General features: G+C 35.1%; 4 protein-coding genes across 4 annotated transcripts; 1 reads left to right on the top strand and 3 right to left on the bottom strand.

Moving 5' to 3' along the window:
• Window positions 1-24,709: 24,709 nt before the first annotated feature.
• Window positions 24,710-25,273, bottom strand: LOC141691402 (uncharacterized). Its single transcript, XM_074496143.1, has one exon. It carries the CDS (start codon window positions 25,271-25,273, stop codon window positions 24,710-24,712), a length of 564 nt encoding a protein of 187 aa, XP_074352244.1.
• Window positions 25,274-43,411: 18,138 nt separating this feature from the next.
• Window positions 43,412-45,288, bottom strand: LOC141689170 (psoralen synthase-like). Its single transcript, XM_074493360.1, has 2 exons — window positions 44,327-45,288; window positions 43,412-44,183 (listed from the first exon to the last, which is right to left on the bottom strand). Exons 1-2 carry the CDS (start codon window positions 45,230-45,232, stop codon window positions 43,569-43,571), a joined length of 1,521 nt encoding a protein of 506 aa, XP_074349461.1. The 5' UTR covers window positions 45,233-45,288; the 3' UTR covers window positions 43,412-43,568.
• Window positions 45,289-46,542: 1,254 nt separating this feature from the next.
• LOC141689202 (psoralen synthase-like) lies at window positions 46,543-48,607 on the bottom strand. Its single transcript, XM_074493410.1, has 2 exons — window positions 47,610-48,607; window positions 46,543-47,256 (listed from the first exon to the last, which is right to left on the bottom strand). Exons 1-2 carry the CDS (start codon window positions 48,498-48,500, stop codon window positions 46,648-46,650), a joined length of 1,500 nt encoding a protein of 499 aa, XP_074349511.1. The 5' UTR covers window positions 48,501-48,607; the 3' UTR covers window positions 46,543-46,647.
• An 8,594-nt stretch (window positions 48,608-57,201) lies between these two features.
• On the top strand, window positions 57,202-58,397 carry LOC141691401 (protein FAR1-RELATED SEQUENCE 5-like). Its single transcript, XM_074496142.1, has 2 exons — window positions 57,202-57,476; window positions 57,617-58,397. Exons 1-2 carry the CDS (start codon window positions 57,202-57,204, stop codon window positions 58,395-58,397), a joined length of 1,056 nt encoding a protein of 351 aa, XP_074352243.1.
• Window positions 58,398-72,089: the final 13,692 nt, after the last annotated feature.

Below are 72,089 nucleotides of genomic sequence, written 5' to 3'. Positions count from 1 at the left end.
GATTTTCAGTATACGAGAAGGAGTTGTTGGCATTAGTAATGACAGTGTGTAAATGGAGACATTATTTGATGGGTAACCATTTTATTATTTGAGTTGATCACCAATCTCTGAAATATTTATTAGAACAACCATTGCATACTTCATTGCAGTATAAATGGTTGTCAAAATTATTGGGATTGGATTATGAAATTCAATATAAGAAAGGTATTGAGAATGTAGCAGCTGATTCCTTGTATGGAAGATTGGAAAATGAAGCAACATAGAGTCATCAGTTGGCCACTATTTCTGCAATACAACTTAAATGGGTTCAACATGACTTACAGAGTTATGAAGAAGATGAGTATTGTAAAGATATAATGAGACAACTAGTATTGGATGCTGACAATTCGAGTGATAGTGAGTTTACCTTGGTACAAGGAATTTTGAAAAAAGGGAGTAAAGTTTACGTGGGAAAAGCTGGAACTAACAGGAAATAAATTATTACAGCTTTGCATTCTTCTGCTTTAGGGGGACATTCAGGTCAAACTGCTTGTATCCAGAGAATGAAGTTGTTATTTTTTATTGGTCGGGCATGAAAGAGGATGTGATAGAGATGATAAGGAACTGTGAAGTTTGTCATAAAAACAAGAGTGAATATGTAGCTTATCCAGGGTTATTACAAGCTTTACCTATCCCGGGCCAATTCTGGAAGCATATTTGTTGTGCATATGTTGTGTACTTAATGATTTCATAAATAAAACATCTAAGTAGATTTTACTTAGTGAAATAATGTAGCACTCGACGGATAAGAGTTATAGTCCCGACGGATAACTCATTATAGTCTCGACGGATGTTAACTTATTATCCATCGAGTGAGTAGCTTATGTAATAATAAGTCTGTAGCACAGTTCTGTATACATCTCTGTATAGATTCTGTAGTAGCCTATAAGTCATGTTGACTTTAACTAAATATGCAGAATATGTTGATTAATTGCATATAAATGATGTCTTGTAATTCTGCATAAGTGAAATGAAGTCAAGTGCCAAAATAGCTACAGACGGATGATTAACAAAGCCATCGACGGAAGATTAAATGACTATCAACGGATATTTAAAATAGCAGTCGACGGATGATCAATGAAGCCATCAACGGATGTTCTGAAAGTCGACGGATGATCATATATCCAACGGATATTCATAAAGTCCAACAGATGATCATATAAAGAATTCAAACAACAGTTGAACAGTGAATACTGAGCACAGCCGTCGAGATGTATACAAATCTACCGTGGAAGCCCATTAACTGGGTAATAGAGGATGAAAAGTAGCAAAGCTTAAGACTGATAGTTTTTATGTTTATTTAGTCTTTTTGACTTTGTAATCTTGGTAATATATAAACCAAGAATGTAGCAAATAAAAGAGAATAACTGAGATACAAAAAAAAAGAGAAATCTTTGTAAGCAAAATCCTTAGCATTTCCCTATATTCTCAGTAGTTCGATTTGTAAGCAGCTGTGAGCATTCTTGCACACAGAGTCCTCTCGATATATAATATATATCTCTGGTGGAATTGTTTAAATCCACCAGAAAGTTTTTAAAGACTCTTGTTTTTAATTACTTATGTTTTGATTCAATTAAGTTTCTATTCCGCATTGTGCTAATCAAAACACTTATATCTATATTCGAGTTGAACATTTTTATTTCGAGAAAAAGGTTCAAGAATTCCATTCAACCCCCCTTCTGTAATTCTTGCTATATTGTTAAGGGACTAACAATTGGTATCAGAGCAAGCTCTTAATCTACAAAGAGTTTAAAGATCAAAACAATTCAGCAAGATGAACAAGAAAGACGTTGGAGTCAAGATTCCTTTTCTAGATAAAGATAATTACCATCATTGGAAGGTAAAGATGCATCTTCATATGCTTTCTCAAGATGAGGCCTATATGGACTGCATAGAAAGAGGTCCTCATGTTCCAATGAGAGCTGCAACAGGAAAACGAGCCATCAGTTCCCAAGCCACGGCACGAATGGTCTGATCCTGACATTGAACAAGTCAGGAAGGATAAAAAGGCCATGAACATTCTGTTCAATGGAGTTGATGCAGACATGTTTGATAACATTATTAACTGCAAAACTGCCAAGGAAGTCTGGGATACTATACAGATAATCTGTGATGGCACCGAGCAAGTTAGAGAAAATAAAATGCAGCTCTTGATTCAGCAATATGAGCATTTTCACAATGAGGAAAGTGAGTCACTCACTGACATTTTTAGTAGATTCCAAAAACTACTTAATGCTCTTAAGTTGCATGGAAGAGTCTATCAGACTAAAGACTCTAATCTGAAATTCCTTAGATCTCTTCCAAAGGAATGAAAACCAATGACAGTCTCATTAAGAAACTCACAAGATTATAAAGAGTTTACTTTGGAGAGATTGTATGGCATCCTGAAGACCGATGAGCTTGAGATAGAGCAGGATGAAAGGATGGAGAGAGGAAAGAATAAAGGAGGATCCATTGCACTAGTTGCTGATTTGGAAAAGGAGAAGGAAGTGAAGATGGAAGCTGTTGAGTCAACTTCTAAGGGCTGTGAAAGCAAGGGCAAGGGGATTGCAGTAGAAAGTAAAGATTCATTGAGTCAAGATGACATGGAGGACATTGATGAGCACCTAACATGTCTTTTCAGGAGATTTGCCAAGCTCAAGTTTAAAAAGAACTTTGGAGCAGCCAAGCCAAATAGAAACATGATGGATAAGTCAAAATTCAAATGTTTCAAATGTGGCTTGGCAGGGCATTTTGCAAATGAGTGTAGAAAGTCAGATTCCAGTAAGAAAAGGTTTGAGTCTGTGGATTATAAGCAAAAATACTTTGATCTACTCAAACAAAAGGAAAGGGCTTTTATTACACAAGAGAATGAATGGGCAGCAGATGGTTTGGATGAAGATGAAGATATCAGCTATGTCAATCTAGCCCTAATGGCCAAGTCTGATGAAACAGAGACAAGTTCCTCAAGCAATCATGTAATTACTACAAACCTTGCACATTTATCTAAAGCTGAGTGTAATGATGCCATAAATGACATGTCTACAGAATTATATCATTTGCGTGTTACACTTAAGTCTCTTACTAAAGAAAATGCTAAAATCAAAGAAAACAACTTGTTTTTAAGTGAGAGGAATAATGTGCTTGAGTCTTAGTTTGTTGATTTTGAGAAACTAAGGATTGAGTGTAAGATTGCCAAGGAGGAATTAACTGAGTCCTTGAAAAAGGAAGAGATTTTAAAGAAGCAGCTTGAGCATGAACAAGAGGTGATTAAAGCATGGGAAACATCCAGGGATGTCCATGCTCAAATCACCAAAGTTCAAGGAATTGAGTCTTTTTGTGATGAAGCCTGGAAAAAGAATAAAGAGAAACTAAAACCTAATTTGGTAGATGGTTTGCTGACAGATGTAGACTCGACAGACGATGAGGACTATCCGTCGGATAACAAAAAGTGTTATCTGTCGAAAGATGAAAATCCTCATCCGTCGGCTGTGAGCAAGCCCATTAGCAAAGCCAAACTAATCAAGCTAAAAGAGAAGTATGGGTCTGTTTCCAAGAACTTTGTTTCAGGAGAGTCAAGCCAAGTTAAGAAAGGAAAAAGGGGTAATGTTGGTCACATGACTGTCAAACAGCTAAGTGACAGACTTGAGAAAATTGAGATAAAAACAGAGACTAAAAGGAAAAACAACAGGAATGGTAAAGTAGGGATTAACGAACACAATAACTACACACCTGATAAATATGCTCCTAGAAAAATCTGTGTCAAGTGTGGTAGTGTAAATCATTTGTCTGTTAGTTGCAAATCTGCCATACCTACTCCCATGTCTGTTCAGTCTCAATTTCCTAACATGAATGCAATGCCTCCCATGCCTGTTAATGCTATGCCTACACAGAACATGAATGCCCAGTTTGCTAATATGCCATTTGCACCTAATCCATATTATGCTGCATACAGTATGCCTCAAATGCCATTTAACATGCCTTACTGGAATAACATATTTACACCAAGCATGCCATTTCTTGTTAGCCATAATATGCATAATAATTATGTTGAATTAAATGGTTTCAAAGGCCCAACCCAAATGACTAAGGAAGAATCTGAAATTCCTAAGTCAAATGAGTTAAGACCTAAGAAACAAAAGAAGAAAGCTAACAAGGCAGGACCCAAGGAAACTTGGGTACCAAAATCAACTTGATTTAATTTTGATGTGTGCAGGGAAACAAAAGGAATCTTTGGTACTTGAACAGTGGTTGTTCAAGACACATGACTGGTGATTCTACCCTGCTCACAGAGTTTAAGGAGAGAGATGACCCAAGTATTACTTTTGGAGATGACAGCAAGGGTTATTCTGTGGGATATGGCTTGATTTCAAAAGATAATGTCATCATTGAGGAGGTTGCCTTAGTGGATGGTCTCAAACACAATCTGTTGAGTATCAGCCAGCTTTGTGACAAAGGCAATTCAGTATCCTTCAACAAAGAAGCCTGTGTTGTGACTAATAATCAAAGCGACAAAGTGGTTCTCACTGGTGTGAGAAGAGGAAATGTGTACCTAGCTGATTTCAACTCAACTAAAGCAGAATTTGTAACTTGTCTTCTCAATAAAGCAAGTCAGGATGAAAGTTGGCTATGGCACAAGAAGCTATCTCATTTAAACTTCAAGACAATGAATGAGCTGGTAAAGAAAGAATTGGTAAGAGGTATTCCTCTAGTAAAGTTTTCAAAGGATGGACTGTGTGATTCCTGCCAAAAAGGGAAGCAGATCAAAGCATCATTCAAGAAGAAACTTGATTCAGCAATTGAAGAGCCTTTACAACTGCTTCACATGGATTTATTTGGACCAGTCAATGTATTGTCCATCTCTAGGAAAAGATTTTGCCTAGTAATTGTAGATGATTTCTCAAAGTTCTCCTGGACATATTTTCTAAAGTCTAAAGATGATGCTAGTGAAATCATCATCAATCATATAAGGCAAGTCAACAATCATCCTGATTTCAAAGTTAGAAGAATCAGGAGTGACAATGGAACTGAGTTTAAGAATTCTGTCATGAGAGCATTTTGTGAAGAAAATGGGATACTGCATGAGTTTTCAGCAACAAGGACTCCACAACAGAATGGAGTAGTGGAAAGGAAGAACAGATCACTTATTAAAGCTGCAAGGACAATGCTTGAAGAATCTAAACTACCAACATATTTTTGGGCTGAAGCTGTAAATACTGCATGCTACACTCAGAATATTTCTCTGATTAATCAAGCAAGATGCATGACTCCCTATCAATTGTTCAAGAACAAGAAGCCAACTCTAAACTTTCTTCATGTCTTTGGCTGCAAATGTTATATCTTGAGAAATCAAACTGATCAAAATGGGAAGTTTGATGCTAAAGCAGATGAAGGAATTTTTGTTGGATATGCTGTTGGTAAAGCATATAGAGTCTACAATTTAAGAACCAACATTGTTGTGGAATCTATACATGTTGTGTTTGATGATAAAAAGATTGAAGGATTGGAAGATGGAGATTACCATGAGAGCCTCAAATTCGATAATGTTGAGATGGTTAGTGATGACAGTGATGATGAGAGTGATCAAGAAACAGTGTCTAAGGATAATGCAGACAAATCTACTACCAATGAAGCACAAAACTCAACATCCGTCGAGTTGCATAATACTTCATCCGTCGGAAGATAATCTGTGTTATCCGTCGGAAGACAACCTGCCTCATCCGTCGGTACTCAAAATTCACCATCCGTCGGGTTATCAAAAGGAGCAGGAGGTCAAGACAGATCACCTACAGAAAATTCTCCTTTCTCAAATCAAAGATCCACAAACTCAGGGGGAGTTTCTAGCAATCAAAACTCAATCACACATCAAGACAATCATGAGGTCTCTTCATCTAGAGCTAATCTACCTCAACAAAGCAAATGGACAAAAGATCACCCCTTTGAGCTTATCATTGGTGATGTTTCTTCTAGAGTTCAAACAAGAAGAGCAACTTAGGAAGAATATCTATACAACAGCTTTCTATCAAAGGAATAACCAAAGAAGGTAGAAGAAGCTTTGTTGGATCCTGATTGGATCTTAGCTATGCAGGAGGAGCTAAACCAATTTGAAAGGAATAAAGTATGGAAGCTGGTACCCAAGCCTAAAGGAAAGAATCCAATAGACACCAAGTGGGTATTCAGAAACAAGATGGATGAAAATGGCATAGTAATCAGGAATAAAGCTAGATTGGTGGCTAAGGGTTATTGTCAGCAAGAAGGAATAGATTTTGATGAAACTTTTGCTCCTGTTGCAAGACTTAAAGCCATCAGAATCTTCTTAGCCTATGCAGCCCATGCCAATTTCAAGGTCTATCAAATGGATGCCAAAAGTGCCTTTCTAAATGGAGATTTGGAGGAAGAAGTGTATGTTAGTCAACCTCCTGGTTTTGAAGATCCAAATTTTCCAGAATATGTCTATTATTTACTGAAAGCACTTTATGGACTGAAGCAAGCACCTAGAGCCCGATATGACACTTTATCAAAGTTTCTTTTGGAAAATCATTTCACAAGAGGTACTGTAGATAAAACTTTATTTTTCATAAATGTTAATGGCTCTAGTATACTTGTTCAAATTTATGTAGATGATATTATTTTTGGCTCTACAGATGAGAAACTTTGTAAAAAGTTTGCCAAATTGATGCAAAGTAAGTATGAAATGAGTATGATGGGAGAACTAACTTACTTTCTTGGTTTGCAAGTTAAGCAAGTTAGTGATGGAATATTCATTAGTCAAACTAAATATATTTTTGATCTTCTAAAGAAGTATGATCTAATGGATTGCACATCTGCAAAAACTCCCATGGCCACTGCAACTAAGCTTGAACTAAACACTACTGAAAAGTCTGTGGATATTTCAAGTTATAGAGGCATGGTTGGCTCACTTCTGTACTTAATAGCTAGTAGGCCAGATATAATGTTTGCTACATGTTTATGTGCTAGATTTCAGGCTGATCCTAGAGAATCTCACTTGATAGCTATTAAAAGAATTTTCAGATATCTCAAGGGAACACCAAAACCTGGCATTTGGTACCCTAGAGATTCTGGATTTGATCTAACTGGCTATTCAAATGCAGATTATGCAGGTTGTAGAATTGATAGAAAGAGCACAACAGGAACCTGTCAATTTCTAGGAAACAAGCTTGTGTCCTGGTTCAGTAAAAAGCAAAATTTAGTTTCTACTTCTACAGCTGAAGCTGAATATATTGTTGTTGGCAGTTGCTGTGCACATATTTTATGGATGAAAAATCAATTGCTGGACTATGGTTTGTAAGTTGAAAGGATTCCTATCTTCTGTGATAACACAAGTGCAATTGCCATCACTGAAAATCCAGTGCAACATTTAAGGACAAAGCACATAGACATCAAGTACCATTTCATAAGGGAACATGTAATGAATGGTACTGTGGAGTTACATTTTGTTCCAAGTGAGAAGCAACTTACAGATATCTTTACCAAGCCACTGGATGAATCTACCTTTTCAAGGTTGGTAAGTGAGTTAGGTATGCTTAATTACTCTTAAATTTATCTGAGTTATTTTGCAAGTTGTAATGTAGCCAGAAATTTAGTTGATTTTTAAGTCTTGGATGAAATTTTGGCTAAGTCAAAATTTCTGGAATACTTTATGTCTCGACGGATATCAGTTTATCCTCATCCGTCGAATTGTCTAAATCTCAGCCGTTAATTCCCTAAACATTATCCGTCGAGTATACTTACAGTTTGTAAGCATTACACGACAGATAATGGGTGGAATTTTTACAGTTTACTTTTAAACGGCTATTTTAGGCAATTTCTATTGGTTAATTTACTTTTCTTTATTATTTTTGTCAGTTATTTTTGAGATAGTATAAAAGCTTATTTCATTCCAATTGTTTTCTTTTATCATCCTCAAATTCAACTGCTTTTATTTCATTCTCTCTCAAGTAAATATTCTCTTTCTCTTCAAGCTTTCATTCTTTAATAATGGCACATGTAGTAAAGATTATGTCTCAAACTGGGTTCATTTATGAGAATAACAATTTCACTGCTTTGGTCAATAAGGGTATTCAGCAATCAGAGGACTATCACAAGATGATGGACTTTGTGAAGAATTGCAAGCTAAATTACGCCATGCTGGAATCACCCACAATCTTCTGTGAAGTTGTTGAAGAGATGTGGACCACTACTATCTACAACTCTGCTGACAAGACCATCACTCTAACCATCAAAGGTAATGAGTTCTGTATCAATAGTGATGTGATAAAAGCATGTTTCAAAATTCCTGATAATAATGTGACTTCACCACACAATGACACTGATATTATCAATATGCTTAATTCCATGCATTATGCACTTCCTACTACTAAACTGAGTGATATTAGGAGATTGGGTCTTAGGAAGGAGTGGAGTTTCTTGTGTGATGTGGTTACTAAAGTTTTCTCTGGAAAAGTCAGTAATTTTGATTCCGTGAATATTTCCATGCTTAACATGCTATACATGCTAGTTACAAATAAATTTTATAATTTCAGTGACCTTGTCTTGATTGAGTTAGGTTTTAAACTAGGCGAGTTAGCTAAAAGAGGAAAGAATGTGTATTATGCTAAATTTTTCATGTTATTGGCTAACCATCTATGTCAAGAGATTGTACTTGAGAACCCAAACAATAAACTGGCTTGTTGGGTTCAAGAGAGAAGACTCATTGCAGATTTGAACAGAGCCAACCATCACAGGGATGTGCCAATGTTCTATTTTCCTGTAATGCAGGCACCTCAGGTAAGTGAGGTAAGTTCATCCATCCCTACAACTATTCCAACCTCCACTATTTCTTTGATTTCAGGAGTAGCTATGACAACTGTGCCAATGACCAAACAGTTGCCTACCAAAGCCTCCAAACCCTCTACAATTTCCAAATATAAATAAAAAAAACCCCCTTTGGTATCTCTCAAAAGATACCAGTTGTAAAATCCACAAAAGCAAAAGAGGGAGTGTAAAGGAGGGAAAGTCAGGTGAGGGAAGGGGTGCACATCAAAGAAACCCCAAGAATAAGGATGGAGAGTTGAGTGAATCCCAGTCTAGCCACACTGCAGTTTCCCAACAAACTACAGTGCTTAAAAAGGATAAAAGCTCACTTCTAGCTACATCCTCCCAAAAGGATGCAGTTATTGAACAAAGCTCTCAGCCAAGAGCACAGGCCAAAAGGGTTAGGGACACAAGCTCACCCCAAACTTACACAAGAAAGAAGAAATCTAAGACCTTTGGGGATGCACAGGGCACACACACAGTGCAAACTGGTGCTAAAGACACAGTCCCTGCACTCTCTCAAATTCAGTTTGATGTGGCTCCAATAAATGTGGAGTCACATCTAAAATCTCTAATAATAGAAGTATCTGAAACACCATACTCACCAACAAACTCTCTGGAAGTGGATATGATAAACACTTCAATTCCTGATTCCCCATCTTTAACTCTGTTGGGGAAGCCAAAATCTAGTGCAAGTGAGCATCATCTTTTAGATGATTTGTTGGCTCACTTGCCAATTCTTTCAGATTCTATTGTGACATCTGTGCCCCAAATATCATCAATCAACACAGAGTCAACAATAGTTTCTCTTCCCACCTCATTCATTTCTACTCTCTCGATGGATATTGCTCATCCATCGAGTAGTGATTATATCCCGACGGATAAGCCTAACAGCAGTTATCCGTCGGATAGCATTACCACTCACTCGACAAATATCACTTATCCGTCGAGTATCTCTGCACAACTTCAAACTTTAATTATTTCAAGTGCAGAAGATTTAGTGGTTGTACAGTCACTCTTAGGACTGAGAGAGGAGAGTGTATTGAGTGAGAGGCTGGGTTGCTCCCAGGCAAAAGGAGAGGAAATGAGTGAAAGTCAACAATCCATTTATTCAGGATTGGCAAAAGTGAGTGAGAGGAGTCCCACCTTAGTAGGTGAAGGTGAGGGTGTGAGGGTGGGGAGCCAGGGTGAGACCCTGATGCAACAAAAGAGAGATTTTGAGAGAAAAGCAGGTACAGAAGTAATAAGGGTGGATACAGCCATTACTCATGAGTCAATGATTGTGGATGATGCTGAAAAGGAAAGACAATTTCAGCAATATTACAAGGCTGTAATTGATAACATTTCCTTGGATGCTGACACTTTTACTCATCCTGTGTCAGCCTATCAATTGTTGGATGCTCAGGGCAATGAGGAGGCAGAAAAGACATTAAATTTGGTGCATACTTCATAATCTTTGAAAAGGGATAAAGCTGCTGTCAATTTAATGCCTCCTACAGCTGATGAGCCATCTGAAGAATTTGGAGTAAATTCTAATGATGATGACTCTATTTCTTTGGATGGAAGCATAAACTTAGGGGAGATGAAGGCCCAAGTTCTGTTCCAAATTACCTGAATGGGCATGGACAAAGGAATCTACACCAGGACAATTTGGTGTATCTTTGGTTAAACAGGTCATGGATATTCAAAAGGCCCTTCAGGAAACTTCAGATGCTGGTACCAAGGCTATTCTTCAAGCTCACCTAGACTCTCTACATCTCATGAAGATCCAGCAATTAAGACAAAATCTGAGTGTGGATGAACTCAAAAAGGATATAGCTGACTTGAAGACCTACAATTCTGAGAAGCTGGATTCAGTCATGCCATATGGTACCATGCATGATCTATTACTAAGATTGAGGAGAGAATCAGATTCTGAAAAGAAGCTGGCCAAGCTGGAAGATAGAGTTCAAGTTATTGAGAATTCAGTGGCTACCCTTCTTCAAAATTAACAGACTCAGACAAATCTTCTCATGCAACTGGCTAAAGCACAAGGTCTAACCCCTCAACTTGATGATAACAAAAAGGGGGAGAGAGAACCAAGTGAGGGGGAGAAACTTCAAGTTCAAATCAGCAAAGTAATTGTACCTTCAATTACTGCCTCTAAGCCACCAGTTGCAGATGGTATAGATCTAATTAAAGCAGCAGCAGCAAATTTGAAAGTTGCTGAGAAAGGAAAATTGAGTTTGATTAACTGGGATAAGATTGATGAGGAGATACAGAAAAAGTTTGAACTTGTCAAGGAGCCAGTTAAGTCAGCCATCCATCACTCTCAACTCAATCAAATCAGTGTGAATGAGATGAGTATGAATTATTTGGAAAGAGGACAATCTTCCTGCATCAAGTCTACAAAGGCATAAATAAGTCTTAAACCAAGGGCAAACTATCCAAAATCATCTTTGAAAAACCCCTTGGACATTGTGTATGAGACACCCAAGCCTGATGAGAAGAAGCTTCTGTCAAGATCAATTGTCTTCTATAAAGATCCAGCTGATTCAGCTTCAAAAAGGAGAATTGCTAAGATATTCAGAAATGGAAAGGAAATTTGTGTGGTAGCTGGACATCCACAATTTGCTCAAGTAAAGAGAGAAGAAAAAGCCAGATTAAATCAGGAAAAGAAGCAAGCTGCTCTAGATGCAAAGAAGACTAAACAAAAGAAAGAGCAGATTGCTATCTTGGCCAAGCTACAGGCTGTGAATTCATCTCAACAAATTCCCTCTCAACCATCTGAAGCTGCTGAATCAAAGAAGAAAATTGAAGAACAGAAGAAATCTCCAAGAAACAAAGAATTGGCTAGAAGAACAAAAAGGAAACTGGATATTGTTGACAAAGGATTGGAAGATCAATTTCCTAAGGTACCCACACCAGCTACAACTCAAGCATCAAAGCCCTCTGTGGTATTTGAAGATATAAGGGTGGTGGATCCCAACAGGAATATTCATGGTGAACCTATTGTGCCCAAGGATGAGCCAATAGAGTGGGATACGATACCAATTCCTGACTTCAGTTTACCAATCCTTAGCAAGCCAAAAAGGAAAAAGTCAAGGGCAGTCAAGAAAGTGAAGCTATCACCCCTCAAATCCAAATTAGTAGTTAAAGTTCAACCCAAAGTCAACAGGGGAGACTACTTGTACTTGTGTGACATCAAGGAATTTTCTGATCTAAACCTCTATCTGGATGAACTAGATGAAGTGAGGGGAATTGATGCATATAGAAACCTACCTGAAAGGTTAGTGTTCAAGTACAAAGGAGGAAAGGAGATTGTGTGGCCACTTCACAGGATTCTTCAAGAAAGCCAAGCTGTACTGATTAAAACTGATTAAAGTTTATTCATCCTTCAAGAAGAACTTTGGGTTCAGTGTAACTGCAAGAAGACTAGTATTGAAGAAGATTGAAGAACTAAGGAGTATTAGAGCTAAAGATGCACTCCCAAAGACTCTAATCATTCCATACACAGGGAGAAGAGTGCATTTAAGGCCCTACTGGCTGATGGAGTTTACATATGACAAAGGTGTGAGAAGATTCTTCAAGTTAGAAGACCAATTGAGTATCTCTAGCAATGAGACTCTCTTGGAAATGCAAGAAAAGCTATATCTCTCAGTATCTGATGAACTGGAATTCCACAGGCAGCTCCAAAATCAGATTGATGAAAACAACAGAAAGCTTGGAAGAAGATCCAGACCTTCAAGAAACTAGAAAAATCTGCTCAGGATAGAGGAGCATCTTAAAATGACTGTGAGCCAAACTTTGTACATTTTGATTAATTGAAGCACTTTCAGTATTATCTGCTTATCTTTAAAGCTGTATGTTTAGGATGTTTTATTATCATCAAGTATCTCTTAATTTATGGCTACAATTCCAGTAGACATAAATTGGGAGAGATTGTTGTGCATATGTTGTGTACTTAATGATTTCATAAACAAAACATCTAAGTAGATTTTACTTAGTGAAATAATGTAGCACTCGACGGATAAGAGTTATAGTCCCGACGGATGTTAACTTATTATCCATCGAGTGAGTAGCTTATGTAATAATAAGTCTGTAGCACAGTTCTGTATACATCTTTGTATAGATTTTGTAGTAGCCTATAAGTCATGTTGACTTTAACTAGATATGCAGAATAAGTTGATTAATTGTATATAAATGATGTCTTATAATTCTGCATAAGTGAAATGAAGTCAAGTGGCAAAATAGCTACCGACGGATGATTAACAAAGCCATCGACGGATGATTAAATGACTATCAACGGATGTTTAAAATAACAGTCGACGGATGATCAATGAAGCCATCAACGGATGTTCTGAAAGTCGATGGATGATCATATATCCAACGGATATTCATAAAGTCCAACAGATGATCATATAAAGAATTCAAGCAGCAGTTGAACAGTGAATACTGAGCACAACCGTCGAGATGTATACAAATCTACTGTGGAAGCCCATTAACTGGTAATAGAGGATGAAAAGTAGCAAAGTTTAAGACTAATAGTTTTTATGTTTATTTAGTCTTTTTGACTTTGTAATCTTGGTAATATATAAACCAAGAATGTAGCAAATAAAAGAGAATAACTGAGATACAAAAAAAAAGAGAAATCTTTGTAAGCAAAATCCTTAGCATTTCCCTGTATTCTCAGTAGTTCGATTTGTAAGCAGCTGTGAGCATTCTTGCACACAGAGTCCTCTCGATATATAATATATATCTCTGGTGGAATTGTTTAAATCCACCATAAAGTTTTTAAAGACTCTTGTTTTTATTTACTTATGTTTTGATTCAATTAAGTTTCTATTCCGCATTGTGCTAATCAAAACACTTATATCTATATTCGAGTTGAACATTTTTATTTCGAGAAAAAGGTTCAAGAATTCCATTCAACCCCCCTCCGGTAATTCTTGCTATATTGTTAAGGGACTAACAATATTTCGATGAATTTTATTGAGCAATTGCCTATTTCTGATGACATAAACACAGTATTGGTAGTAATAGATAGATTGTCAAAATATGGTCAGTTTCTACCCTTAAGTCATCCTTATACAAATGAAAAGGTAGTAGATATATTTCTACACGGAATCTTTAAATTACATGGATTACCTGATACTATAGTTTGTGACAGATAAAAAGTCTTTACCAATGTGTTTTGGCAGAGTTTGTTTGAGAAATTGGGAGTCCAGTTGATGTTTAGTTCGACACATCATCCACAAACGGATGGTCAAATTGAATGATTAAATCAGTGTATGGAAGCTTATCTGAGGTGCTTTTCAGGAGACATACCGACTAGCTGGAGAAAGTGGTTAGGAATGGCTGAACTCTTGTACAATACTTCATTTCAGACCAGTGTTGGAATTACGCCTTATGAGGATTTGTATGGCGTCAAACTAGTATCACTGAGTTTAGGAAATCTGCAGCACATGATTATTCCAACAACACATGATTTGTTACAACATAGAGGGCAAGTTTTATCGGGTTTGAAGGAAAATTTAATCAAGGCTCAGCATCATATGAAATAATTTTCTGTCAATAAGAAAACTGAGAGGATATTGAGTGTTGGTGATTGGGTGTATCTTAAATTGCAACCATACAGACAACAGACTATTGCAGTAAGAACTTCTTTAAAATTATCTATAAAATATTTTGGCCCTTTTTAGATGTTGGATAAGGTTGGTGAGGTTGCTTATAAGCTCAAATTACCTCCTTCTTCGAAAGTACACCCCGTGTTTCATGTTTCTTTGCTCAAGAAACATATAGCTACAGAAACTGATGAGAAAGAAATAATGAATCTGATGTCAGCAATCAGATTACTGAGAAAGAGACTCTTGCTACAAAAACATATGAGAAGTTGGTTTCTGCACATCATCAATCTCCTTCTAAAAACAACAGTGCCATACAATTAGATAAAGGGCTGTCTATGTTAGATCAGTCTGTGGCTGAATGCTCTCCAGCTAAACATAAAGAACTGAAGGTACATAAAGAGCTGTCTGTTAGATAAGTATCTCTGCGTTATCGTGCTTGGTCAAAACACGAGTCTGCATACAACCATCCTTCCTTAACCAGCGCAGCAGCGAAGCAAAGCTCTGTATTTTGAGTCTTTCTTTATTTTGGTTATATTGGAACTTTGTATTTGTTGAATTTGAACTTTGGTTATTAGATATGTATTTAAGTTTTTAAGTTTGCAAGGAGATTTGGATTATTATATTTGGAAAATTAAAGTGTCACCTATATATATCTTTTTGTTGGTAAAAATGGGAAAAAGTGTTACAATCAATATAAGAATGTTAAAAAAGAAATGTTATAATAAGATATAAAGATGTTACCAAAAAACCAAAAATGTTTTATCATAAAATGTTATAATAGCAAATTTGATGTTAAAAAAGAGTTTATTGTAACACATTTTTCGGTATTACTAGATCTTTAAGGGTGCTGTAATAAAACTATTGTTACACTTGTATGGTGTTACTATAGATGCTGAAAGTGTAACCATAGGTGGTCTGTTGTAACACATTTACTGGTGTTACCAAAGTTTAAAAAAATATTACCTTATACCCCTATTATAGCAGGGGCAAATCCAACACCCATAAATTTTTAAAAAGTGTAACCATAGCCCAATTTTTTGCTTTAGATAACAATTTTTGGTCATTTTAACACTTTTTTTGGTATTGCTAGAGGTCAGATATGGTGTAGTGTAGGCAACACACTATTGATAACTCCTGGTGACGGGGTTGCTCCTTCGATACCGTGCCTGGATCCTTAGCTGTTGTGGAGGTGTAGATGTCATGGGGCTCCTATAAAACAACACCAGAAGGGGGGTTTGGGTCCCGCGGCGCCTCCGGTATGAGAGTAAGAACTCGCTTTTGGGGAAGATGAAGATAGAAAGGAATGCAAGGTGGTTGTGTGTGTATACGAGTGTGAGAGAGTGACTAACCCCAAAACTTTACCTTCTTGGGCTATTTTTTTATCGTATGTAACCCGCAGCCGCTACCCTTTGGGTGCGCACTGGGTAAACCCTACGGGTTCATGCAATAGCCTGCAAACCACGTAAACCAAGGTAAATCTCATTTAAGCGACAGGCTCTGACTCATGAGGCATAATCATAAATTCTCCTCCCGTGGGATTCGAACCTGTGACCAAGAGGATAGTTATCCCCTCTTTAGCCAACCGAGCGAACCCTTACAGGCCCTTCTTGGGCTATTTATAGCCCAAATATAGGGTTTTGGGGTTGGTGCCTTTGAATCGTAGTCGTTCGTTCTAGGAGAAAAGGACTCCTGGATGGGGTAGATGCTTTACTCGTGTCAGGATGGGAGTGGTTGAGGAATGTTCTAAGGATCTCCTGGCACGTGCCTTGACCGTGCTCATGATTGATGAATGACAACTGTCCCTATCATGTGATTGGGAATGTGCCTCACGTGCTGAGACTTCCCAAGGTCAGGCTTGCGAGACTAGACTAGTCTGGACTAGTAGTGCGTGGGACTGGAGGGAGTTAGGAGTCCGGACTTGGTCGCTCTAGGAGCTACATATACTATCATGTGCCCCTACTCCCTTATGCAGATTTTTTGGATGGGGGAGTAAGGTTGATATTGTTCGTAAGCATTTGAGCGCTGCTTGCCCTCAATCCGGATTGTGTTGAGTTCAGCCAATCAGGACTAAGGTTTGAAATTTTTTGAAGAATTTGGACTTTGCTTGCCCCGCCAGTCTGGATTGTGTTGAGTTTAGCCAATCGGGACTAAGGTTTGATGTTTTTGAAGAATTTGGACTTTGCTTGCCCCCAGTCCGGATTATGTTGAGTTCGGCCAATCGGGACTAAGGTTTGATATCTTTGAAGAATTTGCGCTTTGCTTGTCCCCCAGTCCGGATTATGTTGAGTTTAACCAATCAAGACTAAGGTTTGATGTCTTTGAAAGTCCAGATTGTGTTGAGTTCATCCAATCAGGACTAAGGTTTGATGTCTTTGAAGAATTTGAGCTTTGCTTACCCCCCAGTTTGGATTGTGCATGTTCATCCAATCAGGACTAAGGTTTGATGTCTTTGAAGAATTTAAGCTTTGCTGACCCCCCAGTCTGGATTGTGTTTAGTTCATCCAATCAGGACTAATGTTTGATGTCTTTGAAGAATTTGAGATTTGCTTGCCCCCCAGTCCGGATTGTGTTGAGTTCAGCCAATCATGACTACGGTTTGATGTGTTCGAAGAAGTTAAGCTTTGTTTGCGCCCCAGTCCGGATTTTGTTTAGTTCAGCCAATCAGGATTAAGGTTTGATGTCTTTGAAGAATTTGAGCTTTACTTGCCCCCAGTCCATATTGTGTTTAGTTCAACCAATCAGGACTAAGGTTTGATGTCTTTGAAGAATTTGAGCTTTGCTTACTACTAGTATGTATTGTGTTGAGTTCAGCCAATCAGTACTAAGGTTTGATGTGTTTGAAGAATTTGAGCTTTGTTTGCCCCCAGTCCAGATTGTGTTGAGTTCAGCCAATCAGGACTAAGGTTTGATGTCTTTGAAAGTACGTATTATGTTGAGTTCAGCCAATCAGGACTAAGGTTTGATGTCTTTGAAGAAATTGAGCTTTGCTTGCCCCCCAGTCCGGATTGTGTTGAGTTCAGCCAATCAGGACTAAGGTTTGACGTGTTTGAAGAATTTGAGCTTTTTTTGCCCCCAGTCCGGATTGTGTTGAGTTCATCCAATCAGGACTAAGGTTTGATGTCTTTGAAAGTCCGGATTGTGTTGAGTTCAGACAATCAGGACTAAGGTTTGATGTCTTTGAAGAATTTGAGCTTTGCTTGCCCCCAGTCCAGATTGTGTTTAGTTCAACCAATCAGGACTAAGGTTTGATGTATTTGAAGAATTTGGGCTTTGCTTGCCCCTAGTCCGGATTGTGTTGAGTGAGGGGGTCCGGTGTGGAAGATGAAACAATTTTGATTTTCCCTCCAATGATTTGAATTATTACAGTTTTCTTTTTTCAAAAGACGTGCCGTAATAATTAGTTTCATTAATTACTGTTCATATATTTATTGCTTTGTATATATGTAACTTACGGATGAACGACCCAGATTAAGCCATGTGGCGTGGACCTTTAGGATTCACCTCGCTTATAAAAAAGCTTCCCCCTTTCTCTTCTTTTTTACCGTTCTCCTGATTTTTTGTTGTTTTCTTCTTCTTCCTGCTTTGATCTGGGTGTTTGAGAGCAGTTCTCGAGTGTTTGCGATTCGCTTTGTGGTCGTCCCCAATCGCTCCGTAAAATCTGTTCTTGTAAGTCATGTTTGTCCTTCTTGTGGTTTTCTTTTTGGTTTTTCTTCAATCTACTATTCCTTGCGCTGCTTTTTTCTTTGTTGTGTTATTGTATCTAATTTGTTTATGTTGTTGGGTTTTTCGGTTGATGTTGTATATATATATATGTGTGTGCATATTATTTTTGTTGTTGTTTTGGTGTTTGATTTCATTTGGGCAGTGTTTCTGTGTTTAGGTTTTTTGGGTGAGTCCGGACTGTTGCAATTGGTCCAGACTGATAGGTTTGTGCTTTGTTTTTTACTTGGGTTGGGTTTATTTTTAGTCCGGACTAGGGTTCGCTGTGTTTATTGGCTTAGTATAAATGTAGTCCGGAATTTTTGATCTAGGTTTATATTGTTTTTGTGGGTGTGTTAGCTCTTTGTATATTGAGGCCAACGTCCCCAGACTGGATGTTTTTAACCTTAATAAAATTGAACATAGTATAGTCCGGACCATTCTAGGATGCAAGATAAAGAATTTGTAGGGATTTAGACTAACCGCTGTCATTTGTTTTAGGTATATGGTCCGGACTAAAGCTCGTGACAGAGCCTATATCTCCTGCTACCCGGGGCCTTCTGATTCCGATTCTTCCACCGATTCTGAGCGGATTGAGATGGGTAAGAAGGTGTCCACTTCGGATGACAATGTTATTACCAAGATGACGATAGGAAAAATTTCTCGTAGGAAATTGCCCTACACTCCGGAGGGTTTGTGGGTTGATGTTCATAATTATTTCATCACCAAAAGTGAAGAGATAGAGAATAACTGATACTATAGGAGTATCAGGTCTGGGTACACTCGGCAGCCAAACACTGGTCCAGGGCCTTATAATGAAGCTGAATTTGATCGGAGGTTTGCTGGGAGCATCGTTGCCAAGGAGCCTTACGAGTTGAAAGAGGAGTATGCCGCTCTGGACCATGTGGCCCAAGATCCCTCAATTCGGGCTGCCTTCCAGTTGGATCCCCGGATTGCGTGGAGATGGCCTGAGCTCGGAGAGAGGATCTACCATAAACTGGCGGATGGTTTTTTTCCGGTGTGGTTGGAGCATCTCCGGTCCGGGTGGAATCCATATTGGCATCTCTTCCTGAAGCACTTGTGTAAGTATGAGTACAAGCTCTCTCTGATGCAGATAACTCCCAACGAAATAAAGTGGATGAGCTGGTTCATTTCCAGTTGCAATCAGTTCAAGGTTCAGCTGACGTTTAGGTTATGGCACTACATCTTTAGCTTGGTTATGTCTAGTCAGATGTCATTGTATGAACTGCGATTTCGGGCTGCGGAGTGCTGTGACGGTTCCTCTTATAGACCCGTCATTCAGCAGTTTCATTGAAGTATTGGAACGGGGAACTGATTCTCCTTAGGGGTCTGGACTTGCAGTATCTCCCCCATATTGCTGCTGAGGGAGTCCGGACTAGGTTCCCTCGGGCTGTTCTCCGGGGAGATGATATCCGACTAGTTTTTTCCTTTTGTGAGTGTTTGGGTTTCCAGCTAAACCGAGATACCTTTATGATGCACAGAACTATGCATAGGCTAGGATGTGAGTGTTTTTTTTTGGTCCGGATTGTGTATCTATATCTATTACTGTTGCTTATTGTTTGCTTTTTATAGAGTACTTGTGCTAAATTGCCTTTTGTTTTGTTTGTTGGCAGGTTTACCTCACTTCAATCCGGATATGTCGTCTTCAGCCTATAGTGATGCATTGAAAGGTTTAGGTAACACCTTCAAGCTGAAGAAGAAGGCATCTGTTGCTGGGTCTGGATACAATCCACCTCCGGAGGAAGGATCACAGAGTAATGCTGTGTTGAGGCTGGAGACCAGGAAAGGGTTCCGGAGAAGGAGGATGAGGTTAAAGCTGGTGATGAATTTGCGAATTTGGAGGAAATTGAGCCGCTGGGAGAGGTTCCCGAAGTGGATGTTGTCCGGAGGAGGAAGAGGCTTCGGAGTGTTGGGTCGAAGCCTCCCAGGAATGAGAAGTCTTCAGTTGTTGCTGGTGATGAGTCCAGGAGAGATAAGGGCAAGGGAGTGGAGGAGGAGCTTCTAGGAAGGAGTGGTCTTGGGCTTGAAGAAAATATTGCCCGTTTCATGGCTGGAATCCCAACGCAGGATGAGTGGAAAAACATGAATGACTCCGGATTTGACATGACTATGAAATAATGCACCCGGATGTGGGGCCAGGTATATTGTTTTTTCGTACTCCTTATATTTATTTGTTTTTGCCTTAGAATTTTTTTGAGTTGAATCTTCTCTTTTCTTGTAGCTTGGTGGTTATATGGTCGGAGCTGCTGCTATTGCTTATAATGATCTGAAGCATGCTCGGGAGACCATAACTGACAGGAATGCAGAGCTTGCGGAGCTTAAGGACCAGATCTTGGTTAAGGATACTTCTCTGTCCGGACTAAATAATCATCTCAATACTGTGACAGTCCGGGCTGAGAATGTTGAGAAGGAGGCTGCTGATCTGAAATCGTAATTGGCTGAGCTCCGGAGACAGATTTCTGCAGTGAGGTCGGAGTCGGAGGTTATCGAGGCTTATAAGAAATCTGAGGAGTATGATAGGGCTATTACAAATGCTGGGGCCCCAGAGATACGGCGTTGTTGGGTTATTGCCGAGAGGCATATAAAGACGGATCCCGAGGCCGATTTTGACAGCTTTTGTGGAGATTTTATCAAAGCAAAGCAGAACATTGAAGCCGGGCTCAGGGAACCAGAGCCCTATGACGGTCCTTGTCCTAGTTTCCTCCCTCCAACTACTTCGGATGCTTAGATTTTATTTAAAAACTGAACTTGCTCTTGTCTTTAGACTGATGTCTGATTTGTAATTGTAATACTCTATTTAGCTTCGGGCTTGTTTGGTCCGGTTAACTTTGGTGTATTTGCTCTTGTTAGTATTTATTTTTTCTTTGAGATTCTGTGTTTGCTTTATAAATTTTTTCTAAGTTAATGTGTTTGCTTTAGTCCTGTACCATAATCGGTCCGGACTGGGGTTTGCTTTTTTGCCTTAGAAATTACTTTTAAGTAAATATGTTTGCTCTAGTCCAGATTCATCTCCGGTCCGGACTAGGGGATGTTGTTTTACTTAGAAGATTAATTTTAAATAAATATGTTTGCTCTAGTCCAGATTCATCTTTAGTCCGGACTAGTGGTTGATATTTTACTTAGAAAATTAATTCTAAGTAAATATGTTTGCTCTAGTCTAGATTCATCTCTGTTACGGACTAGGGGATGTTGTTTTACTTAGAAGATTAATTCTAAGTAAATATTTTTGCTCTAGTCCATATTCATCTTTGGTCCGGACTAGTGGTTGGTATTTTACTGAGAAAATTAATTCTAAGTAAATATGTTTGCTCTAGTCCAGATCCATCTTTGGTCCGGACTAGTGGTTGATATTTTACTTAGAAAATTAATTCTAAGTAAATATTTAGAAAATTAATTCTAAGTAAATATTTTTTCTCTAGTCCAGATTCATCTTCGGTCCAGATTCTCTAGTCCCGAATCTCATCAAAATATTGTCCATGAATTTTATGTAGTCCTGCTGGTTTATGGTCCTCATTGCCTTTGCTTCAACCCATTTGGTCATGTAATCAATTGAAACTAACAAGTGTCTGAGATCTCCTTTGGCCCGGGGAATGGGTCCCATTATGTCAATACCCCAGACAACAAAGGGTATTGGAGATATGACTGAGGAAGGTAAGATTGGACTAATCTAGGACACATTACTGAAGAGTTGGCATTCCTTATATTTTTTCACGAACTCTAATGCGTCCTGGTGAATAGTTGGCCAATAGTAGCCTTGCCTTATGATCTTATGAGCTAAGGCCTTTGCAGACATGTGATCTCCGTATATCCCTTCATGGACTTCCATTAAACAGTACTTAGCTTCTTCTGGACCGATACATTTTAGAATAGTAGAGGAGATGGTCCTGCGATAAAGTTGTCCTTCTTCAAAGAAAAACTTGGCTGCTTTGGATTTTAGTCTTTGAGCTTTTCCTTTGTCTTCTGGGAGTTCTCCTTTTTCTAAGTAATTGATAAAAGGAGTCATCCAGTTCTAGTTGCTTTCGATCTCCAAGACTTCTTCGGAATCAATAAATGGTTTTTAGAGTTCTTCAAAGTAAACTGAGCAGTCCAGATCCGATGAATTCCGGACTAACTTGGATAGAATATCCACTTCCTTATTTTCTTCTCGACATATCTGCAGGACTTGATGCTTCAGGATTGAATCTAGGTAGCTTTGAACCAGTACTTGATGCTTTTCCAGAATAGGGTCCTTCGTTATATATTCTTCATTTGTTTGCTTGACCACTATCCGGGAGTCACTGTGGATGTTCAGGTCCTGGACTTTGAGGGTCCTGGATAGCTTCAGTCCTGCAATCAGTACCTCATATTTCACCTAGTTGCTTGTTTCCGGGAAGCTGAAAGATATAGATGTCTGAATTGTGAATCCCTCAGGACTTGTTAGTATGAGTCCAGCTCCTGACCTTTCACTTGTTGAACAACCGTCTACTTTCAAGGTCCAGGCTCGTGGGTTCGCAGCTTGATCTGTCTCCGGATCTATGTTCATTGTTTCTGGTTCTTCTTCCGGGAAGTTGCATTCGATTATGAAATCAGCGAGTGCTTGAGCTTTAATTGCAGTCCTGAGAATGAAACTTAAATTAAACTGGATTAACTACACAGCCCAATTGACTAGCCTTCCCGAGACATCTGGCTTGTGAATTATCTTCCTTAGAGGCTGATTTGTGACCATTTTGATTTCTCTTCATTGGAAGTAGTGTCTGAGTTTTCTCGATGTCGTGACTAAGGTGAAGGCAAATTTCTCTAAGCTCGGGTACCTGGTCTCCGCATTCTTGAGTACTTGGTTTACATAGTAAACTGGTTAATGTCTTCCATTCTCTTTGCGGATTAAGGCAGCTCCTACTGCTTGTGCTCCCGCTAATAAGTATAGGTTCAGAGGCTCTCTTGGTTGGGCCTTAGTTAGGACTGGTGGCTGGGAGAGGTAGGACTTGATCTCTTCAAAAGCTTTCTGGCACTCCGAACTCCGGTTTACCTCTATTTTGTTTTTTTCTCCTTTGAGTAAATCAAAGAATGGTAAGCACCTCTATTCTAGCTTTAATATAAATCTCCTGAGTGCTGCTAGGGATCCCACTAGCTTCTGAACACCTTTCTGGGTCCTGGGAGCCCTCATCTCCTGGATTGCTTTTATTTTCTCCGGATTAGCTTCAATTCCTCGGTTGCTGATCATGAATCCCAAGAAATTTCCTGCTCTAATTCTGAAGGTATATTTCTCCGGATTCAGCTTGAGTTCATTCTTCCTCAGGTTGTCGAAGCATTCTCTCAGATCTTCTATGGTCCTGGGATTGTTTGTGGACTTAGCAATCATATCGTCTACATAGGACTCCAAGTTTCTCCCGATCTGGGACTTGAATATCTTTTTCATGGCTCTTTGGTAAGTGGATCCTGCATTTGTCAGTCCAAATGGCAACATCACATAAGCATAGATTGCTCTGTGAGTTATGAATGCTGTCTTGGGTATATCCTTCGGGTTCATCTTGATCTGGTGGTATCTGGAGAAGGCGTCCATAAAATTTAGCATGATGTGTCCGGAGGTGGCATATATCAGATGATCAATGTTGGGCAGAGGGTGTGGTTCCTTCAGGCATGCATCATTCAAATCACTGTAGTCCACGCACATTCTCCATCTTCCGTTTGACTTCTTCACCATGACAATGTTTGCTAACCACTCCGGATACTTGATTTCCTTGATAATCCCTATTTTGAGCGACTTTTCTACTTCTTCATATATTGCTTTTTGCCTCTTCGGGGCAAAGTTTCTTCTCTTTTGCTTGACCGGCTTTCTGTTGAGGTTGACGTCCAAATTGTGTATTGCTATGGACTCATGCAGTCCGAGCATGTCACTTGGACTCCAGATATCTTTGTACTCCCGAAGCAAGGACACCAGTTATTCTCTAAAGGACTCTTCGAGTCCCGACCCAACTCTCACCTTTCTGTTAGGACTGCTTTCATCAATCTGAACTTCCTCTGTTTTGACTACGGCCTCGATTTTTGCTTGATCTTTTGTTGAGACCATTTGATGAACTCGGGCTTCGGAGTTCTTCTTCAAGTATGAGCTAACTTGTTCTTATTCTTTGTCTTTGGTTGCTTGCATTATAGGACTGGCTTGGTCTAGGACCGGATTCACCTTGTCGACTACCATGACTTGGTTGCTTATCAGTTCTTTGGAACCTAGTTTAGTTACTTCTGGGTCCGGACTTTATTCAATGAATTGAACTTCTTTTGTTGTTTTTTCCCTTGGCCGGGGCCGGTGTTTCTTGATGCTTCACTGTTTACGAAGGACTTTAGCCTTCCTTTTGTTATCCTAGTGGGTTTCTGCCATGACTAACTCCTGGCTGTAGCATATTTCAACAACTCCATAATCTCCTTTTATTTCTCTGACTCCTGTCGGTGTTGGGAACTTGATCTTGAGATGGGAGATTAAAGTTATTGCTTGCATCATAGTTAAAGCTGACCTGCCAATTATTCCAATGTAGGATGAATGGAGTGTTGATGATATAGAACTTGATTACATGAGTCATTTAGTTAGGAGCAGTTCCAAAAATGGCAGGTAGGTACAAGGTCCCTTGGATCGGGACTAAATTATGTCCGAACCCATAGAGTGGATCTTCGCGACAATCATTTGAGCGGACGCTCCCTAACTGCATTCGATCCATCGTATGCTTAAAGAGAATATTTACCGAGGAGCTGTTGTCTATTAACATTCTTCTTACTTTATTATTAAAGATGTCTAAGGTGATAACTAAAGCTGCATTTTGGTGGGGGTTGACTCCTTCATAGTCCTTACTGCTGATGGATATCACCATATCCAGGAGTGATTGGATTGAGAGCACTTCTTCGCCGAAGTCCGGGCTTCGTGGTGGGGAGTGGGAACCTCCTAGGACCACATTAACTACATTCTTTTCTTTCTGTTTCCCCCCTCTTCCGTGGTTATTATCCCGGACCAAGTACTTGTTCAGGTTTCCTTTCTTTACTTGCTCCTCGATGAAGTACTTAAGCGACAAGCAGTTCTCAGACTTGTGGCCATGTGTCTCATGACAATCGCACTGCCTATTGTAAGGCCTGCTCTCCGTAGGAGTTTGCATTGGTTTCAGAGGATAATAAAATGAATTATTTTTTATCTCCTTCAAGATTTCCTACCGGGACATGTTGAGAGGAGTCCATTCCGGCTCTTGTTTTGGTTCCCAGGACTGCTTCGTCGGTCCCAGATCACTTTTGGACTCTGATTTAGGACCTAGCCTCTGGAAAATTGGAGTAGCTTGTCTTTTTTGGTTCTGCTGGCTTTGCTTGAATTTTTTGACCTAATAGTAACCCCCTTTCGGTCGGTCATCAGAATTCTTACTCCTAGATCCCCCATTCCAGATCATCCTCATAGCTTGGAGTACATCAGTTTCTTTGATGAATCTGACAGCCATGGAGTAGGCTGCCTCCAGACTTTGCAGTTCCTTGTTGATCAGTTCTACTATGTATCTTTCCTTGTGTTCCGGGTCTAAGTTCCTCCTGAATATGCTCAGAGTCTCGCGCTCGTTCAAGTTTGAGATCTTGTTGATTGTTTCCTGGAAACGCTTCATATAGGCTGAGAGGGACTCGTTGTAATGTTGTCTGATGGTTTCCAGGTGACACATATGCATCTCGTGTGTCTTGTTTGTTCGGAACCTCCTAAGAAAAGCTGCGCGAAACTCCTTCCAACTATGGATGCTTCGGGAGGGGATTCTGCTGAACCATCTCTGGGCCCCTCCCTTAAGAGTTGATGCGAAGAACCTAGACTTTGTCAAATCATTTTAGTAGTATATTTGTGCAATATGCTCAAAATATTTCATATATTCTTCTGGGTCCCCCAGACCATCAAAGAAATCAAAGTTGTAGTGCTTTAGTTCCCGCTGCCGGAGAATAGCTTCCAAGGAGTGGCTGAAAGGAGTTAAAGTTTTCCCTATTTTCATTCCCGAGTCTCTGTCCATTTTTATTTGTAATTCATAGATCATATCCTTTAGATCTTTCTGCTTCTCCTCATCTTCATCATCAGAAATGAGCTCCGAAGTAGGATCTCTCCGGGTTCTCTTCGCCCTGGACTTGGCCAATAGTTTCTCCTCTTCTAACTGCATTCTTCTTTGGATCTTTAGTTCGAGCTTTGCTTCTTCTTCTTTTCTGATTTGCTCCCGCATCTCTTCTTGTTAGGTCTCAATATGTTTGTAGAAGGGGGGTTGAATACAAACAATACTGTTTAATCGAATAAAATACGGAATAAAAAGGTGAAACAAAATTCAAGTTAAATAAAACTATTATTAAACTTGAAAGGTGTTACAACAACGCTATCGTTTACAAGAGATTAATCTCAAATAAATTATTCCAAATCTAGAATAAATTCGACATGAACTTTTTCTATTTTTGTAATAAAAAGGATCAAATGCTAAATGCAATTTGAGATTAAATTCTAGGGATTTTGATCCGCTAGATAGTTACACAAGAACAAGAGGAGTATTTCTAGTGGTTTAGATTTAACAATTAATACTAGAAATAAATGTTCTGAGAAATTGCAATAAGTTCTCTGCTGTTTTTTTGTTCTGTGTTCTTCTGTTTTTCTTTTGATATTCAATGCTCTGTTGAAAAACAAACAGTTGCTGCTCTTTATATTCAATCCTGTGTTTTTAATTGGCAAGACAATCCTTTTAGCTCGGTAAGAAAATCCTTTTAACTGGTAGAACTTTCGGCAAGATAATCCTAAATGAACTGGCATGACTTTCGGTATGACTATTGATTGTCATACCGATTGTCATACTAATACAAAAGATTGTCTTGCTGAATTAATTTTGAATTTAAATTCAAAATCAATTCTGAAAAACCAAAATATTAATTCAGAATTAATTAATCAATTAATCCAATTAATCAATAAATTAATCTTTGCAGATATAATTAATTAAATTATATGACTTAATTAATTAATTAGAGAATTAATACTAATCTTGAACAGCAACCACTCTTCTGACAATCTTCTGAAAATCACTGAATCCATTTCACCACTTCAATGTTGACACTCGATGTACTGTCTGGTTCATGAATGACTAACTTCTGTGATGTTTCTTCATGTCTTGATTTTCTTCAGATTAAATCCCTGTAATCAATTGATACCCTGACGAGATCTCTGTCACTTGATTAAATCCACAATCTTGATTTATATCACTGAGGCTTGATCAATTTCTTGAGCTTCTTCCAGTGAATTAAGTCCTCAAGTCTGTAGACGAACAATGTTACTTAATCCTTTGACATATGTTACTTTGAGAGATCTCTCGGACGATAGAACCACTATTTACTTGTTACATCCTTATTTGAGTTGAGTTAAATCCTCGAATAAACAAATAGGCTATGACATATGTCTTTCAATCTCCCCCTATTTGTTTGTTAGACAATAACAACAAATACCTAGAGGATAACTCAACTAACAAATAAGAAAAATATATAAACAGTAATGCAAAGTAAATAGCAGAAAAGTTCTGGATTATATTTAATATTTTCCAGATTCCAAAAGAAATTTACAAGTGAATACAAGATAGATGTTCCTCTAGACTGAACATATAACTACATAAGTCTATCTTGATTCATAAAGCTCTAAGCAAATTACATTAAGTTTTGAGCTAATTGAATTCAGTTGTCTTCTCTTCCGAATTCACCTTCTTCCAAATCTTGAAGCAACTCATTGTCAAAGACACGATCCTTTTCAGAAGTGAAGCTGGCTGGTCTGACTGGTTGAACTCCAACTGACTTTAGCTTATTCTTGAACTGATTGTACCGTTTAATATTCTTTTCACAATAAGCTTGAATCAGATCAGCTGCTTGAGTTTTCAACATGGATGAATATCCAGCAGTTCTTAAGTGATGTTCCATCCAGACAAGATGCTTAGCAGAGTAGTCTTTAAGAGATTGTGAATCGAGCTGGCAGATTTGAACACAGTCAGACTTAAAGAATCTTACCTGATGAGGATTGTTGACCACTTGAGGACTAGCCCTGCAGGCAAACTCTTTGAGCCTTTCTCGAAGAACATCATTCAATTATGAGCTTTTTTTGACTTTGTTGAGAAGAACCCAAATCTCTGATAAAGAATGATTCTCAAACAGATGAAGTGATACCTTGAAAGATCCTTCGCTCTGACAATATACAAATATGCTCATTTCATTTAGAGATCTGTCAAATGCAGCTGTGATCCTTGAGACTTCAGTCTTTATAGCATTCATGTACACGTCATTGTTTGGATTAGAGATCTCCAGCTTGTCTAGAAGATGTAGAAACTGCCTATCATTGTTTGTGCTCAGCTGAGGCATATCAAGTACTCTCCTAGCTTCATCCCATTTTTCACCAATCTTCAGTTTGACATCTCTTCTCCTTTCTTTAGCTTTAATGTCATGAAGATGTTGCTTTTCAAGAGTTTTTGTTCGTTCAATATTTTTCCTCATATCAATGATCTGGGCTACCTTTTTGAGTTCAGCTTCTTTTCTTTTCAACTCTGACTACTGCTGCTGAAACTCTTTCTCAAAAACAGGATCCACTTGAGCTTCCTCTTCCCATTCTCCAAAATCACTTTCCTCCCCAGCTTCAAAGAAACCATCTTTATCTTCCAAGACTGGTTCAGTGGGAATGTCAAAAATATCAAAGTCATCCTGTTCTCCACTATAGTAGACATCATCAGCCTTCCCTGTGCCTCCAGCAGATGAATCTTTTTCTTTTCCCTTTTCACTTTCTCTTTCTTCTCCCCCTTAGTTGAGGAATCCTCTACATACTTTCCTCTAGATCCTCCATCACCTCCAGAGCCTGAGCCTCCACCAGACGACCCTTCAAAGAAAGTCCTTTGTTCTTCATTAGGGCAGTGAGAATTTTTAATCATGAAATATAAGTGCTTCATCCCTTCATTGAGATGTTCCATGCCCGTTTCTATCGTTAAAAATCTGGAGGAGTCCAGCGAATGATTCATTTCAACCAGGTCTTCAAGAGAAGTCATTCTTGTATGGAGAGAGCAGAAGTTTAAAATGTCTTCAGCTGATAAAGTTGGAGATGCCTAGATTGAGTTAAGCTTTGGTACAACAGAGGTCTTCAAATCTGATATTTCATTCCTGATGAGAGCCAGCTGATTATTGACAGAGGTGGAAGAAGAAGACCGTTCAACCACTTGTGCTTCAAATGATTGAGCCTCAGCCTGACTTTTTGCAAGTTGTTCTTTCAGTTCAGCAATTTGAGCTAACAGATTTTCAGTGTTTGTGTTTGTGTGTGTGCTCACCTGAATATCTCTCCTGTTTGATTCACTCAACTCACGTGCTTGTGTATCTCTCAATATTATTGCTCGTGAGGAGTCTTCCTGATGCTGATCTTCTGTACCTGCATTTGAAATCACCCTAGCCTCTTCAAAAGAGGTCAGTGGTGGTGCAATGGGAATTCGCGAGTCCCGATCCTCAGTCAAACCTATCTTTTCATGTGAAATAGATGTCTGAATTGCTTCAGGGATAGATTGACCGAGTTGCCCTCCACTTTCTCCAGATAAATCTGCGAGTGGAGAATCCCGTGAGGGAGCCAGAGGTGTTGGATCTGGGAGGGGAGAAAATGACTCTATTAAAGGTGGCTGAGAGTCAGATTTTCCCTCAGAAGCATGTGACTACTACTCTGCCATAACTATGGCAGGCACTGTAACCGACTCAATGTGCACTCCTCGCTCCGTGTCCTGAGTATCATTTATTGGTCTGTATGCTTCCATTGTGAGTAATGGAAGTGTGCTTGACTCAATACAGGATGCCATGGCCCTATGGCGAATTTCAATAGATTCATCCTGTTGATAGAATGTCTCTAGTAACTGTTCACTGGCCATATCAAAGTCCATGTCCTGTTGGGAGGACAAGGATGGGCTTTCAGATGCCTCAGTAAATGTTCTTCTTTTCTTGGGAGGAGGCAGAGCTGAGGGTTCATTCACATCCACCAACATACTACTTCCTACTAACCTTCTAGGCAACATTTTAGACAGTGGGGGAGAGGTTGAGATAGGTTGTGACTTTGTGTTTGGCTCTATGACCTGGGATTGAAGCTGCGGTTCTACAACTTCATGGTCAGCCCTATCAACCACTGGGGGTATTTCAATAGAAGTAGGAATAGTTTGAGTTTGAGGAATAATTACCTGCAGAGGAAGAGCATCTGATGTTTGAGCCTGGGTGGTTTGAACCACTGGAGGTTGAGCTTGCTGTTCATGACCGGGAAGATTGAAAATAGGTAAAGGAATGTAAGTGGCCATGAAAGCAGATACAAGTATTGGAACTTGCATAAATTTAAAGGTTGTGTCTTGGCGAGTGTAAATCTTTTTACTTACTGGAGGGGGTTCAGTTACTGAAGAGTTAGCAAAAAGAGTTTTATGCTCAGGTGAGAGAAGATGTTCTGCTATGAGCATGAGAAAACGAGCGTAATAGCACGAAACCCTACGATTTGTAGAATGATCACGTAAAGCAGTAGTGAGACGTCTCAAAAGAATGGGTAAAAGTAGTTTGCCAAAATTGATCCTTTGATTGAAAACAACCGCAAGACCAATATACTGCAGAGTGGAAGTGATGTTGTGAAAGTTGGATTTAGTGCAGTTGGCAAACACTTTGGAAAGTGTATCGAAGAAAATATCCCATTCAGAAACCAAATTGGATTTAGACAACTTGGTTAAATTAATCACCCCCTGATAGTGAATAGCATGGAAAAAGTTTGAAATATCATTTTCAGAGGGTAAATTACAGAAATTGTCCATTAGAAAATTTAACGCTCGATTGACGACTGTTTCATCAACTACATACTGTGTGTTTGCCACGGTGAATGAAAAAGATTTAAAATCATCGGCCACAGTAGAGGTTGTGCAAATCAGTCTGAGCAGATCGATATTTAAAAGCACATTTGATTTAATAGCAGAGCTAACAATCGAATGGTCATTTAAAAATCTAATCCACGGCTTAAATTTTTCAACATCACATTTTTCTGGATTAAAATAACCAACAAGATTATGCGAGACAATTTGGAAATTGAGAGCCATTTTAAAAACAAATACAAAAAGACACACACTGTCAGAATTTTAAGAATTAAATTAAGAAAATTAGAATTAAAAATTAATTATTAATTCGAATAAATTCAATTATATCCAAAAAATTTAGAAACAAATGTGTCTTGACCACCAAAATCAGATATGCAAACAGATAACTCAAACACACAACACAACAACCAATGAAATGAAAGATCTGATTTTGAAAAAATATATATATTTTTTAAAAATTGGCAGCACTTCTGTATGCATATACGTGTATGTATATAAAACAGGAGTGAAAAAGTTATGCTGAGTAAAAACTCGAGCAAGAAGACAATCAATGGAGGTTGATTTTGATCGAATTGAGAGAGAGAAACAAACTGCTGGAATTTGAAAGGAAGAAAAAAAACTGATTACAAATAAAAGGAACACACAAAAAAAACTTAAGTAGACAACTGGTATGACAATCGAGGAAAGTCATACCGATTGTCTTCCCGATTGTCATACCAGGCAAACGGTAATAATAATAAAAACAAATAAAAATATAACTGGTATGACAATCTGATAGTCATACCGATTGTCATACCAATATAAAATACATGAATATAACAAAATAAACTAGAAAGACAATCGATAGTCTTACCGATTGTCATTCTAGTACAAAATAAAAGAAATATATCTAATATAAATTTTATTACTGGCAAGACTATTGATAGTCATACCGATTGTCTTGCCAGTTATAAAATTAACTGAAAATAAAACTAAACACATATATGTACTGAAATGACTTTCAGCAAGACAATTTCAATTGTCTTGCCGATTGTCATTCTAGTATAACATTAACTTATACACAGAATTAATACTTATAGTTACAGAATAAATTTATAAAAAACAAAAGCAATATTTCAGAATTATTTTATTTTATTCCAAAAATAGATTTCTGTTGAATTTTAGCAAATAAAATTCATAGAAAAATATTTTTAGAGAAAATAAAATATTCCGAGATATTAAAATTAACAAGTAGAATAAATAAATAAGATAAGTTAATAAAACTTACATAGAAATAAGCAAGAAATTATGGAAAATATGATAAAATAAATTTGCAAATGAATTTTTCATATATGAAAAATTCATTTGTAAATTCATTCAAGAACAGATTTCAAATATTCACAAGTTTAATCACTAAAGCTATTCAACATACCCAATTTACCAACTAATTTGGTAAATGTGGATTCATCAAGAGGTTTAGTGAAAATATCTTATATTTATTCTTCTGTTGGAACAAAAAATAGTTCAACAGTACCATTCATGACGTGCTCTCTAATAAAATGATACCTGATGTCAATGTGCTTGGTCCTTGTATGCTGCACAGGGTTGTTGGTGATGGCTATTGCACTTGTATTGTCACATAGAATAGGTATTTTGTTCAATACAGAGCCATAGTCCCGTAGCTGATTCCTAATCCACAAGATCTGAGCACAGCAGCTTCCAGCAGCAATATATTCAGCCTCGGCCGTTGAATTGGAAACTGTTTGCTGTTTCTTGATGTACCATGAGACTAGTCTGCTACCTAGGAATTGACAACTCCTAGAGGTGCTTTTCCTATCAACAACACTTCCTGCGTAATCTGAATCTGTATATCCAACAAGGTTAAAACCAGATTCTTTAGGGTACCAAATACCTAGATTTGGTGTTCCCTTAAGATATCTCAAGATTCGTTTAACAGCAACGAGATGAATATCTCTAGGATCCGCTTGGAACCTTGCACATAAGCATGTAGCATACATAATATCTGGTCTACTTGCAGTAAGATAGAGTAACGAGCCAATCATACCTCTGTAGCTTGTGACATCTACCTTAATGGAGTTTTCACATGGTCCAAGCTTGACAGCTGTAGTTGACAGAGTCCTTGCTGATGCAGAATCCTCTAGATTGTATTTTTTGAGGAGTTCCTTGAGATACTTGGATTGACAAATAAAAGTTCCATCTAACCTTTGATTTACTTGAAATCCAAGAAAGAACTTCAGCTCTCCCATCATGCTCATTTCAAATTTGCTGTGCATTAACTTAGCAAATCTCTTACAGAGATTATCATTAGTAGACCCAAATATTATATCATCCACATAGACTTGGACTAATATAGTATCATTCTTATGCTTTTTAGAAAAGAGAGTTTTGTCTATGACACCTCTAATAAAGCTATTTTCAATAAGAAATTCAGAGAGAATGTCATACCATTTTCTCGGAGACTGTTTGAGTCCATAGATAGCCTTGAAAAGAAAGTAGACAAAATCCAAATGATCCGGATCTTCAAAACCAGGAGGTTGTTCTACATACACCTCTTCATCCAGCTTTCCATTCAGAAAGGCACTCTTGACATCCATTTGATAAACTTTAAAGTTAGAGAATGCTGCGAATGCCAAAAATATCCTGATGGCCTCTAGTCTAGCCACTGGAGCATAGGTTTCATCATAATCAATGCCTTCAGCTTGAGAATACCCTTTAGCTACCAGTCTTGCTTTGTTTCTTGTAACCACACCATCTTTATCTAGTTTATTCCTGAATACCCACCGAGTACCAACAGCTTTCTTGTGAGTAGGTCTAGGTAACGGTTTCCAGACTTGTTGATGTTCAAACTGATTGAGTTCATCTTGCATAGCAATCACCCAATCTGGATCAGTCAGTGCTTCTTCAATCTTCTTAGGTTCCATCTCAGAAAGAAATCCTGAGAATAGACATTCATTTTGAGGAGCACGTCTAGTTCTAACTCCAACATCTGGATCACCAATAATCAACTCAAAATGATGAGCTTTATTCCAGACAGTCTGTCTTGGAAGATTTGATCTTGATGATTCACCTCGAAACACATTGGGATGTTGTGTCCTACTAGTTGATCCTTCAGCATCTCCCCCTGAGTTGTTGTCAGGTTGACTTGATGATTCTTCGTCAGTAGCAGTGGTATCTCCATTGTTGCCAATGTTTCCATCACCATTACCTTGAGTATTATCATGATTAACAGATTCTTCACCAGCAACAACCTCAGGTTCTTGATCATGTTCTGATTCTGAATCTGACATATCATCAAACTTCAGTTTCTCAGAAGGATCTTCAGTTTGGATACTAGGGAGTTTAGTGTCATCAAATGTAACATTTACAGTTTCAGTTACTTTGTGTTGATCAATGATATACACCCTGTATGATCTTCTTCCATATCCAACAAAAATACCCTCATATGTTTTTGCCTTGAATTTACCACGACGATCATCTCCATCCTTGAGCACGAAGCATCTGGCACCAAATATATGAAAGTATTTGATAGAAGGTTTCTGTTCATTTATAATCTCATAAGGAGTTTTCATGAAGTCTTTGTTGATTAGAGTTCAATTTTGAGTATAACATGCAGTATTGACAGCTTCAGCCCAAAAGTACATTGGAAGACCTGATTCACTTAACATCGTTCTTGCAGCTTTAATCAATGTACGATTCTTCCTTTCTACCACTCCATTTTGCTGAGGGGTTCTAGGAGCTGAAAATTGTCTGGTAATCCCTTTGTTTGTACAGAATCCATTGAGAAGTGAATTCTTGAATTCTGTTCCATTATCTGACCTTATTGCTCTAACAGGGACATTAGAATCTAACTCGATCAACTTGATATGATCAATCACAACTTGTGGTGTTTCATCCTTAGAGTGAAGGAATAAAACCCACGTATACTTGGAATAGTCATCAACTATCACAAGACAGTAACACTTCTTTGACATCGAAAGAACATTAACTGGTCCAAATAAATCCATGTGCAATAGTTGCAGAACACCAGTTATGGAGGATGTGTCAGTGCCCTTGTGACTTGCTTTCTTTGACTTTCCTTTCTGGCAAGCCTCACACAGTCCTTCTGGGGAGAATTCCAGCTGAGGCAGACCTCTGACCAATTCTCTTTTGACAAGAGAATTCATTATTTTGAAATTGAGATGGGAAAGTCTCATGTGCCATAGCCAACTCTCATCTGACGATGCCTTTGAATAGAAACAATTGACTTCAGGATTGCTTCCAGAGTTCATGTCAGCTACGAACAGATTTCCTTTCCGGATTTCCATCAAGGAGGGTTTTTCATTTTTCTTGTGCAGAATCTGACACTTCAGCTTGTCGAATAAAACATTGTAGTCGTTGTCACAGAACTGACTAATGCTAAGCAGATTGTGTTCAAGTCCTTGCACAACATACACATTTTCAATGATAACATTACCAGCTAGCAAACAGCCATATCCCTCTGTTAAACCTTTGCTGTTATCTCTAAAGGTAACCACTGGGCCAGCTTTCTCAACCACATTTGATAGCAGGGCTCTATCTCCGGTCATATGTCTTGACGATCCGCTGTCAAGAATCCACACTACCGGTTGTACCTGTTTAATGCCCTGCAATACAAATAGATTAGACCTTCTTCGGAACCCAAGCTTGGTTGGGTCCGGCATACTTGTAAAATTGGCCTTTATCACGCAAAACAACATTCTTAACTTAAATGTTCTCAACTTTCTCAATGACTGGACATTTGACCTTGTAAACAGTCTTGACAAATTTCTGTTTAGGCTTAGGCACAAATGTCTCCTTTCTAGCTTTAGGTGGACTAGCAGTCTTAGACCTATCATGCTTCCTATTATTCACATGCTGACGAGGAGTAGTCTTATCATTAGAAATATGCTTACCATTAAAATAAGCATACATCAAATTAAAAGCACAAGACATACAATCAAGAACACCACATGCTTTATGAGAGGGATTAACAACAAGCAACTTATGCATGGTAGACATGGCATTTTTGTTATCCAACTCATGTGTGTCTGAGTTAGTCTCAGTTGCTTTCACAACTTTGACTATAACCTTTGACACATTTGACTTGGAAATAACTTTCTCATTAGCAAGATCTTCAGCACGGATTTTTTCTTGAATAATAAATGAGGTCTCATCAAATGGTTCAGCAATTAATTTTTTATAGAGGAGTTCATCAACACCCTTAAGCACATGTGGTACTTCCCTACCTTTAGCACAGACATGAGGAGGGGAGTTTATGCCTAATTCTCCAATAGCAACATTATAATCATAACCTACTCCAGATGTTTGATTAATAGCTTGCTTATTGTAGAACTCTTTAGCCTTAGAGCAAGAATTAAAGTAAGATTTGACCTTAGTCTCAAGACCGGTGATCTTGTCTTTGAGAATAGTTTCGAGTTGTCTATAACAGTCAACTCTATTCTCTAGAAAAGATACTTGTTCTTTTAATTTATCTTGATTAATGTGCACAAGTCTTTATTCATTGACCTCTTTCTCAAGGTCTTTGATTTGTTGATTTAACATTTCATTATCACGACGAGCACAATCTAAGGAACCTCCTAGATGATAAACTAATTCAGCATCAGTAAATTTTACCACTTTTCTTGACGATGAGGTGTTTCCATGACTAGCCATGAGAGCAAGATTCCCAACTTCTTCATCTTCACTGTCAGTATCATCCCAGCTTCTTCCCTTTGCCAGGTAAGCCCTTTCAGATTTACTCTTCTGATTAGAATCATAAGAGTTCTTCCTAACTTGTTTTGGCTTCCTGCATTCTGTGGCAAAGTGTCCCAACTCATTGCAGTTGAAGCATCGAATGGTGCTTCGATCAACCATCCCTGTTTTGTACCCACCACTGCTGGTGTTAGAGGATGAAGATCCACCTTTCTGGAATCTGTTGTAGTTGGACTTGTACTTGAACTTGGGATTCCTCTTGAATCTGACATTGGAGAATTTCTTGACAATCAGGGCCATTGACTCATCTTCCAATTGCTCCAGTTCTTCCAAGGAATAAAAATCATCTCCTGATTGATTTGTAGTAGGAGAATCAAATTCTGCTACTACCACATTTTCTTCAGCCTTGGAAGACTGTACCATTCTTTCTGACTGTTGAGATTATTGTTGTTGTTGTGGTTGTTGTTGTTGTTCTTCAGCTACTAGAGCAGTAGACGTGCTGACCACTCTTCCTTTCCTGTAGACTTCCTTCTGCTGAATCTGCTCCAACTCATAGGTTTTTAACACACCATAGAGCCTTTCCAAAGAAATCTCACTCAGGTCTCTTGCTTCTCTTATGGCAATGATTCTATGTTCGAGATGAGTTGGCAGTGTTAAAATGAACTTTTTGTTGACCTCCCTGATTGAATAGTATCTACCATTAATGTTCAGGTTGTTGATCAATGCATTGTACCTCTCAAACACTTCAGTGATTCCTTCTCCTGGATTGGATTTAAAGTATTCATACTCAGAGGTTAGGATTTCTAACTTGTTCTCCCTAACTTCCTTTGTGCCTTCATTAATCACCTTAATAGTTTCCCAGATGTGTTTAGAATCTTTACAGTTCATCACATGTCTATTCATCAAGGGATCAAGGGAATCTACTAAAATTAATTGAAGGCTAGCATCCAGGGAGGCTTCTTCTTTTTCAGCAGGAGAAAAATCCTCAGGATTCTTTACATAAGTTCTAGCTTTGGTAATCACCACATCATCTTCTATTACCTCTGGTTCAATAACCATCGGAATTTTTGGACCCTTCTTTAACACTTCCAGATATTTGGGATTTGCAACTTGTAAAAACAATAGCATCTTCTTCTTCCACATAACATAATTTTCTTTATCGAATAGTGGAATTTTAACGGTTCCAACTTTTTATGTAGTCATTATGAATTTTTGAGTAAATAAAAATTCAAGGAGTGAAAGAATCACAAAAGTCTAGGATCTTGATTTGTTCGTTAATCAGAAGGCTCTGATACCAATTGTTAGGTCTCAATATGTTTGTAGAAGGGGGGTTGAATACAAACAATACCGTTTAATCGAATAAAATGCGGAATAAAAAGGTGAAACAAAATTCAAGTTAAATAAAACTATTATTAAACTTGAAAGGTGTCACAACAACGGTATCGTTTACAAGGGATTAATCTCAAATAAATAAAAAGGATCAAATGCTAAATGTAATTTGAGATTAAGTTCTAGGAATTTTGATCCGCTAGATAGTTACACAAGAACAAGAGGAGTATTTCTAGTGGTTTAGATTTAACAATTAATACTAGAAATAAATGTTCTGAGAAATTGCAATAAGTTCTCTGCTATTTTTTTGTTCTGTGTTCTTCTGTTTTTCTTTTGATATTCAATGCTCTGTTGAAAAACAAACAGCTGCTGCTCTTTATATTCAATCCTGTGTTTTTAATTGGCAAGACAATCCTTTTAGCTCAGCAAGACAATCCTTTTAACTGGTAGAACTTTCGGCAAGACAATCCTAAATGAACTGGCATGACTTTCGGTATGACTATTGATTGTCATACCAATTTTCATACTAATACAAAAGATTGTCTTGCTGAATTAATTTTGAATTTAAATTCAAAATCAATTCTGAAAAACCAAAATATTAATTCAGAATTAATTAATCAATTAATCTAATTAATCAATAAATTAATCTTTGCAGATATAATTTATTTTCTTAATTAAATCATATGACTTAATTAATTAATTAGAGAATTAATAATAATCTTGAACAGCAACCACTCTTTTGACAATCTTCTGAAAATCACTGAATCCATTTCACCACTTCAATGTTGACACTCGATGTACTGTCTGGTTCATGAATGACTAACTTCTGTGATGTTTCTTCATGTCTTGATTTTCTTCAGATTTAATCCCTGTAATCAATTGATACCCTGACGAGATCTCTGTCACTTGATTAAATCCACAATCTTGATTTATATCACTGAGGCTTGATCAATTTCTTGAGCTTCTTCTAGTGAATTAAGTCCTCAAGTCTGTAGACGAACAATGTTACTTAATCCTTTGACATATGTTACTTTGAGAGATCTCTCTGACGATAGAACCACTATTTACTTGTTACATCCTTATTTGAGTTGAGTTAAATCCTCGAATAAACAAATAGGCTATGACATATGTCTTTCACTTCTAACCTTTTTTGCTTGACCGCTTTTGTTTCTTTCTTATTGCCCGGATCCTTTTTGTTCTTCTTCCCCTTAGCTCCAATTCGGTCAAAGACAGACCTCTTAGATTCCCCGGACTCCTCCGGTTCTTCCTCAGGTTCGGTTTCTTCCTGGATCCGGGCTTGCTCCTGCCTGTAGAGCCGGATTGCTTTGCCAGCTCATCACTTGTGAGATTGGTCATATGCTCCTCAGCCACCGGGACGTTAGTGTACTTGTATTGGTTCAGCTCAATAAGGCTTCTGGCGTCCCGGGTGTTGACAACCCTCCCCATAACAGGAGTGTGTTGCAACGGTCGCTCCTGGAATATTTCTTGGTCGGCTCCCGGGTCGTGAGCCTGGGAGTGGTCCGGCTCCTGGACCTGAGTACTAGTGGAGGGTCTCCCAGAAGTATGCTTTCCTGCTCTTGCCATTATCTCAAAAGTACCAACAACAACTAACAAAAATTTTCAACTAACAATATCGATCTAAGGTTGCTTTTTGAAAATTGCAAAAACTATCCAGAACAATAACAAACAGCTTTCTGTGACTGGTTTAAACAATCTCTTGGGACTAGTTCAAGCAATCTCTTGGAACTAGTTAATAATATGGTATAATGAGTGCAGCTGTGTTTTAGGACACAAAGGCAATATACAAACTAGAGCAAAAACGGAAAATAAAAAATAATCAAAACTATCAATAGCACACATAAATGTGGCTTAAATCAACGGAACAGGGCTCACACAAACGTGGCCTAATATAGAGAGCACACACAAACGTGGCTTAAATAAACAACATTCATATTTATGAGAGGGTTTGGTTGCTTGGGTTCTTAGAGCATCTCCAAAGGTATTAGGTAAATTTGTTAGCTAAAATATAATTAGCTAAAATTTTGTTGAACCGGTAAGGGTTTATACTCCAGTAATATTAGTTATATTCATTAGGTATATTCAGAATATTATTTTATTTTTAACTTTAAATAAATACAATTAAAATAAATTTAAGCTAATTATATTCAATACAATTGAAAATAAAACATTTATTTAAATCAAAAATATTTAATGGCGATATTTTTTTTTATATTTATGTAAATATTTTAAAGTAAATATTATAAAATTAAAAAATTATTACAATTATAAGTATAATAAAACTAATATATAGAAACATTACTTACAAATATATAGAAATTATAAGTGAAGCATAGTTTATTATGATATAATATTAGAATTTTTAAAATAAGTATTAAAGTTACATATATTAAATATAAAATAAGAGTTTTAAAATATATGTTTTAAATAATATAAATATATGTATGCATCAATGAGTTTAGGTTTAAATTAGGTAGAGAGATGTTTAAATTAGGCAGAAAGCGTGGATCTTTTATCTAATGGCTACATGATCAACAAAAGACCAGAAAGAAGATATTTAAAAATATTGCTGATAGGTGTCAGGGTTGGAGGAGTACTTTTTTTAGCTAATATGTATATGATACTGCCACATAGACTTTTTAGCTAAGAGATGCATCCCGTTAGAGATGCTCTTACAAATTAAAGAAATTGACTCTTTCAAAAGCTTGCTGATGAAGGTGAATCCAAGGGCACCGAGACCCACGGATGGAGAGCCCCTCCTTCTAGCGCCAAATGATAACTCCTTGTGGCGGGGCTGCTCTTTTGACGCCGTGCCTGAATCCTTCGCTGCTGTGGAGGTGTAGTTGTCGTGGGGTTTCTACCAAACAACACCGGAAGGGGGGTTTGTGTCCCGCGGCGCCTCCGCTGTGAGAGTAAGAACTCGTTTTTGGGGAAGATGAAGATATAAAGGAATGTAAGGTGGTTGTGTGTGTATATGAGTGTGAGAGAGTGATTGACCACAAAACCTACCTTCTGGGGCTATGTATAGCCCAATGATAGGGTTTTGGGGTTGATACATTTGAATCGTAGCTGTTGGTTCTAGGAGCGGAGGACACCTGGACGGGGCAGATACTTTGCACGTGTCAGGATGAGAGTGGTTGAGTAATGTTTTAAGGATCTCCTGACACGTGCCCTGACTGTGCTCATGATTGATGAATTTGATGAATGACAAATGTCCCGTGCTTGAGCATGTGCTTCACAAGGTCAGGTTTGCGGGACTAGACTAGTCTGGACCAGTAGTGCGCAGGACTGGAGGAAATTAGGAGTCCGGATTTGGTCGCTCTAGGAGCTACATATATTATCAACTATTACTCCCGGGAAATTACCAATAAAAGATGATATTGTGGCCTTGGAGCCTGAAGAAGTGTTGCAGAGAAGAAGTATCATTCGATGTGTTAAGCAAGTGGTACACTGGTTGGTGCGATGAAGGGGTTTGGATGTCTAGAAGCATCTTGGTTTAAAGCTTGAGGACAAGCTGGATTTAGGGGGGGGGGCATTTATCACAGTCATGATAATAAAACAGCTGTAATCAAGTTAGTGTCGAGAGATAGTTCTTCCTTATTTGGGCGGGAAAGGATAACATTTGGTTAGATTAGAGCAGTTAGCTAAATAAGACTCTAAAATTGGATATCTTGGAAAATGAATATACAGTAATTCTTATCTTCCCTGTGATTTTTTGTTTTCTTCCCCAAATTCTATACTTTCTTAATCGTTTCAATATTCTAATATAAGTTATTACAAGTGGGCTTATGGGCCATTATTATTGACAAATGAATTGCTTACGGATTTGGTTACTAGAACTACATTCCTTGAGAATGATATTATATGGCTGTTTGGCAGAGATCATTTTCCACTTAAATGATGAAAAACCAGGATTATACTTGTAGTCGAGTGTTTGGGTAAATTATGGAATGATCATATTTTACTGTTTTATGGCCATAAGTTGAAAGTGGGGGAAGTGTACATTCACCATTCCCGTTCTAGCTGAAATGATTTGTTAACACCTTAGCTATCTTTCTCGTCTCAAAATTTAATTACATTAATTTAACTTGTATCTAATTAAATTATTAAATTTTTATTCTAATTCACATGCGATATGTTTTTATTCAGTTATTTGTATTTAATATATTTTTTTACTTTTTAAATTTTTAACTTCAAATTTTTTTAAAAGATAACTTAGCTTGTATTCCCTCCATCTCATTTATGTGTCAATATTAATTGCATAGTCGAACATAATACATGGAATAAAGTTAATTTTAAAAATATAATATAGAGATAGGTGATTTTTTTTTCATGTATTCAATTATTATATTAAAATCTTTTTTTTGTCAAGATATTAAAATCTTGATTTATTTTAAAAAATAAATATCACTTATAAGTTATGATTACCAAACATTTTAACAACATTATAAATAACTTAAACTTCTAAACACTTAAATAATTTATAAGTTAAGATGTTCATATCATTTATAAAATACTTTTCGACTTTAAATTATAAATTACATTTTTTAAGGAATCACCAACCGCCCCTATTACTTGTTAAAAATAGAAATGTCATGTTAGCCTTTGTTTTCGTCTTTGCGGCCTTTGTGTGAACTAGCTTGCTTGCCCTTTTTTTCGTCTTTACAATCTTTGTGTGAACCAATTTGCCCTTTCTTTCATTCTTGTACAGCTCTTTGCATGAACAAGTTTTGTATGGCACGCAAATAGGCAAATAATTTTTTTTTCTGACAAACTTAAAGCTAATTTCATTAACTTTGAACAAATCTCAACTCAAGCTCGAAACAAAAATAAAGGAATTAAACTATTAAAGATTTTGTTTACTGACACATATATATTTGAAATTAAATATATTATTTAGACATTATTTATAGAAATTGTAAATAATATTGGCAAAACTTAATTATTTTGATTGTTACTATACTTTTGCATGAAATTTGACATTTTTAAAATTTAAATATCAATTTTTTTATTCTTGGTATATTTTTTAATTTAACTTTATTGTATTACATTTAAACCTCGATAAATAAATATCTTTGTGACCAAAATATTTTATCCATTATTTGAGATTATTTATTTATCGAGATAAAAAATACATCGTCTCTATAATGTTGGGACCGAAAAAAATATTTATTTGATGAAATTATTCATTTATCGAATATTTATTTATTGATGTTCTACTATACATATAACTAATTTCTATTTTTTTTTTAAAAAAAGTGTAAACTAATATTTCACAATTTTTACAATAAAATGTAAAATATAAGTGTATAAATTTTCAATTTTATTTAATATATTAAATTATAATTATAATTATAAAAATATTTCAAACATATTATTATCCTGACAATCAAACATTCAAACCTCATCATTACAAATCATAATACAAATACAAATCACAATTGCGATAAATAGGTTAACATCAACAAACACTAAAATTAAACTTTATTTGTACATAAAATAGTGGTAATTAGACACGTGGCGTTGCAATCACCAACAAAGGAGATTTTTTATGAAGAGTCATCCCAGACTCAGGCTGAGCAGCCATGTCCAGATCTTCGAATTTCTTTCCATCAGGCAATGCAAAATCAAATATGTGCACTAAGTTTGCCAATGTGAGCTCATTGATTGCCATGGCATATTGAATTCCAGGGCAGCCCCTCCGCCCTGCCCCAAATGGAACTAACTCAAAATGTAGACCTTTAAAATCAATAGGACTGTCCAAGAATCTCTCAGGCATGAATGCCTCTGGATTATCCCACACTTTAGGGTCTTTCGCAATTGCCCAAGCATTAATCAGTACTTGTGTCCCGGTTTTAATGTCGTATCCCATAACTTTTACATCCTGCATTGCTTCTCTAGCAACTAGTAGTGGAAGAGGAGTGTAAATCCGCACAGTCTCCTTAATCACAGCTTTCAAGTAGTGCATGTTCTCTAAATCATCCCCGGATATACTTGGTTTTCCCCTTCCTATCTCTCTCACCTCATTTTGCAGTTTCGACATGATTTTTGGATTTTGTAAGAGTGCTGCCATTGTCCACTCTAGTACTATAGATGTCGAATCAGTTCCATCAAAGAACATATTCTGCAACATTGTCAAACAACGTATTCAGACATGTACTAGAGAAAGGTCAATAGACATCACTCATTTAACATCGGTTAGAAAAATTATTAGACTATAAAATGATCATTAGATAAGCTCAAGCTAAAGAGGGTTTGTGTACTTACCAAGATAAGGCCTTTAATAGACTCATTATCTATATAGAGAGGAGAATTAGTGTCCTGTATCTTCTGAATCTCAAGCAAACTGTATAAAAGGTCATCGCTTGAATACCCGTTATCCATTGCAATACTGTGATCTCTAACTACACCTTCGAGAAACGCATCAGCTTCGTTAAATGCTTTTTCCATTCTTCCCTTCAGACCGTTTAAAGAATCAACCCAGTATAACCATGGTATATAATCACCAAAACTGAACTGACCTAACAACTGAGCTATATTCTGAAACAATTCCCGAAATGATTTTTCTTCACCACCATCAGTAGTAATAGCATATTTCCTTCCCAGGACAACGCGAGACACAACATTACCGAGATGTGCGGAGAACAACTCACTCAAATTTATTGTTTTTGAATTGGAATTTTTAATAGTTTCAACTAAAATGGCAACTTCTTCGTCTCTAACATTTTGAAATGAACGAATTTTTTTGTTACTCAGGAGCTGAGTAACACAAATACTTTTGACCTGTTTCCAATATTCAGAATAAGGAGCAAAAGACACGTCCTTACCGTTATAGAAGATTTTACTCCAGATACTTGAATCAGGCCTGTTAGCGAAAGCAAGATCACGGGTCTTCATAATCTCCTTAGCTGCATCAGCTGAAGAGATAACAAGAACAGGTACACTTCCAAAGTGAAGTTGCATGACCGGACCATATTTCTTGGCCAAAGATTGAAGTGCAATGTGCGGGTCTTGGTTAACCTGATGAAGGTTTCCTATAATAGGTAACTTTCGAGGAGAAGGTGGCGGATTTTTTACGGTTGTTTTGCTGGTTGACAACCATTTATACAGGAAAACTAAGACAGAGATGAACGAACATAAAGAGAGAAACAGAGATTGTTGCTCCATCATCATAAAACAATTTGGTTTTAAATATAGCTTATGTGCTGCAGTGTTCTCTGATGTATTGTTTATGTATTTTACAGAGAGAGAACATCCTCTTATATAGAGGAACAAACTTGCTGATCTAAGCAAGATGTCATCATATGACCTCACAATGCCTACCTCTTAATGTGCGATGTTACAAAATATAGTTTGTTGAAAGCAACTATATATCTTGTTCTTATATAAATTTTACACTTACAATTCTGTACCGTCTCTACATCATTGATATATTTTATGAGAAGCAATGAAGCAATAAAGTTCTATGCTATAAGATAGCCACTCTACATCACTGCCATAGCCAAATATCCAAGTGCTACGATGTGCTGGTTTCGGTTAACCTGATGAAGGTTCCCAATGATAGGTAACTTTTCGAGGAGAAGGTGGAAGATTTTTTACAATAATAGATCAACATTAGTCTCAGTTTACAGATTGCTAGTGCCATGCATAGTATATTCAAGGGACTATAGAAAAGAAAAACTTTAAATCGATATTGTTGTCGCAAATTATTTAGCGCTTTGTGTAAGCACGATAGCACTTCTGATGAATTGACTGAATTATCTACACTGCACTCAAAATAATTTTATATAGAGTTTTGGACATTGTTCTTACTCGGATACGGACACTGGGGGATGATAAACAAAGGATCTTCGCAAGTTAAAATACAGAAGAATGTGTATCAAGTAAGATTGTCTGCAAACAATGTATAGTATAAAACTTCGAACAAGGAAGATATGAGGTTTTCCCCACAAAGGTGCAGTTCGATCGATCTTATCCTTGTGATGTTATCGCTGTGCAGTGTCGAAGATTCAGTTTATCAAATTTGTAATAGTCTGGATGCCTTTCGACAAATTACCTAACACTTTGGCGTGCCAAGACTTTTCAAAGGCGGGTGCTGATCACTTGTTCAGTTGTTGTCAACGACAGAAACAATTGCTGTTTCTTCTCGTGGAATATCCAGCTCTTTATTTGAATGCCTCAGCACCCCACAAGACAAGAAACACAATAGTTACTTACTTTGGCAAGTGGATAAAGCAAACACAGAAGCAGTGATTGCTTTTATAATTTCTAAAATAAATTTCAGGTCTCCCATAATCAAAGAACAACAAACTTCTTAACATTCTGACTATCCAAGTACTCTCCACCCAAAAATTGACACTGCAACAAGTTTTGAGTTGTTGCTATTTTGCAATCTTTAGGTCAGTTTCCGGTACAAGCTATTATAGGTAACAAATCGGCAACAGATGACCTGATTACATTATTAGAACTCACTGCCACGGTACTACAGATCAACAGTTCATTTGAGTAATACAAATTTACATTGCCATACATAACTTAGACATTAATAAACAGTAACATTTTGGATTTCTTTTAGACAATGTAGTGAACTAGATTCGTGGCGTTGCAATCACCAACAGAGATGATTTTTTATGCACAGTCATTCCCGTTTCAGAAGCCATATCCAGATCTTCGAATCTCTGTCCATCAGGCAATGCAAAATCAAATATGTGCACTAAATTTGCTAATGCAAGCTCATTGATGGCCATGGCATATTGGATTCCCGGGCAGCCCCTCCGTCCTGCTCCAAATGGAATGAACTCAAAATGAAGACCTTTATAATCAATAGGATTATTCAAGAATCTCTCTGGGATAAATTCCTCTGGGTTATCCCATACAGCAGGGTCTGTTGCAATTGCCCAGGCATTGATCAGTATTTGTGTTCCAGATTTTATGTCGTATCCCATTACCTTCACATCCTGCATTGCTTCTCTAGCAACTAGTAGCGGAACTGGAGTATAAAATCGCATGCTTTCCTTAAACACAGCTCTCAAGTAGTGCATTTTCTCCAAATCATCCCCGGTTATTCTTGATTTTCCTCTTCCTACCTCTCTCACCTCATTCTTCAATTTACACATGATGTCTGGATGTTTAATCAATGCTGCCATAGTCCACTCTAATACTGCAGATGTTGAATCAGTCCCATCAAAGTACATGTTCTACAAAATAGATATGACATTGTCAAATGACCAAGTTATCATAAAGTAACATGCTATAAATGGTTGTAATTGTTTGAGGGGAGTCCAAGTGATAAATCAATGATATATCCTCGTATGTATGATGAATTTCATTTGTGATGAAACATGTATATTTGTGTTTGTTACAATAAAAATCGATATGGACTACAAACTACAAGCTGGCTATTTGTGACCCCCTTATAGTTAGTTCGCAAACATTGTAGGATAAACATAGTTCAACATGAAACATGAACCTATATATCTTTATTCAAGAAATTTATTAAAACTATGAAATGATCAACCAATATTAAGCCAGACAGAGTTTCTGTACTTACCAGAATAATTCCTTTAATGGAATCATTATCAATAGAAAAGGCGGAATTGCTATCCTGTTTCTGAATCTCAAGCAAAGTGTTTAAGAGGTCATCGCTTGAAGCACCGTTTTTTAATGCAATACTGTGATCTCTAATAACACCTTCTAGAAAAGCATCAATCTCATTAGCTGCTTTCTCAACCCTCCCCTTCAAACCGCTTAAAGAATCAATCCAGTATAGCCACGGAATATAATCACTAAAACTGAAATAACCTATTAACTGAGCAATATTCTGAAACAGTTCCCTAAATGAATTTTCTTCACCGCCTTCATTAGTATTAGTATATTTCTTTCCTAGGGCAATCCTAGACACAACATTACTGAGAAGTGTGTAAAACAAATCACTCAAATTCACTGTTTCAGAACCTGAATCTCTGATATTCTCGACCAAAAGCCCAACTTCTTCTTCTCTAACGTTGTGAAATGATCGAACTCTTTTGTTACTCAGGAGCTGAAGAACACAAATACTTTTCACCTGTCTCCAATATTCAGTATAAGGAGCAAACGCCACGTCCTTGCCATTATAGAAAATTCTACTCCAGATACTCGAGTCAGGCCTGTTTGCGAAAGCAAGATCATGAGTCTTCATAATCTCCTTAGCTGCATCAGCTGAAGACACAACAAGAACAGGTACACTTCCAAAGTGAAGTTGCATGACAGGACCATATCTTTGAGCCAAAGATCTTAGTGCTACGTGCGGGTCTTGGTTAACCTGATGAAGATTACCAATTATAGGTAACTTTCGAGGAGACGGTGGCAGATTTTTGCTGGTTGAAAACCATAAATACAGAAAAACGACAACAAAAAGTAAAGAACATATTGACAGAAATAAGGGTGGTTGCAAGAGTATCATAACTTCTGCAATTTGGTTCTATGATCCTTACTTAGATTTTAGATGTTCTTCGTTTGTTCTAATAATAGAAAACCAACTTCCAAATAATAATTGAATACTATCTGAGCTTTTGTATACGGGGGACTTAATCAAGGGACTATTCGGCTTTTTAGCAAAAAAAGGGACTATTCGGCTCATAATGTCTTTTTTTTACGCTCATAACATTTTGATACAATCTTCTAAGGAAATCACAATAGAGTTTAATTCCAGGGGTTTTAATTTTAAAGGTTTTTTGAACAAATACGTTTTTATATTATTTTTTTTTGTAAAAATATGATTTTAATTTTAAGTTTTTATTTACAAAAATATGGTTTTTCAATATTTTTACAAAAATACAATTTTTCAACCCGATGTAACCCGGTACAATCTCGAATGCAATAAAAAAATCAGCCAATTTTTCAGAAGATGTAAAAGAAGTTGTATATTTGTTTGTTTTTTGCAGTGTTCTAAAAAGTGGAAATCGGGATTTTTCGGTCCTTTCAGTGATTAATCGGAACCAATTTATTTAATAAATAATTATATTTAATTGACCTTTCATAAGATTTATAAAAATAAAAATACATATCATTAATTCAAGATTTTCATATTTAGAAAACTACTACTTACTAGTTCAAACCCTAAGATTTAAAATAAATCGCGTGAGGGTATGACAAAATAATACAAATATGAAAGATGTAATCATTGTTGATAAATTTAGAATACATTAAGATTGTGAATCGATTGAGTAAACGGGTTAAGTGTTGAGATTTGAGAGTAATTCAAATATGGATTTGTGTACATGATTTAGGGATAATAAGAATATAAGATTGCCTATGTATGTAAAAGAGTCAATATATTAATATATTATTATTAATTATTAAATGTTAAATATTAATTATAGTAAAAAACTATAATTTTCTTAAAAAATATTTTTTTTTATTATTTTAAAACTTTGACCGATTCGACCGATTTTTAACCCGATTCAATTGATTTTTCTCGAACTGCTCGACTTTTGACCGTTTTTTAAAAAAAAACGTACTTTGACCCGATTAACGGCTAATTGAGACGGACCCCACCCGAACTCCGATTAATTAGTTAATCGACCGATTTTTAGAACACTGGTTTTTTGTTATAAACCGTATTTTTACAATTATTTTCAAAAAAGTGTAAAATCGCAAACAAACATTAAAAATTAGTTTTTTAAAATTTCTTTTAATTTTATGTGTAGAGTAATAACCCAATTTATAATTGTATATTCAATAAGTTTTTGCTCTAAATTTGTTTAATCTCAAATTTATATAAAAAATAATTACTTATTGGAAGATAATATACAACGGATAAATCCTAATTTATGTGTAATCATCTTTGGACCAGACAACCATGTTCTATTCATCCCTTTTATTTTTCTCTGGGTCGGAGAGAGCCAGTGATCTATATTCTCAGCTGACCTTTCATGTATTCCATTTTAGTTTATGAAATCGATGAATTTGATGTTGTAGTAAGAAAGCAATAGCTTCAAAACTCTTGTAATGTATAACAAGTATGAAGTGTTTGTATCTATACGGCAAAGACACGTCAATTGTTCGAGACCCTGCATCAATATTGCTATTGCCGTCGCCAATATTGCGATTTGTGTATACACGACCAATGTAATAGCGACTGAACATTGACCATTGACTAAATTGATTTTTCTATCTACATATGCATGACTAACATTATTTGATAAAATTGTTATTTTATTAATCATTACTTAATCAAAATTTAACTATATTTACTGTTTATTAAATATACACTATAATCTGGCATGATTTCAACGTAATAATTAGAATTAAAGTAGTGCTAGATACAAAATTAGGAAAAAAATAGTATCAAAATGATGGGACATGATATGATAATTTAAGTTATTTTAATTAGTGAGATTAATGTGAATGTATTAGGGATTCGACTTATTTAATTCTATCATGACCAATCAAAGCTGTCATTTGATATTTAAGAACTCTTTTGAGATTTTAATTTTGAATAACTAGCATTTCCGTTAAAGTTAATCATAATTAATCATATCATTGTAAATGAAATTGCCCTACAAAGTAAATAGGACTATTCGCTAATAATAAATCAAGTAAAACAACCAATGAATCAAATAAATATAATTTAACTAATAAGATCAAAGAAAAAATTTAGATAAAACTCTGTGATCATCAATCCCGTCACATCATGAAAATTCATGGCTCCAATCTAAAGTTCATTCTAAATCCTAATAATATCTCTACTCTAAAATTATACGCATGTCTCATTAATTTTTCTAATCCAAACCAACTTATAACATAAAATGATGTATTTTTATATACTCAATGAATTACAAATAGGTTCACATAACTAAATAAGATTTTCAAATGTTCTTCACTATTTAAAGGCCATTCTATATTTAAAGACCACTTTCATATTAAATAAAAAATTGAGCGTCCAAATTCAATTTCAGAAATTCGAGATTGGTCCCAAGCAGTATATACAACCCGTATATCCCTGTAAACTCGAATTTTTGTCTAATTTAAATTGCAAAATCAGCTATTTTCCTTAAATTCTTCCAAGTTATGAATATTTCCTGAATAAAATATTAAAAGATGTTAAATAACTACTCTAAATAATGCAAAATACAATAATACGAGAATAAAATTATTTATTATTTTATATATATATATATATATTATCAAACTGCTACTAATGAAAAGAAGGGTATGAACGAACGAATATTAAAAGATGTTAAATAATTATTCTAAACTAGCATGATAACTCGTGCTAAGCACGGAGCACGTTAAATTTTTTTATTTCTTCAAATGTGGTGATAAAATTGGTTCATTTTTGTAACAATCCACTTCACATATCTTAGTTCAGTCATTGGTAGCAATTAATTAGCATTTCACCACCTTAAAAGATGGATTATTCGGTATGTAATATATATTGGTAACTCTAAAATAACTATCGAGTATTTTTTTATTTTTATACATAAAAGATTGTAAATTCTTATAATAACCCATTTATATATATTATAAGAAGTTGCCGATATTATCATTACATGATAATAAAATATATTTTAAATATTATTGTACGAGCATTGCTGATTAAGTGTACATCTCATCAACTAAGTCTACATGAAATTATTCATAAATTTTATTTTGTAATTTCAGTCACACCCCTACAATATATGAAAAAAATATTAGATTATTATAAAATTTTTGAATCATTGTATTTTTGTATTTAGTTGATTAAAATTTGATTTAGTCTAAATATTTGCTTCTAAGTTAGATTTGTAAAATAATAATTTAATGCCTAGTTAAATGCAAATTTTGAGATTATAAATTTCATAATGAAACCTCTTAATGACAATCCCATATAACTTTTTAGTAGGTCAAGAGAAGTTTTTTTATGTCTTAACGACGCTGAAAGTACAAGGACGATATTTTTCACAAGTCTCACATTTTTAACTACTTTAAATCTTAATTACGATATTTTCAATAGATTTACTATCACTTTTATCGATCTTTCGACCTTATATTTACTCCAACTTATTTCAAAGGTCTCTTACGTCCTCATTTCGGTCACTCGATCCTGGTCTACATACTACCGCCTTAATATATTTTAAATTCGCTCATCTTCATATATGTACATTATATTTCTTTTGGCCGCCTCTATTTCAACTTTGATAACTTTAAAGTTACTTATCATTCCTCACTCATACCATATCTCATTCATATATGATAATATTTCACTAAATTTCTCATATTAGATCGCTTTTAAAGCGTGGTGATCATATTCATAACCGGGATGGTGGATACAATGACGATATATGTGATGTTCTATAAGACGATCTACACTTAAAATTCATGGTATTTCATCTAATCAGATTATTTTGTTTGAATTTTAGAATATAAAAGTTTTTGTATTTATTTTTGATTATCAACTTTGATAATGGATCTAAATTAGAATATGATATATAAATTACTTATGATATTATTTTAAGAATTCTTTTCTAACATAGTAATATGTTTAACGAATGCCAATTAAAATAGTCGATCTAATGTATATATAATTCATGTAAAATAAAATATGGATAGTAATTAAAAATATGATATTTGTGTAAAGTATTCTTCATATAATTTGAATTTTAATCATTGCATATTCATATATTTTTTAGATAATATATATATTATATTATCAAAATTAGAGTGTTTTAAAGTTAATATAATAGGTGAGCTATTTACAAAAGTAGTTAATGATTTTTAGAAATGTATCACATATTGTGTTGGTACAATGGTTGTAGATGTGACATTAAATCATTCACTCCATGTGGTCATGGTTTCAACTCCAATTCAATGTATTTTTTTGACATTAATATAATTAAAGGGCATATGAGTAATTTACTAAATAGGCTCAAAACCCATGTTCCCATATAATAAATATAATAGATAATGTTAGGTTTTGACTTGAGTTGCGTAACGTAGTGAAACTAGGGAGGAGTGTGTAAATAAAGAATAAATTTGTATATTTTTATAATTTGAGTTAAATAAATTTGAATTAATCAATTTTAGTGTTGGGCGATTTGGACCCGCTTGTGTGTTATTATTTGGGACCGGGGAGCCTCGTAAAGAGCTGCAAATGAAAAGAGCTGTTCGTGAACAAAACTCGGGATCGACTCGTTTAAGTGAACTCGGCTCGGCTCGGCTCGTTTTTTTAAAAGAGCCGACCACGAACAAAAAAATAAGCTCGGATAATTTAACGAGTCGAGCCAAGTTGAGTTTTTTGTATATTCGGCTCGTTTAGCTCGGACTCGGCTCGGATTCAGCTCGAACTCGGTAACTCGGCTCAGATAAAATCTTTATATATAACATATAATAAATATTTATTAATCACTTGTATAAATATTTTATATTTTTTAATTAAAATTTAATACTAATTTTAAAGTAAAATGATTAATTTTTTAAAAAAATTATACATATTTTAACAATAAATAATTTAATTAATTTCATACATATCAGTACTTTAACAAACAATTTCTAATTAAACTTAACCCTAAATTTCACCTCACAGTTTTATTTGAGGAATATATGATAAAATCGACCAAAATTACGATTTCGAATAAATTAAGATAGTGAGTTGTTAAAATAAATTATAACATTATAATATTTTTTAAAAAATTTAAATTAATTTTTAATAATTATATTTTTCAACCACTTAAAGGGGCTTACTTCCTTTATTTTATTTTATATGTCTTTTCCAAATATAAATCAATTTAACTGAAATATCATAAATTACTAAATATTTAACAATCGACATCAACATCAACAATTCAAAAGTAATGTACGATTTCTAAAGTTATAAATGTTTAAATAATTTAAAATAAAAATGATTTTGTTGTTAAAACTCGAATTGTGAAATAAATTGATAAAATTATATGAATTAAGAAACACGTGTAGAGTGTGAGTGCGCGTATATAATTGTAAGATGAAATTAGTATATGATCTCCATATAACTTATAAAATTATAAATTATACCTTATGTTTGGTCTATTAAAAAAATATATGCGAACTATTAGTGGACAACTCGGCTCGGCTCGAGTTCGGCTCAGTTGTTCGTGAGCAAACTCGTGTTCGGCTCGGTTCAGATCGTTTATAAACGAGCCGATCGTGAACATTTTTTCGGCTCGGTTTTTAAACTCGTCTCGGCTCCTTTTAAATAAAATTATGCTCGGCTCGGCTCGGCTCGGACAGAACTCGACTCGGTTCTATTCATTTGCAACTCTATCATAACGTTTTGTGACAAAAAATTGATTTTATGATTAATATTACTTAAATATGAAATGTGTGTCAAGCTAAAAGAAAAAAACGAAAAAAATAAGAATTAAGTTACTAATTTTTTAAATACATTTCAATAAAGAGATATGTATATTATATGATATTAAAGTGACAAACGAATGCAAATTAAATAAATATAAAGTTTTGATTAACCGAAGACTAGTGTGACATTTGAGAGATAACTTAAAGTCCGTTTAGAACATTCTTTACTAGTAAAGATTACAAAAATTGAAAATAATATTATAAAAACTGTAAATTTATATTTCATAAAAATGTGTTGAAGCTATATTCTTTGATTTAAATATGTAATATTGAACATTTATCATATCTTTTCTATTTATCCTTGTATTCTTTCCATGTTTGATCAACGGGTTTTCCAAATAAATTATCAAAATAATCATCATTTTATAAAAGTCCCTCATCTTTTTGTAGAGTTGTGCTACAAATCCCCCACTAAGCTTTTAAAATATTCCAAAAATCGCGAACATCTCCAACCATCACCACATGTTAGCTATAAAGTCTAGGTGACATAGTTATATACATATTAGATAAAAAATATATTACTTCAATCAACCATTAAATATCCAGTATCTCTTCTATAACTGTGATCATATAGCCATTAGCTAAAATATCCACGTCAGCCAACTTTCTACCATATTTTAACATAACTTTGCACATCAATACAAACATATATTCATATTACATTTATATTATATATGTATATACATGTGTGTTAAATTTTTTATTTCATATTTAATATTTTAAATTTATGTTATATTAAGCGTTAAAATATGATTTTTTATTGACCAATTTTATTAATTATTTTAAAAAACATTACATATTTATAAAAATATTAATAAATCTTATCTAATATAATATAAATATAAATACAAAATTTTATTATACATATAAGTATATATTTTTTAACACTTATAATATAAGTGTCTTATTATAATTATATAAATATATATTTAATATTTTTTCATTAAATAAATAATTTATTTTTACTTGTATTTAATTAAATATTTAAATTTATTTTAATATGTGAAATTTTCATATATATGAAATAATTTGAAAATACGTATAACATATATTGTTAAATTTAGCTAATCAATATAACTAATGCCACGGGAGTAAATGACTTTATAGAGCAAATGACGTTACTGATTCAACAAAATTTTAGATAATGATAATTTAGCTAACCATTTTACCTATTATAATTGGAGATGCTCTAACATCGTATCCATATCCCACATATTACACATCACCTGATTTGGATAATTCCGCAAGGTAATAGTTAGCCTCAAGCATTGACACTGTCAGCGATCCCTTCAATTAATCCAGCTGGTACATTACAATTTACAAGGCATCCACCGAAAAACATGTTATTTCATGATAAAGAACATATCTGAAAAACATTTTACATAACCTTAGAAAGTTTTGTATATAAATTGAGCTCATCTATCGATTATTTATCTATTATTATTATCTATATTATATTATAATAACGGAATATAATATAATTTGGTTCAACGGTTATCCCCTAATTTTACTTATTAAATTTATATAAATAAATAGTGTTATATATTCGTTAAACTAGTGAACATAGTCTACATATCTTACTAAATTACGACTACAATTTATCCTACTATTAAAAAATAAATATATAGTGTTACATATCCGCTAAACCACTAAATTATTAAATTACTGGACATAATATACTTATTCTACTAAATCTACGATCATAAATTATTCTATAATTTTAATTATAAATTTATAATTTTTATATATTTATATAAATATTTTACAATTATAATATGACAAATAAAAAATTAAATATTAACGGAAACCTGTTCATCGCACGGGATTTAAGATAGTACTCCCTCGATCTTATATTATATGTCCTGTTTTGACTAGTCAACAATCAAATTATTTAAATTTTGACCGTAAATTACGCATAAAATATAATTAAATAATTTTTAAAACTAGTATTGTTAGAAAATATATCTAATTCTTTTTCAAATATATTTTTTATTTTTTAAAAATAATACATAAAATTTTCATACTTATCGGTCAAAACTTGATAAATTTGATCATATATTAGTGAAAACAAACAAGACAAATGGAGGGAGTATTATAAGAGGACATATTCCCGAGACAATTTATTCTCCTCAAAATTGCTGAGACATTTTATTACGTGTGTAAGACAAAATTACCCCATCCCATTCTTTTAGCCCCGTCCCATTTTACGCTGTTTGTCGAAACCCTTGTTATTTGTGTTCTCTTAGCTCTCTTTCTTCCCACAACGCGGTTCGGAGATTGGAAACTTAAAATGTAGAGGCAGGGATGGAGAGGCAGATCGAAGGCGACGGAATCAATCCATCTCTCACATTGTGTGATGGACCGTGCGTATCTCCTGCAATAGTTTTAACTTATATTCCTGTTAATATCTGTGTAAATTTGGAGTTGCGTGATTGACATCATGTAAATCATACAATAATAATATATACTTAAATAATATCCTCATTGTTGGACTTCTAAAAGTTTCCAGGCTTCCCAACCTGTGACTTTGCTGGGGCCTTATAAATGTCGTCATCTTTTACTGTATAGAGGGATATATAATATGAGAAAAAGGAATAATAGGAGAAAAAGGAATATAAGATACACCTGATATAAGCAGTCAGGTCAAAACAACACCAAACTCTGCGTTGCAATTAAAAACAAACAGCCTGTAAAAATAAAAACCTAGATCTCTCCTAGTATTCTTATACACACTATTCTTATCTCCCCTACGTGCATCTATATATACAATATCAACAATAATTTAGAGAGTTATGACGGATGATCATCAAATATCAGATGATCCATTATCAGATGATTTACAGGATATTCATGATAATGATTTTAACATTGAATCTAGTACAAAAGCATCGCATGTACCTCATGTGGGTTTAGAATTTCAAACTCGTGATGAAGCATACAATTTTTACAATCATTTTGTTTTGACAGACGGATTTGCGATTCGAAGATATTGTACATACAAGTCTAGAAAAAAAGATGTTATTACAAGAAGGACTTTTGTGTGCAACAGAGGGTTTAAAAAAAAGAGGTGAACAATGAGAAGGATGTAAAACGTCGACGAGAAAGTCGATGTGGCTCCCAAGCTTCTATGGAAATTATTTTAAATAAATGTGGGTCTTGGGAGATCAAGAAATTTAGTAATATTCATTCACACGACCTACTGAACAGTCCGAACAAGAAAAAGAAATTGCGGTCCCATAATAAGTCTCATCAAGCACCTGTTTGCAAGAAACTAATGGACAATTATCGTAGTTGTGGAGTTGGACCTGCAAAAATATCTCAGATTATTAATTGTACAAATAGTAGTGGTATAGATATTATCACACCTCAACAATGTTCAGATTATTTGAAAATTAAAAGGAAGAACAACATTGGTAAGGAGTGCATGATTGTGATACAAAAAATTTTGGAGCGGAAAGTAAGAGATTCAGAATTTTACTATGCCATTCAACTTGATGAAACACAAAGTTGTAGAAGTATCTTTTGGTGTGATTCTAGAGCAAGAAAATCTTACATAAAATTTTGTGATGTAATAGTCTTTGTTGTCACTTACAAGACAAATAATTTCTCAATGCCATTTGCACCTTTCACGGGTGTTAACCAGCATAGACAGTCTATTTTACTAGGTTGTGCATTGCTTTCAGACGAAAAAGAAGAAACATTTATTTGGTTATTCGACCAGTGGCTAAAGTGCATGTGGAACCAAGCTCCTGGAGCTATCATTACTGACCAGGACTCTGCAATCTGTAATGTTATTGCTAGAATGTTTCCACATACACATCATCGGTACTGTAAATGGCATCTTGGTCTTCATGAGTGTGAACACCTTCGTTCACTACAGTGCGCATACCCCACTTTCAATGAAGATTACAATAATTGGTGTAAAAATCTAAATTTGTTGAAGAGTCCGAGAAGTTTTGAATTACGTTATGTGAGAAATACAAGCTAATTAACCAGGAGCAGTTGTCTGAGACTCAAAAAAATATGATGAAGTCTTGGAAATGGATTGAAACGATGTATGAAAAAAGACGTCATTGGGTGAAGGTGTATTTGAGAGACACATTCTTTGCAGGTATTCGTGCTCATACTTGAATCATTTTGGAGATAATAGTCGTAGGACATAATTATTTTATGCTCCATTGCTTTAATAATCTACCACTGACCAATGTTCGATTTTATCGTAGGTATGAAATCTTCTCAGAGAAGTGAGAGCATTAATTTATTTTTTGATGGATATGTTAATAGCAACACTCCTTTATCTGAATTTTTTGAGCAGTATGAGAAAGCAATCAAAAGTCGACGTGACACGGAAGAGAAAGAAGATTTGGTTTCAATGACAACAACTCCTAATTTTACAGAAATGCATTCGTTAGAGGCTTATGCTGGACGAATTTATTCTAGAAATATTTTCAAAATATTTCAAGATGAATTTAGTCAAATTTTGCACTGCCAACATAGTAAGGGAGTTAAAGAAGATGTTGTGACCACGTATGAGGTAGACATCAAGGAGCAGGGAAGATCACACATTGTTAAGGTGGATGTTTCAACGAAATTTTGTAAGTGTTCTTGTGCCAAGTTTGAAACCTGGAGAATTCCTTGCATGCATATATTATACATAATGAAACAGAAGTTGCGCTTAAAAGTAATACCAAATGAATATATTTTACCAAGATGGACCTTAAACGTGAGATATAAAACGTTGCGACTATAATGAAAGTCAAGCTGGATCAAGTGACATTAATAATTCAAATGAAATAACACCACTAGAAACGTGGACACTACGAGGTGATCTTAACATGATATATGAAAAAACAATTTGTCGGAGAGACCTATATGAAGAAATGGTGAAAGAAACACATAAGTGGTGGAAAAGGATTGAAGAGAGTGAAAAAATACATATGTCACAAACATTATGCGAAAATGTTGAATCAAATATTGCAGGAGAAAGTTCACGAGCAGCAATTTTGAATTTTACTATTCATGATCCTGCCAAATGTAAGACTAAAGACAGACCACGAAATGCATCACGCATCCCTACTGGAATGCAGGAAAGTCAAGATTTGAATAAGAAAAGAAACTGTAGTTTATGTGGTCAAAAAGGTCACTACATGAGTACTTGTAAAAAAACTGACTGACGAGTTCATGTGTTTTTATCAGCAAAGTGGCTACTCTTTTTTATTGTGTTTGTTTTGCAGAATTAAGTCGTTTAGGTTCATACGTATATTCACAGATTACAGAATTTAAGTAAAACTTGTTGCAGTTTGGATCATACTTGATCATTTTACTATTTTTCGTTGGATTTATTACTATACATATGAAATTAATACATATACTATATAAGTTGAGCTTATTCAGCAGAATGAAGAGCATATGTCTGGCATAGTCTAGCTTTAAATAGTTTTTGACATGCGTAATGTGTTGGTGTGTGCTGGTTCCTGTTCTCCGTAAATATTTTAGCTAAATGATCAAAGCAACGTCTCTCCTTATGTATAAATGTGTCTGTGAGGTTCCTCAACCATTTTCTCAATAGTTATATAATCCACTTTTTGAACCATATATTTATTGATATACCTAAACTTGTAGTTTTAGGGGATGAGCATTCAAGAAACTAATGTACTATATAATTGACTTGCTGCCTTCTATTGCCTCTGGTTGCATATACCTCAGTTTACTATTTTTAACAGGCGACTCATACTTATTCTTACTGAAGTGATGTTCTGATTGTTGCTACTAAGCAAAGGTGTATGTGACTGTTTTTTAGTTGTTCCATTGACAATTTTATAGACAACTGGTATGTAAAAAAATAAGCACAAATCAGTAATACATGTATAATTTTTGATAAGGATCTTGTTATTTGAAGCAGGAGTCATGTTTACTAATGTAAATCTCAAAGACGAAGAAAAATAGTTTGTTATTTTTTAAAGAGGAGGCCAGCTAATTTAAAATTGGTGCAATAGGACGGTACAGTACAACAGGTGGTATTTTGGGGCAACGCAGTATTTGGTGTCATTTGTGACTGCTTATATCAGGTGTATCTTATATCCTTTTTTCTCATATAATATATATGTTATGCCAGACCCAAATTCCCAATCTACCGTCTTAGTCAAATTGAGCAAAGAAAGAAGCAGATTTAGGATGGACCAAAACTCTTTAGGTCTGCGGCCTATGTATATAGAATTTTTGATTTTTATGTATTAGCTTGTCAACGTAAGTTTTTAAGTGAATAATGTGTGATATGCATTAGGATAATCACAATTAGATAGGGCATGCCAGCGAATGCCTTGCTTGGATGAAAGAGGCGAGGAAATTTTTAAAGTCTAGAAAATCAAAGTGAAGAAACCACCTAAAATGAACACAATGAGTTAAAGAAACAATATTGAACTGGGCTTAGTCTGGAAAATTAGGATGCTGTTTGATTTATCAGGTGCATTTTGTGAAACGTTCTTCGGTGAAAACTTCATATAGCTTCCAAAGAGAATAGTTTTTGAAGTCATGACATATTTCCATGTAGTATCAAATCCGATGAGCCATATATAAAAATAAATATGTGAGAAAAAATTGTCATTATTTTTTAATCTAATTTCTTTAAAGAAATGAAATTTTGATTGTAAGAAAAAATTATATGATTCATTAAAGAGTGAGGCGCTTGAATGTTTGTAAATTCCAGTTATTGGTTTCTACTAGAAAGCACATGAGAATTAAATTACAGTTAACACTATTTATCATGATAGTCTCTTTTTGTGAATAAAAGGTAAAAATAGAATTGTGAATAGATGTACGCCAATTGAGATATTATTAAGATAAAGTAGAATTTCAATATCGTCAAGGGAATGCTATATTTTAACGAATGATATGAAGCACTCAAGTTCTCTGTTCATTCAAGCGAGCCGTTCTTGATTACCTGATTAATACCATCTAAATAGTATAAAAATACAGGCTTAAATAATATCCTCATTTCTAGATTTTCAAAAGTTGCAAACCATCATTAGATTTCGAAGGCTTTTGAAACCTGTGGCTTTGCCGAAACTTATAAATTTTGTTAGTTTTTAATGTCTGGTGGAGGTATATATGTTATGCATGTGCCAGACCCGTAATAAAATCCCGTTATGTAGAGAAAAAACAGGAACCACGTCTTAATAAAATCGAGGAAATAAAGAAGCAGCTTTTGAAATGGGCCAAAACTCTATAGGTTTGTGGCTTAGGTGTATGAATCTTGATTATAATATTAGCTTATCAATGTATGTTTTTAAGTGATTAAAGTGCGATTAGTGTTAGGATAATCACAAATAGGCACGACATACCATACAATGCCGTACTCGAATAAAAGAAGCAATATGTACTAGGGCATATAAGTGATGCAAAAAGAAAGGACAAAAAATCCAATGAAGAAACTGCCTAAAATGAACATAATATGTTTAAAAACAGTATTGGAGTGGGCTATTGTTTACTCATTTTGTTGGAAAGTAAATTTTAAACAGTGGGTGCCCTGGTTGCTTTTGCATCATGTTGGCTGTTAGTCGTTAGTTAGTCACCGTCGCGCTATCACTCTATTTTCTGGGCTCGGGAAAAAGAAGTGTTTGGGTGAAGCGTATTTTTTTAAAAACTTAACTAGGCGGTGCCGGCTCCCTTACATCATGATTGTAGTGTTTGCTGTATTTTAGCCTGTTTTTCCGGAGGAACTGGTCCCTGACAATGTTTCAAGCTTGTCACGTTCATTAAGTTGCAGGTTACAGAAAATTTATTATGTATAAAAATTATAATCTTGTGAGTTCCCTTTAAAATTACATATTTACCCCTGATTTTGATGAAATTATAGAGGCCTCTGCTTTTAATAGGACTACATATTTTTCCATCGCTACAAACCCTCTCTGTAGATTTGGTACGTTTCATTCCATCATTTCTATACAAGTGATTTTTACGTGCGCCGGTAATTTTCATTATTTTGCCTCGATCTCAATTCTATTTTGATGGTTATATGAAAATGGTTTTGTTTCTATAGATGTACTAGAACCTGTAATTTATTCCTACATTCTACAATTTTGCAGTCTGGTAATGGAGTCCTACTTTTAATGATTTTTAAAAAAAGTTATATAGAAAAAGATCTATCGATAGTTTTGTGAATGATTGTAATTACCGTATGTTTACTAATTTGTTTTCATGCCAATAGTAACTTTTTTGACAATTTTGTTCATCACTAATTTATTTACTAATTCAGTGTTGTGTGTGATTGAAAGTGTGCCAAAATAAAGAAAGTATCGCACTCGCTTACATTAATCAGAGATAAATTGAGTGATCGGATTTGCAGGCTTGGATTGGAAAAGTCCAGATATTCCTAATTATGCATGATTTATGTTGGGTTATGGGTATGTAGTTGTGTTTACTTCTGTAGAATGTTCACATATAATGTGATTCTTATGTCTATCTCTCATTTGTATAGCTGCTCTTGTAGGAATTTACAATTATCCATCACAAAGATTCGCGCCGACACTTTAAATAACTCAGGCCTCGTGAATACAGAGCTTGCGCAACTGTAATTTATGTTTTCAAGGTCAGGAAGAACATCATTGTCTTTATTTTTTCTTTACATTCGACAGTATATAATGGGATTTCATATTTTTTAGTGGTTTCTAAAACCAAGCTCGTCACTGTCTTCTTTGATTTTTTTTTATTTTTAATTATTCCCAAGTTAGTGTAGGCTATCAAGCCAACATAAAGAAGTTGTTGGGGGCCTATGATTTCTTTCAACAAGGTCTTCTATATAAATTTAAGAACAATGAAATGCGAGAACCTCTTATCACGACTCTTTACAGAAGTTAAACTCAGCCTGCACTACTGAAGAAGCTTCTAATTGGTTATAAGTGAACATAAGATATGATATTTTTTTCTTCGTGATAATGTTCATAGTTGTTGTTAATATTTATATGGGAGGCTAATATTTGACCAAGTAAAATATAATGATAAACTTCTCATTTATGTCTAGGTTAACTAAGTTTTATATTGGTCTTAGTTGTGATAAAATTTGGTAGGCATCAACTGCTGAAGGTGTTTGATTATTTAAGGTAAATAATGCATATACTCAGACTTGGGCTGCTCATGTCTGATGCAACTGGCATGCACAATAAAATGCTTCTTGTAGGTTATAAATAGTAAAATTGTTTTTTTGGTTTTTATCCCATATCTCTCCCCCCCAACATAGAAGAACCGAAAATCGGTACACTTTATCTGTAAAAACTGGAAAATACACAATTTATATATTATTTCCTTAGTTTCCATTAATAGGTGATGAACACTGAACTATAATTGATATCCATCTGCGAGACATATCTCTCGAAACAATATCCAGTTCAGTGACATCTTTATTATTCGTAAGTTTAATTTCATATGTCTGAATCTTCTGTTTTTCAAGTAACATAGAACCACTATGATAAGGGTATGACATTCTGTCATTGAAGACTTTTTAGAGATTTAGAATAGACTTAGGTTTTAGAGCACTGGGTACAAAATAATGTTTGTGTAAGTACTAAGTAGCTTTATTGGTTTGTCGAACTTTTAACTTCTTATATTATAAAGTATTTTTAGTTAGTTCAACCGACACTTACTTATTTTCTTTATTGACATAAGGAACATTTGCTCATTCTTTTATCTTGTTATAAAAAGTCAGTTGATACATTTTTATTAATGATCTTTTTTTATTATATCATGCAGAACATATATACCATCACCAAAACTGAGTACACTAGAGAATGTTGCATCAAAAAATAAAAGCCAACATCATGTTTTTTTTGTAAGAAAATTCATCAACATACAATCCAAGTCTTTCTTATAGCATGGTAAGTCATTGTATAAAAAAACTAAAAGCTACGAGACTGACTCATAATAGTAATCACATTTACCGCACAAAATAACCATCAATTTCTTTAGTCCATTTACAATATTGATATGTAGAGGATACAAACTCGTCATTTATTTTCACGATAGCAAAGTTTCAGGTATATTAATAAACATGTTTTGAAAACATAAATATTTGCTTTGGCCAAATTAGCTTATTTGCTCAAAGTTAGTGCAAATGTACAATCTTAAATGTGCTTAATTAGAAGGTAGTAATGGAAATGAGAAGTTATGAGATCAATAGCAATATAACTATATATATTATGTCATCAAATGTCTCAAGTAAAATGTTCATTTTAATGTACACGACCTCTTCTATGAGAGTATTTAATCTGCTGCATGGTAATGGGTATTATCCCTGATCTAGGATTTTTTAATTATGCAGTTGATAAAATATGCGAAACAGGTGATCCAAATTAGATATTTATTTTTTTTAAAAGATCTATAGGTTGCCATATAATGGTTTTTATATACAATATTTTATTACAAAATTCTGCAGAGATGGTATTATGACTCTTGCATTAATAAAAATTTTGGAGCTGTAGTACTTGGCATAATTCAATGGAGATCTAGAAACCAAATATTTTGCACATTTCCCTTTCCAAATTTATCACGCATACCTTCATGTTCTTATATTTTTAATCATATAATATTATTTGTTTTTCATCAAGATGACAAATGCTTATATTTTACTTAGGGATTACTGCAAATTGAAGGATTTTTAGGTTTCTTATATTATACAGGAGGATGTTGAGAGGTAGAGTTAAAGGATTGCCACCTATTATTCCTAAAAGTGGTACCCGATGTGGCCATAGATAATACTCTACTAAATGGGTACTTTAGCTGTGATACATCTGTTCACAGATCCCGTGATGAAATCTATTCAGAAATCTCCCGATGTTTGTGTCATCAGATAAATTATTTACGGTCTTATTTTCTAAGAGAATATGTATATGAAGCTAAAATATACACACTGAACAAGCTCACAAACATAGTATTTTTATTGGATGCATGTAACATTTACTAACTTTATATGTCGATATTTTACCAAATGAAATTTGAAAGGATTTTATTAGGATTAGAAGGTTTTATTAAAATAAGAGAAAAAGTAATATTAGTTCTTATTGGAGGATTAGTATTTTATCTTAAAGTTTCCCTTTTAGTAACTTTCGTACTTTCTAATAATAGTCCAATCATTTAAAATTAATCTTTGTTAGATTTATTTACTTAGTAAATGTTCAAGAACATTCATTTATGTATCTATTATTAAGGGATATTCTTAATTTCTTTATAGCAGGGAAGCATAGGTGATATCATTAGTTCTAATGTTATAGTAGTTTTTCTGGATGATGGAAATACAGAGGTTGAATAGTTTGGAAATTACAGTATTTTGTTGAAATGCGCTAGAAAATGACAATACAAGCAAAGGTTGGACTTAGCTTGGTGCATGAAATAATGATTTACTACACATTGATAATGTTGGTAAAACAACATAATCATATTCCATTACTACAGGGTATATAGATTATATTGGCAAATCTTTTATAAGCATATTATTTTTATATTAGAAAATGACACGTGTCTCACACGGGTTATTATGCTAGTTTTAATAATACTATTCATTATAGCGACAATAACACGTGCATCATATACATCAATAAATATTGATATATAGATTTGTGGCCTTCTATCGCCTAGATTATACTGTTAATCAAACATATTCTATATGAACACGTTAATAGCTCCATTATTTGTATTATATAATCAACCCTGATTTTTTTTCAATTCTGATTCCACCATGTGTTTGTGGCCCTTTGTCGATAACTTGATATGTGATGGATAATGTCTTTTGAAATATATGACAAGTACAATCAGAGTCAAAAAAAAAATCAGAATTAGACATGACTATAGATTGTAGTATTTGCACTACTGCTTCTACTTCAAATGAATGAAAACTTATACGTATATAATAGACTATCTTATGCCTAATTAATAAAATATTATAATGTATCTAGCGTAAATATCTTGATATTTTATATCACTATTTTAACATATTTTTCAAAATTTAAATTATAATGAGAGTTACTCTAATGAGAACTTTCTTATAATGAGAATTAATAATTCAGGACAGTCATCAATCAAAGTTAAAATCATCAAATTTCAAATATACACACATAAGCTTATATATCACCACAAGTACCACAACCACTGCACTTTCATCACTATTTTCGCCACTCAACTTTCATCATTATACCTGTTAGGAATCACATTTGTTTTTTATGATAAATAAAATATACATCATATTTTTTCACTAAGTAATTGTAGTTGTCAACGACTCAATATCATTTCTGATAGCAGTTCATAGAATAACTTATCAACTGACAATTTCTATTAAATCTCAATACTAGTTAAAGATGTGTATATTAATTTTGAATTCATGTTAACTCAGTGAATAAATAGAATAGGATGATTAATTATAAATATAAAATGCCATGTAATTTTATCTAAGTAAAGTGGGCCATCATTGGCTAAAAAGAAGAAGAATATCTGTAACAACCGGGATTCTCGAGGGATATACTATGTGAATAAAATATAAATACGTAAATTTGTGTACTTTATGTGAATTAGTAAACGAATATTAAATTATAATTTATTCCAGTTTTACGAGTCAATATAGGACTTAAGATATGAAATGTGATTAACAATCGAGTCGAAATGCCAGTCGGGCTGTCAGTGGAGCATGCCCGTAAAAGATGATTATAAAGTGGACTTGATAAAATGACTGAAAAGGGAATTAAATGGAGTATGTGAAAAAATTTGTGATGCGAAGAGTTTGATGTGTTCTTATGATTATTTGAATAAGAGTATGTGAAGCTATATTATAATTTGAATTAATGGTTATTCAATAAATACGAAAAATAATTATAAATAAATTTCAAATAAGGAAATTTGCATATATGAGATTTAATTGATTGAGATATGTAAATATATGTTATTTGACCCTTATGTGATTAAATGCGCGATTATAGAATTATTAAATATGTTTAAAAGATTTATTATGTGAAAAATGAGGTTATTTGACCTTTAAATATTTTTTTGATTTTTTATTATCTCTAAAGTGATCCTAGATTCTTTTTAAAAATAAGAGTTGGATTTATTTTAAGGTTTTGATATTTTAAAATGGTTTTGTAAAAGTTATTTCTATTTTGGGTGTAATCTTGCAAAATTCGCAGCAAATTAACCGCTTACTAAAAAATTATTTTAAAATTACCAGGGGATAGGTATATTCATGAAATTTGATTTTATATTTAAAATGTATTTTTCCATTTTATATATAATTTATAAATTATGAATTAACAATTTAAATTCAGAAAAGTCAAGAAAACAAAAGAAATTATAAATTACAAAATTGCCCAAGGGTTCATAAAATCCCAACAGCTCTTTCTTTTCCTCCCTTCCTCATCATCTTCGACTCTCGTATCTCTCTTTTCTCTCTTTAACTCGGTGCTCCCTCTCACTCTCTCTCTCTTTCTCTCTCTCTCTCTTCGATATGTCACTTATTTCTTGCTTATTTTTCGATCCGAAACCGGACATGTGTTTGGTTTCATCTCCTTTACAGCAACCCATACATGCATGTGTGTTTCTGTGAAGATTTTTGAAAAAACCCTTTTTTGAGTTCGGTTCGATTTTTATGAATTTGAATCGGTTTGATGGTTTTGAAATGATTCTTGATGAAAGTAGTTCGAATATGTGGGTTATATGTATTGTAGGTTAGACCTATGAATGAAGACCTGTGTTTGGGCACCTCCGGGTCAAACCGTCGCCAACATTGAGCTTCAGTGAGCCGGCGGGGACGATGTCGGTGATGCTGAGTCTGAAATTGTAAATAATTATTTCGTTTTTGTGTTTTACTCGATTTCAGTCCATTGTTTAGAAATTTCAGAATTGGTTTGATGAGTATTAGTTCATTTAATTTGATATATTTGTTGATATGAATCATATTATTATTTGACGACTTGATTTTAAGTTGCATGTTATATTTCGATTTAAGTCAAATGGTGTTCATTTAAATCCGGTTCGATTTTGTGAGTAATTGATGAATATGGGTTCAGAAATTTATTTATGAGTAATCGTCGACTTGCATGTCATAGTTGCAAACTTTTAGATTTTTTTTTAATTTGGTATGTTCATTTGGTTAAGAGAAATGATTTTGGTTTATGATTAAAATGTTAGACAATTAACTATAGTGTATGTCAAAGGTGTTGTAAGTAATTCAGAAATTGAATATTTGATTGGTTGGTTTGGTTATATGGTTAGTCTAAGTACGAATATTTCATGTCGATTTTAGTGTAGAAAAATAATGTTTATAAATCATCTATAATTGACAGTAATGATTGATTAAAGAATGACATGTATTAGGATACAAGTAGAATGTTGATTGGGATTACGTGACTCATAATAAGTAAATAATGATTGATGTTGTGTCTAAATGAGATGTATTTATGTGATTACTTGGTTTATAATAAAGTTAGCAGAAGCTTGAGTAAAAGTAAATAAAAGTATAAGTTAGTTATGAATAAAGGTGATAATGTGATATTTGACTATGTGTTATCTGATTATAAGTATAAGTGTAATTTGGTTTGTAAAGCAAAAAGGGTAGTCTAGTTGGACGATCAGGGGATCGTCGATAGTGTGACTTATCCATAATAAGGGTTTGTTATTGTTTGCAGATTTGGAAAGCGATGATGCGCAAAGTAGGAAAGGAAAAGCAATTCTAGGTGGTAGTAACCCGATTCCAATCAAAAGGGAAAGCATTTGAGACAAGTAACTTTGCGCAAGCAATGGTATAGTTTATGAGGTTACTCCACCATACGAACCTGAGTCTAATGGGGTGGAAAAGCAAAAGAACAGGAATTTTAAAGACATGATTTACAGTATTCTAATTAGTTCTGGGTTTCCTAAGTACATGTGGGGAGAGGCTCTGAGTACGACTTGCCATATTCTGGATAGAGTCCCTCTGAAACATATGGGCAAGACACCTTATGAACTATGGAAAAAGCGTAAGACAAGTTTGAGTTATCTTCGTGTGTGGGGGGTGCCTTGCTAAGGTGCTTGTCATTGAACACAAGAGAAAGAAACTAGGTCCGAAAACTGTTGATTGTATCTTTCTGGGCTATCTTGAAACCACAATTGCTATGAGTTTTTTAGTATTAAAATCTGACATAGATGGTATTGTAGTGAATACAATAATTGAGTTTCGTGATTCAAATTTCTTTGAGGAGTGTTCCCTTAGAAGATTAGTATACCTTTGGGTAATTTTGAGGATGATCTCACTCGCACATTAAGTTCTATTCATGATCATGTGGAAAAGATGACTAAAGTGGGGGCGAATCCTGGTAATAACTCTACTCCTAACGAAGTAGAGGAACCTAGAAGGAGTAAGCGTGCAAAGGTAGTCAAGGACTTTGGAAGTGATTTTATCACTTACAATATCGAGGATGAACCTATAACTTTTCGTCAAGCCATGGATTCGTCGAAGTCAAGGCATTCGAAAAGCGTTGTGAAGAGTAAAATTGACTCAATAATTTCTAACAGAACATGAGAGTTCGTTGATCTCCCCCATGGGTGTTCTAATATAGGATGTAAATGGATCTTCAAGAGTAAGTTAAACCCTGATGGCTCAATAGATAAGTATAAGGCTAGGCTAGTTACTAAGGGCTTTAGGAAAAAAGGAAGGCGTTGACTATTTAAGACATACTCTTCTGTTTCCCGAATGACAACACTCGGAATTCTTGTTGCATTGGATTCTGTACATGGTCTTATCATCCATCAAATGGATGTAAAGACAACTTTTCTTCAAGGTTACCTTGAAGAAGAGACTTATATGGGCCATCCTGAAGGATTTGTTGCTTCTGGTAATGAGAGGAAAATATATAGGCTAGTCAAGTCCATCTATGGCCTTAAACAAGCTCCTATAGACTGGCATAAAAAAATTGATGAAACTGTTTTAGACTTCAAGTTTTTAGGTAATGAAAGTGACAAGTGTGTCTACTATAAGGTTAGAGGTAATGACTGTGTTATTGTGTGCTTGTATGTAGATGATATTTTGTTATTTGAAACCAATATTGAGATTATTAACGAGACAAAGAGTTTCTTGAAGATGCACATTGAAATGAATGATATGGGTGAGGCTAGTATGATTCTTGGGATCAAGTTGACTCAGTCAACTGATGGAATAACTTTGTCACAGTCTCATTATATAGAGAAATTTATACTTGAGAAGTACGCTTATTTAAATTATAGAATCGCTAGTACCCCATATAATTTGAAAGTGGCTCTTGTCAAGAATAGTTCAGGAGTACCTGTGGCTCAGTTAAGGTATTCTCAGATTATTTGAAGTTTGCAATAACTTGCTAATGTGACTACACCAGATATTTCTTACTATGTGTCCAAGTTAGCTAGAGATACAAGATGTCCAAACAAAAATCATTGGGAGGAACTGGATAGAGTTCTTAGATATCTCAAGGGAACCATTTCCCTTGGCTTGAATTACCCGAGATTTGTGGGAGTACTCGAGGGGTACAGTGATGCAAGTTAGATAGCTAAGAAATCCGGTTCTAATGAAATGACTGGATATGTGTTTACCCTTTCGGGTGGAGCAATGTCTAGGAAGTCTTCTAGATAGACTTTGATTACTCGGTCTACTTTTGAGGCTGAGTTGTGTGCACTAGATTCCACAAGGACAGATGCTGAATGGCTACATGGACTTGATTCTGTGTTACCTAATGTAAGAAAACCGCATCCTTCCATTTATGTTTCTTGTGATAGTTGTACAACTATCGACAAGATGATAAGTGTGAAGTATAATGCTAAGACAAAGAGACACATCCAAGTTAGACTAAAGTCCATAAGGGGTCTTGTGTATGATAGGATTATTATTATAGAGTTCAAAGAAACTCAGGTTAATATAGTTGATTGATAAGTGGCATTTTATACCACTTAGAACGTCTTATAATGGCTTGAATTTATGTCTTGAAATCAAGTATTTTGTGTATTTGATGCGTTTTTTCTAGTGTTTTGCATTTCAGGATATAACTTGCGCATGTAGGAAGATTTCATCGAAAATAAGCCTAGAAAGTGCTTGGCATTGGTTGTGGGAAGTTAGGAGCAGAATGCAGCAGAAATCAGGAGCAGAATGTGATTTTTTCCAGTAGCCTGCCGGGCGCCCGCTCAGGATCTGGGGCGGCCGCCTGGGAGCTGAGGCGGCCGCCCGGAGATGGGAAATTAAAATCTGATTTTTACACTTCTTATTCTGGTGGAATTCTGAGACGGCTGGTTCTTGTGGGCTTCTATATAAGTAATTTTCAGAGATGTTTCACGGTGTGTGGTATCAAGCAAGGAGCAAGGTGAGAAGAAAGAAGACCATTTTAGGACATCGCAACGAAGAAGAGGAATCATACATTTTCTTGTGAATCTTTTATTCATTGTAACAGTGGATGCTAGCTTTCTTTACTTGAACCTTATTACTCTTGTGACGTACTCTGGTTTTAATAAGTATTTTTATTAGATTATATTGTGTGTTATTATCATGTTTTTATATGAACCCATGGTGACGATGCATTCTATCATGGGCTAATCGTGATCATGGGGTCGTAACAGATTTGCTATGGATTTTTTTAGTTAGTTGTTTAATACCTTGGTGTGTGATGATTGTATGATATCTAGCATAGGTTGTGCTTATTCGTCTTATGTG

The sequence above is a fragment of the Apium graveolens genome, chromosome 10 (assembly GCF_009905375.1).
Source record: "Apium graveolens cultivar Ventura chromosome 10, ASM990537v1, whole genome shotgun sequence".
Classification (NCBI taxonomy): domain Eukaryota; kingdom Viridiplantae; phylum Streptophyta; class Magnoliopsida; order Apiales; family Apiaceae; genus Apium; species Apium graveolens.
Note: the sequence above shows the minus strand (reverse complement) of the source record. Positions and strands in the feature narration are given on the sequence as shown.

Bases quoted from the DNA above. Each gene is read 5' to 3' on its own strand.
- LOC141691402 (XM_074496143.1), bottom strand. From the start codon at position 25,273: ATGCAAACTCCTACGGAGAGCAGGCCTTACAATAGGCAGTGCGATTGT.
- LOC141689170 (XM_074493360.1), bottom strand. From the start codon at position 45,232: ATGATGATGGAGCAACAATCTCTGTTTCTCTCTTTATGTTCGTTCATC. The intron at 44,184-44,326 runs GTAAGTACACAA...ACAATGTTGCAG, and splicing joins CTATTAAAGGCCTTATCTTG to AATATGTTCTTTGATGGAAC.
- LOC141689202 (XM_074493410.1), bottom strand. From the start codon at position 48,500: ATGATACTCTTGCAACCACCCTTATTTCTGTCAATATGTTCTTTACTT. The intron at 47,257-47,609 runs GTAAGTACAGAA...TCTATTTTGTAG, and splicing joins CCATTAAAGGAATTATTCTG to AACATGTACTTTGATGGGAC.
- LOC141691401 (XM_074496142.1), top strand. From the start codon at position 57,202: ATGACGGATGATCATCAAATATCAGATGATCCATTATCAGATGATTTA. The intron at 57,477-57,616 runs GTGAACAATGAG...CCTACTGAACAG, and splicing joins AGAGGGTTTAAAAAAAAGAG to TCCGAACAAGAAAAAGAAAT.